This window comes from Talpa occidentalis, unplaced genomic scaffold, assembly GCF_014898055.3.
Source record: "Talpa occidentalis isolate TD23 unplaced genomic scaffold, MPIMG_talOcc4v2.1 talOcc4.13, whole genome shotgun sequence".
Classification (NCBI taxonomy): domain Eukaryota; kingdom Metazoa; phylum Chordata; class Mammalia; order Eulipotyphla; family Talpidae; genus Talpa; species Talpa occidentalis.
The window spans coordinates 5,668,819-5,740,907 of NW_023601322.1; the positions used below are offsets into that span (position 1 = coordinate 5,668,819).

Below are 72,089 nucleotides of genomic sequence, written 5' to 3' on the forward strand. Positions count from 1 at the left end.
GTAAAAAATGTCAGTGATAAATATTAGTTATAAATATACATATAAAAGCAGGATTCAGAAATCAAATCATAGCATTCCATAATTGCATTGTTTTTACCACATATGAGTAATACTATGCTTTGCAAAGACATCATTTTCCTATAGATGCATTGAGGTTCACTTGTTAAACTCCAGGAAGCATAAAGAATAATAATTCCATAGAGGTTACGTCCAGAAATGACATTAGTTTAATTATTTGTAAATTTGGTTTCTAAAATTCCCTATATATATATGTGTGTGTGTGTGTGTGTGTGCGCATTTGTATGAGATGTGAACATGTGTGCATTTGCACAAAACCAAGTATATGCTCACAAATCACATTTTAAAAGATATTTTAAGTATCCTAATACAAATTATTAAAAAATATGTTTTTCTCTAACATCAAGGAACTTAACTAGGTATTTGAACACCTAAGTAACATATAAACTAGAAAAAAGATGAAAGACAGTAGGCAAACTGTTCCCCAAAGATCAAGATTCTAGAATAATTAAACCCAGAGACAAGTAAGAAAGAGCTTAAAAGCAAGTGACACAAACACCAGCTGTACTGTGCGTGTTAAAGTTTCTCCTATAATGGGAGAACCTTTATAGGTTCTCCCATTGTTAAATGGATTCCTTGAAAAGAACATGGACATCTTTGAATAGTAAATGGAAAGGTACAGGGTTTCACTGACTCTGGAAATGTGTTGACTCAGTTGGGAATGGGATTAATGACTTTGGGAAATCAAAGTATGCAAGAGAATCCAGCTGGGTACTGACTCAGCTGATGAACCAGCTTGGCCTAAGAAACTGAATTATGATTGCTTGCCTACACAACCATAAACAACAACAAGAATGATTGTTAAAACCCATATCCTCACAAAGGGATTAGAGGGGATAAATGGATATCATGTCTAAATCAAACTTAGAAAATATTAAGCATTCACTTGGAAGACTGGGGGGTGGTGTGTGTGTGTGTGTGTGTGTGTGTGTGTGTGTGTGTGTGTGTGTGTGAAAGAGATAGGTACATATTTTACAACAACCAAGAACTGAATGTTTAAACACACCCAGAAAAAAAATCAGAAACTCTATCACCCAGGGAATATTCATTGGTTGGGTGTTACAGTCCTTGAAAATCATATCCCTTCTAGTAGAACCAAAGTGGAATTTCAGAAAAATAGAAAGATTCAGGGATGTCTTCATTCAATAACTAGACTCCTTTTTATTTGACATGCTGTAAGCTCTTCAGTAGCAATTTCTCCATCTTTCTGCAAAAACAGCATTTTGCAGCACGGTAATCTATTCATTCTGTCGCTGGGACATTTGGTAAAGAAGGGATGACCCAGTCAAACTCTTATTTACATTCTTATAACCAGACCTTTTGTAAACACACACATGCTGTTTCCTGTCAGAATGGGGATGGAGAAGCTTTATCAGTGGAATGTTTTGGGCAGTATAGATGGGTTTTGCAGGCATAACTAGTTGTAATTAATGACATACAAAATGAAGACATGGTATAAAATTACTGCCTCGGGGTCCTATATCTGCATGCCTTGCTGACGAATAAACCCACATGCTCATTAATCCTAATGCAAGAGAAGAAAGTGTCAAGTACATGCCATGGTCTCGGATGTTCTACGCTAAGAGACACAGCAAAGTATGTTCCAATTTCCAATTTGTATGAGTCTAGTTTAATCATGGAAGCTTTATTGTTACCACAAATGATTATCTTTTCAACTGATGGATCTCAATTATTAAGGCAACTTTTTTTTTTTAAAGATTTATTTATTTATGCATACAAGAACTGGGGTGCAGGCCAGAAGTGTGGGGAGTGAGAGGTGAGACAGAGTGGGGAGCAGAACAGGCAGTCTGACTGAAATATGCTGCTGAGGGGAGCCATGGGCGAATCAGGAGAGGTCTGCTGCTCCATGTGAATCAGCTTCCTGGTGGGGGATTGAACTCATATTGCAGTGCCTGTGGATAGCTTCATAGTGCTGAGACTAACCCCTTGTGCCACCAGGGAGGCCCTAAGGCAATTTTTGACAAGGAAATAAAGAAGATGGAAAAATGTCAGCATGGTCCCTACCTAGCCTCCCTGTGAAGTAGTGGAAGGAAGCAAATCTTAAAGGAATTTGGAGAAAATTGAGTTCGACCTAAGAATTGACTCTATGGATTGACACAGGGGTAAAGCTTAAGGAAATGAACAGCCAATTTCTCCCCTGCCTGTTGCCGGCAGCCCAGGTGAAAGCATGAAGCTTGGTCTCCAAAGATGAAGCTGGGTAATGAGAGGTACAGGAAGCAAGACGTTTTTGTCCAGTTAGTGGAAAGAATACTCAGGCTTCTTTAGCTACCTGGAAAGACAAAATATTAAATCACAAAATAGGCCAATTAAGATCATTGATTACCTGAAAGATTATGCACCCGGGGGCACTGGCTAGGTAATTAAAACAAAATAACCCACAAAGTGTTCTCTTAAATAGCTAGAACACTTTCCAGAGAAATGCCAATAAAGTGTGATGGTGATTTGCCACTCAGCATTGGTTACCATGCCCTTCTCACATCTTCAAGTAGAGTGCAAAATCAATTTTGCTTTCCTCTGCATCATTCTCTTCTCCCTTTCTACTTGATTATTTCCATCAGATTATACATTTGCTATTATTTCTGCTAGGTTAAAGCAAAGGTTAAAATCCACGGCCTGACTTCCGCTGCCTACAATTTAACCATTGTGTTTTTCTTCATAGCAGAAACATCTTTCAAAGAGAAATCTATGTTTGTTGCCCGTAATTTTCTTTTCCCATTCTCTCTAAAATATCCTCCCATGAGGATTTTGACCTCATTACTCCACTGAAGCCATACTTGTCAAGGTAATCGATAATATCTCGATTGCTAATACAACTGTTCTTGCGCAGTCCTATTTACACTAACTTACCAGCAGCATTTTAAGCACTTAATCACTCATCCTCCCTGATAACTGTATTTTATTTTTTGGTTATTCCAATACTACATTCTCCTGTTTGTCTTCCTATCTTTCTATTCACTTCCGGTTACCTGGTGGCTCCAGTTTTCCACATCTGTAAATATTGAAATAGCACAATTTCCTTGGTTGTACTCATGTCTCCATCAGCCAACTCTACCCAGATTATCTCACCCAGTACAATGGTACTAAATAGTGATGACTCCCCAAAACCCTGATATGAATGTCAGGGCATTAGGAAACAATGATCTTTCTGGTATCATTTTAATGTAAAACATTTAAAATCAAAATTTTGCTCTACCTCCCCAAATCTGTTCCAGGTGGAGCAGGCACCATTCCAGTTCATGGAAACTTCATTTTCCCAACATCACTTGACCACACACCAATTTTTAATATGTCATTGACGCCTCTCTTTCTTTTAAAATATACATCCTCTAAATCAAGACATCATGTTGGTATTTCTACCTTTGAAATATATCCAATAGCTGAACACTGATCACCCTGTCCTTTGTCAACATTCTAATCTGAGCCTCCTCTCAATTCGTCACTAGGATGCAGCCAGCCACGCTAATCTTACCTGTGTTTCTCATTGATTTTTTTTTTTTTTGAGAAATTACCCTACCATTTTCTATTTTTTTAAAATTTATTTATTTATTTATACAAGCACTAGGTACAGTCAGAAGTGCAGGAGGGTGAGAGAATTCACCAGAGCCAGAGCAGAAAACTTTCTCATTGATTCTTAACACAGAGGAAGAGAATCAAGCTGAAACATAACTTCTCAAAACTCTTTAGTGAATTCCTGTTTACCATCTTGCAACACAGTCTATACCTGATTACTTTGATTTTAATATCTGACTCCTCCTTGCTGCAGTATAAACTTCAACTGAGCAATTTGAGCTTCTTTAGTTTGCTAATGTGTTTCAAGTGTCTCACGCTGTACTTGGAACAGCATTACCTGTAAATTTCTCATCAGTGAATAGTGGCTGTATTTCAGGTGGTTCAAAAGAATTAGGTTAGTAAGTGTCTAACCAATACTAAGGAGATTATTGTACCTTCATGTAATACAAGTGCTTACTAATGCTTTGCTCAGTCTTACAAAAAACAATTATTAAATATTTGACAAGGTTTTGCAAAAATATTCTATTATCTTGATACATGCTTAATCTTACTTTTACATTTTAAAACATTATTGATTGCATCAAGTGAAATTAAAATAAGTGTAGTTTGCATATTTAATCATACTCAATTATTAATTAAATGTTCACATTTAGTAACTTTTAAATAAGAAAAATATATTTTATGCACTTTAAATCTTATCAATTGACTGACATATGATGCAAATATGGCTTGTAAATTATTTTTTAGAATTGTAATTGCGACCCGCTGGGAATGCTTTTGAAACAGGTTCAATACCAGAGGGTTATTTGTTTTCTCAGCAGCCTATATTAAATTTGAAGTTTAATCATGGTGTGTTATACTGACTAATTTATTTTAAGATAGAGATTCAGAGACACTAATCGTCTTGAAATTTAATTTATTTATCACAGATTGAATATCTTTAGTAGATTGTCTTTAACTGAAATTCTTATATGGTCTCCAGGGACATATCAGTAGAAATGGAAGGTTAGGGCTTCAGCATACGGACTTGGAGGTGGTGACACATTTCAGTCTAAAACACATCTGGGCACCTGAGCTCACTTTCGTGTGCACATTTCCCTTTAATTGTGCCTTTATTTTCCTTTTGCAGTTTGGAAAACAACGACATCATGTTGCTCTTTCACAGATTGTCCTCTGTGTGTGTGTGTGTGAGTGTGTGTGTGTGTCTGTTTCCTTTTTTGTTATTTTCTATTGATGTTTTATAATGAGTCAGGGATTGTTTAGTGCAGAACTCACTTTTCATATTACTATCCCTCTTTTCCAACTTGTGGTTTGAAGCGCAGCCTTCCTACACAGAGTGAATAGCTATTAGCATCAGCAGACATGCTTTATTTTCCAGCGTCTTTCCCCATCCTCGCTATTCTTGACAATCGTCTGGTGCTGAGATTGTCAGAGCGTGGCCACAAAGTACTGCTGTTTCCTTAAAAACCATCATTCTCTGGATAGCTTTATCTAATCTCCACAGTCTACCCTGATGTTCCTATTTTTCTAGTCATCTCTGCAGCTTTCTCAGGAAAAGATCATACAAACAAAATTTGAGTTTTTGCGTCCTGAAATTGTGGCCTTTATGCATGAAAATAATTTGGGCAGCATTCTAATATGTTTGGAGCATATTTTTTCTCTGGAGTCTTTAAAAAATATTTGATATTTCTTGCCAAAATTCCTTCGTTACTTTCTCTCCTGACAACGTTATTTACAAAAGTCTGATGACATACTGATATTCAATTTTTTTGAGGTGAATTAATAATTCTTTCTGAATGCCTCAAGTATTTGTGATTTTTCCTTAAAATTCATAAAATTTACAAAAGCTGTGGATTTTGTTTTTTCCCCGATTCTTCAGTTTTTAAGTCAACATATGTGTTTAATTCATGTTTTCTTCCACATACTTTACTCTTTATTTCTGACACCAATTTTTTTTTTTGATTGAATTGATCTTTGAGCCCTATCCTGTTGGCTAGTCATTTTTCGAATTCTAATTTATGTTACTGTAGTTTAATTAGCTTTTCCTTTTTATGAGAAACACATTTTCTTGAATTTCTTTTTTTTTTTTTAAAGATTTATTTATTTATGCATACAAGAGCTGGGATACAGGCCAGAGATGCAGGGGGTGAGAGGATTCACCAGAGACAGAGTGGGGAACAGGACAGGCAGACAGACTGAAACACACTGCTGAGGGGAGCCATGGACGAGACAGGAGAGGTCTGCTGCGGCATGTGGGTTGCTCCCTGGCCGACCTGAGATTGAACTCGTGCTGCAGAGGCTGCGGTTGCTTCATAGTGTGGTGCTTAACTTGTGTGGTGCTCCCTTGTGCCACCAGGGAGGCCCATTTTCTTGAATTTATTAATGGGCGCTCACAGGAGCTTTTCTAATATTATGGCTCTAGAACAAACTTTCTCGTCTTTGATAATTGCAATGTGATTGAAAAAACTGTGCATGAGATTCACCTGATCTGCTGGTCCTCGGCCCTTGCTGCTACAGAGTGAACTCTGTGCCCTCAGGGTTCCTGGGTCAAAATCCTAAGTCCAATGTGGTGGTATTTCGAGATGGGATAATGGGAGGTAATTAGCTTTGGATGAAGCCTTAAGGAGGGGACTCTCTTCTCTTCCTCCCTCCACCTGCCCCTCCCTCCTTCCTTCTCATGGCAGGATTGGCTCAATTATAAGAATAAGAAAATAGAGAGATTTCACCAAGGAAAGACATCTCAAGAGGACATTGCAAGATGGTGGCCATCTGCAAGCTGGAAGAAGGGTCTCTTGGGAACCTGACAGTGCTTGCACACTGCTTTCGGCCTTCTGGAGTTCAGAACTGTGAGGAAATAAATTAATGTTGTTTAGGTCACCTGGTCTGTAGTATTCTGTCATGGCCACCTAATCAGGCTGAGATACCGACTTTCATCCAGACCTTCTTTCCCAATGAATTCTCTTTTCTTCGTCCTGCTAAACTCAGAATTCAGTCCTTAGACATTTTCTCCTTAAAAGAAACTTTTGTTTGTTACTTAACAGAGTTCATCAGGATTAAGCAGAGCTGGTACTTAGTTTTGATTTATGAATTGGGATGTGTACAGCAATTTAAAAAAGTTAAAATTAAGAAAACGATCCCTGTTTCAGCTGTTGTTCTCAGCTTGATGCACCACATTTGACAGAGTGGGTCAGTGGACTGGAGAGCTCCTCTTCTTAGAGCCATTTTTTTCCATTATGCTTTGATCTTGCACTAACAAATCTCCTCACAGACTTACAATATCTGGGAAAGTCATTTTACATATGTAGGGGTCATCACTGCAAATGTCATATTTCAGGTTGTTTTTCCCCTGGGGAATCTTTGACTTACACAATGTAGTCAAGGATTTCTGAGTTTACAGCAAAGGTTCTAAGCATAATTATAATATATACCCAGTAGTAATATCTGAAAGACTTGATGAAAATAAATGTCCTCCCAATAATAATAAGCTACTGTAAACTGTATAGACCACAGAGCTTATCAAATTCATTCTACTGTCTGTCACCCCTGAGTTCCTTATTTTGCATGAATTCTCACGTGAGAGAGGGAGCTTCAGTGCAATCCAATGATCCAGGAAATACCAAAGATAGTGTCGATTAAAGAGCATTTTGAATGATGTATTTTTTCTGAAATAGATTCTATTTCAGAGACTTTGAACATTGATAAAAGAATTTTAAGTAAGAGTGTAGACTTTGAAAAATATGAATTTACAATAGCCCTAACTTTATTATTAACCAAAATGAAAATACCTTATAATAATTTCAATAGAAGACTTACTAATTAATGTTAGAAAACTTAACTTATTCTTAAATAAGGGCACTCTTATTTTTCTGATTTTCTTTTCCCTTTTTAATGATAACAGTGTCAGAAAAAAGCACAAGGTGTTAATGGTCTTTCTTGGGAAGGAACTTATAATATATGGGTAGAATAAACTGGATACATATTTTATTCTTTCCTATTAAGAGCAGGCTGTGTCATCTTAGAATAGATTTTTGCCAAGGTATTAATTTTTTCCTCTTTGCTATTTCTATGGTTCTTAGGTTTAATAACTTCAGTCTGCCCTTATATATGCTTAAAAACATTTGTGGGAAAGCTGACAAATTTATGGGAAGCTGACCCTATCATAGAAAGTTTTTAAACATATAGCATTAAAACATAATCTTATTAGCATATTACAAGCACTTCATATAGCACGCTGAATCTGCCATGTCAATGTTGCTTACTAAATGTCAGTCTATAAGAAAAGAATGCAGAAATAAAAGAAAAAAACAGTATTTCAGTGTTTTTAAATATTTTGTCTTTATTAAGTATCAATAACTTAGAAATCTCGTAGGCAACCCAAATTCACCAATATTAAATTAGTAATGACAGATAAGAAATTAAGAAAATCAAGTGGCAAGGTCGATGTCCTTTATTGAAGGGGAACCACCCATGGATTGGGATTCAGGAAGCACTGTGTCCCCCACACAGTGGAACATTCTAGAAGACCAGATGCTAGATTGTGAGGTGCAGGGGATATCCTAACAAGGCTAGGAGGTCCTATTTTGTAGAATCAGGAAAGCAGTTTAAGGCGGGTTGGAGGGCTGTGATTGACAGGAAGCATTTCCTGGAAGGGAGGCTGAATTGAGATATGTGACATGTGAGGAGCCTCCATTTGTGGGTCCTCATCTGAATTAATTTTATCAGTCAGTGAAACGGCTTAGAAACCCTGTTCAGTTGACATGACTGAGCATCACATGTCTTGTTGATACTAGAATTGCATCATAGAAATGGCATTCAAACATTTACTTAGAAAGTTCAGTTCTAAGTCAAAATCATCTGCACTTTTACCATCATGGGAAAAGACCGATCCTTTCCTCTTTTATTCCATCTTCAGTAGCGACACTTATTAGGCACGTACTATGCACCAGTTGTTTACATATATAGTTCAACCAAGTACTCATGTATTTATTTATTTATTTTTTATATGCATTTGCTTTATTTTCTTTGTAAAAACTTTTGTACAAACTGTCCTTTTTTTTCCTTTTTTCACAGGTTTTCACCAGCCATATTTTTATATCTGATTAGCATTGTTCCATCACTATGGCTTCTTGAAATGCACCATGAGACCCAGGTACTTCCTTTCAGAAAGTATGAATGTGGAATATTCAGTAATAAACAGCTTCCATAGTATAATATGATTTTTATCAGAGATGCACATACTCATGTATTTACTAGGTAGCTAGTATATGTTGAACAACTACTAGGTTATATTCACAAAAACAAATATATATTTTCTTAGGGGAAATATCTCAAATATATGTCTTTTCATGGAGTTAGTTATTTGGGAAATCAGGAATTCAAATCCTGCCCAAACTGTGAGCTCCCTCTCTCATTGCTGCACTAGAAGTTTTAGCTGTTCATATAACTGGATTCACAGCTTTTTTTTTTTCTTTTTATGGTGATGTGGCTTCTGTGAAACTGACCACCCACAGGCTGTGCACTCTGAAATCCACAGAACTGCACCCAAAGTAGACTTGAACAATTTCAGTCCACTGTGCTTATTTCAAAATGGAAGCTAAATGGATTTGTTTTTTACATTGACTGGCTAGCTGGGAGTTCTCCAGTTTAGTTTCTGTGTGTAACACAAAACTTTTTTTTTTTTAGTCATAAGAACTTGAACTGAACTCTAATCACAGCAACTGTTCGCAGCAAACATTTTCTGATGAGGAGATTGTAATCAATGGCATTGTTCACCATTTCCAGCGCAGGTTGACAATTAAACTTTGCTTCAATTTTAGTCAGTGTTATCATTGTTTTTAAATTTCAACAAAAAAATGTATTCTGTTATTGCTTGTACCTTGATGGACAGATTCTACCACCATAGATATGTTGCTAGGGGAGCAGAGTAAGTGAGAAAAATAAGGACTTTCTTTGTTCATCTTCTCTCTGGAGTCACTTCTACATCTTTCAGACTCCAAGTTACTTGTGGCATTGTTTTCAGATTTGAGAGAGCCTTGCTGACTTGAATCACAGAAACCAAAGTCAACTAGGAATTGTCTTTTGTTTATGAATTATTAACATGGTATACGTCTTGGCAGCTTAAAAAAAAAAAATGGCCAAGTTCTTGGTTGATCTGCAATGGAGAAATTCTGTCTTCTGTAGAATGGAGGAGTTTGACCAACCATCAGTGAAAAAGATAATACAAATACAAGACACAGAAATGATAGAAAGAAGTTAGCTTTGACGTCTACCTTTTCCTTAAGGTGTATGTTGACTTTGTTTTCTCATAGACTCCTCCCTGCTCTGTTTCACAAAAAGAACAATAAAGAGCCTACACAGTTCTAAGAAACGGAGAGGTATAAAAGTACTAAAGGTTGAAGCTGGTGTGCTTTCGGAATTTTCTGGAGCAGAGGAAAGAGTTAAGAAAGAAAATCACAAGAATTTCAATGTTGATAATTGTTTTATATAAGGAAATTAAGAACTTAAACATAGAGGTTTATGCGGGTATAATAAAAAGTGATGATAATTACAGGTGACAAAACTGACCATGTCCTGAGTAAAGCATACTCATAGACATGAAAGCTAACTCTGATTCTACAAAGTGGAGATGATGCCAGAAGTACTGGCACAGCCAAAGATGCTGGGGAAATCAACCTAATTCCATAAAGGGAAAAGATAATGATTCCAAAATCAGACTTCTGTGTTTTCTCTTAGATTCCTGCTAGAGAAATTCTAATGAAACTTATAAGGGGCCTCCCTGGTGGCACGGGGGTTAAGTCACAGGGCTATGAAGCTATCACCAGCAACTGCAGCAGGAGTTCGATCCCCAGCCCTCTAACTGACCCACAGGGTGCGGCCAACCTCTCCTGAGTTGCCCTCTGCTCCCCTTAGCAGTGTGTTTCAGTAGATCTGCCTGTTCTGCTCCCCACTCTGTCTCTGGTGAATCCTCTCACCCCCTGCATTTCTGGCCTACACCTCAGTTCTTGCATGCATAAATAAATAAATCTTTAAAAAAGAAACTGGGGGCCTCCCTGGTGGCTCAAGGGGTTAAGAACCACACTATGAAGCTATCCACAGCCTCTGCAGCATGAGTTCGGTCCCCAGCCGGCCAGGGAGCAACCCACATGGCGATGCAGACCTCTCCTGTCTTGCCTGCTGCTCCCCTCAGCAGTGTATTTCAGTCAGTCTGCCTGTTCTGTTCCCTGCTCTGTCTCTGGTGAGTCCTCTCACCGCCCCGACATCTCTGGCCTGTACTCCAGCTCTTGTATGCATAAATAAATAAATCTTTAAAAAAAAAAAACAACTTATAAGCACATATCTAGAGCAGAGAGGTGTCAGGGCAGAAGGCAAAAGACAATTCCAAAGACTCATATTACACCCAGAGCCAAATCTACCCCATGCCCCAAGTGTTTATTTTTTGTTCCTGATGGTTGCATGGAGCAAAATTAACATGCACACTTTTAAGCACAGATTTATCAAATTAGAGATTTGTTTATCTGTTCAATTATGCATTTACATTTCCTATCATTTCCCAGATCTTTAATAATACTTAAACTAAGTATTTTTTAAATGCCTGGAATTAAAGTACATTTTGGAAGAGGATGCTATTTAATAAGATCTTCTAGAAACAAACATCTGGCCATAGCTTTCCTTCTCTTAGTTGTTTACATAACATTATAGCAGATCTGCACATTGGGTGATTGGGTTTATCTAATGTTTTTATATAGAACTATTTTGATCTAGACATTTTCTATAAATTATCTTTGTTATTTGATATTTGCAAAGAAAATACATAAATACAAATTAGAATGTGGAAAATATTTCTTTCTTTGCGGGTAAATTAATTAAAAGTTAATGCATGCAAATGCTTGGCATTGATAATAAAAAAAATATGGTCACCATTCATAGCATTGAGTGTTGCTTTGCACATTATTCAATCTCTTCTTCCGATTGTATAGTTGCATCTTTTATATCTATTTCATGGCCAGTATGAAGAAAACGTGGGTTGTTATCTAAATGAGCACAATTTTATTTTGGTGTTCATAAGTAGAACTATTTTAATCACAAAATAAATAATATGGCTTATCAATTCTATTTTGCATTTAGTTTCTGAAACCAAAGTAGAGGAAGAAATAAATAAGCCTTGAGTATTAGGAATTTTTATTAACCAGTTATATATAATGACTAAGAGGTACTTGTAGCATTTCAAAGCTATTTGTCAACCACTAAAATGTCCCTGAGCTGTTAATTATTGAAGATGGTTATTTCACTAGCAAAAAAAATGCCTCATTAGAATGACAAGAGATGGATGTCCTCATTAGATGCTTGCTTGTTTTCAGCACTACCTGCCAACACTGTCTCCTTTGTCACAAATGTTTATGGCAACTAGACATTTTGCTCAAAGGGTATCATATTTAGGATCTGAGAAACCACAGTTTAAAATTTAAAACTTCATATCGATTTTGGAAAGAATATGTCTTTAAAAATTCCCTTTGATTAGAGAAGAAACGGTAAAGTTATATTATTTCAGACTTTCAAATTGTATTGCCTGCAGAGGAAGGCTAAAAGGAGGGAAAATATTTAAACAAGAAATACCACAAGAATTCTTGGAAAATTTTACTCTTTTGCACAGTGCTGAAGAAATTCCTATGACAATACCTTGGCCCTGGATGGCGTCCTGCCTTAAGACAGGATCCTCTAGGGGTCTCCCTGGTGGTGCAAGTGGTTAAGACCCAACCTATGAAGCTGTCCACAGACTTTGCAGCACGAGTTCAATCCCTGGCCAGAAAGATACCCACATGGTGCAGCAGACCTCTCCTGACTCACCCGCTGCTCCTCTCCCTCAGCAGTGTACTTCTGTCAATCCACCTGTTCTGTTCCCCACTCTGCCTCTGAGTGAATCCTCTCACCCCCCACACCTCTGGCCTGTACCCCAGTTCTTGTATGCATAAATAAATAAATATTTTTTTAAAAAAGAAGGCTTCTCTGATAAAACTCATTTCTGGAGAATACCCCTAACTCTAGGTATCTTCATTTGGTTAAGTAATGGTAGCGGTTTGCCCCAAGGTTCACAGAGCCTCAATTGATCTTATTTCCACATACCCAGTAGGTGGCACTTAAGATATGACCCACTCAGGACATTGCGGGAAAGATTATTTGATCCTTGGGAGAATCACTCTGACCCTTTAGTGGAGACCAATGCCAAAAATTGAAATCATCAATTCTTGTGCCCTAACTAGGTTGGCCATGATATATGAAGATTATAGGTCCTTTTCATGGTACATTTAAAATGCAGTTATAAGTGGCATGGAAAGCTTTCCATGAGTTGACCATTTGATTCTTTCCTATTTACCTTCTCACTCTTCACTCTGTATCATTCTCATTTTACTTAAGTGTAAGACCCGTTCATTTCGTGTGTGTATTATTCTATCTCGACTCTTGAAACTTTCTCCTGCTATTCCCTATTCCTTGAATATCTCTTCCACCTCCCTTTACATAAATAGCTCAAGCTTTCATATTCACATCCAACTCTGTCTTGTCCAGGAGCCTTTTATGTCCTTCCTCTTTGAACTAATGTGCTTTTGCAATTCACCTCATGTTCCCTGTGGATAGCTTTAGGATTCTTATATATCCAAATGTCCTGATCACTTTGAAAAACAGTCCACGATCCCATTCACTTTAGCCCTACCTTTCATCATGGCACTTGTGTGCCTGCCAATTTGTCTTAGAAATATCTTTTTTAACCACAAATATACATACTATAATGAAAAAGAAATCCAAGGACTTAGAGACTACAGTGAATCTTTTTTTCATTGGGTAGTCTTAGGTGAATGTAGCTTTTTGGTAAATTTAAAAATTATTTTACTTGTTCTAAGAAAGAATAAGTAAAATAATTTAAATAAGTAAAATATATTTGAAATTGGAAAAGCAATCACTATAGTTTCAAAGGTAGTCAACTTTCATCATTTAACCGTGTGCATGTGATTATTTTGTCATATAAATGATTTTAAAATGGTATCCCCTTTGAAATGGGCTACAATTTGTATAAACCTTATTTTGCTAGGAAATCAGACACTGTAGTCCTTATCCCCTTATTAATTTACATCACTTTGTTTTCTATTACTTGATAGACAATCAGAATGTATTCTTACGTTGGAAAAAAAGCATTACATAGTGCCTCTCCTTATGAAACAACTCTGAAAATGCTTCTCACTTCTATTTTTGTAAAGGATTGTGAGACTCAATTAACGCTGGTGTGAAGACTTGAAGGAGGCTGAGGACTGACACTGACAGTTTTGAACACACACGGGAGTTTATGTTTCACGGAGATCGAGGCTGCAGGGCTGTAGTAGGTCTGGTGGGACGTAATTGTTACAATCCTAGGAAGACACAATTTAAATGAAAGAAATTTTTAATGGGCATAAAACTATAAGGATTTTCAATTTTTAAGAATAACAAACTTTGGGGCCTCCCTCGTGGCGCAAGGGGTTAAGAGGCAAACTATGAAGCTATTCGCAGCCACTGCAGCAATAGTTCGATTCCAGGCCAGGGAGAAACCCACATGGCACAGCAGACCTCTCCTGTCTCACCCGCTGCTACCTTCAGCAGTATATTTCAGTCAGTCTGCCTGTTCTGTTCCCCACTCTGTCTCTGGTGAATCCTCTCACCCCCACCCCCAGCCTGCACCCCAGTTCTTGTGTGCATAAATAAATAAATCTTAAAAAAAAAGAATAATGGACATTATCAGAGTTAGGTCTGTGTACACTTTGCAATCTGTTTGGTTTAAGATATTGATGGTGATTTCGGTTTATGAACTAGAAGGACAATTTTGTGATTGCAAAGAGCACCGTACATACAGCCTGGGTTATTTTATTTATTTTCTGTTTTACTTTATAAATTAAAGAAAAATTCTATTGATAAATGTTAGCTTGGAATTACCCAGCAATCAAAACACAGCAGTCTTTGTCTGGCAGCCATTACCCAGCAGTTTTTGCCCAGCACCCAATACCCAGCAACCATTATCTGTCTCGTGAAAGTTTTGTATAATAAACTCTCTTAAAAGTACACTCAAATTTTCTGAGCATCCTATTATGAATCTACATGGGTTTGAACTAAAGTAACTCTGAAGTTTGCACCAGTCTCTTTAAGCATGTTGTGTTTTTACATTGTCTTATGTTTAAGCTAATCATTTCAAAGGTATTGATTTATGATTTGAGTCTCATGAAATGACACAACAGTGGGTTCTAATGCTTATTCAGAACTTCAAGCAATAACATTTAATGAATATTATCCACATGAAAATAATTTTACTAGAACCTCCCTGGTGCTGCCGGGATTCAGTCTCAGCGCTATCAAGCTATCTCTAGTCACTGCAATGTGTGAGTTTGATCCAGGCCTGGGAGCTGACCCACATGGTACAGCAGACCTCTGCTGTCTCCCCAGCTGCTCCCCTCAGCAGTGTATTTCAGTAGATCTGCCTGTTCTGCCCGCCACTCTTGTCTCTGGTGAATCCTCTCACCCCCCATTTCTCTGCCCTATACCCCAGTTTTTCTATGCATAAATAAATTTTAAAAATCTTTAAAAAAAAAAGAAAATAATTTTACTAGAAGATAATGTTTGGTCATAGGTCATGCAAATTTGGGGAAATAATTTTTATTCACTGACTCTCACAGATAAATTTATGAACTGAGTACACTACATATTCTGTCTTCAGGATGGCATAATAAAATGTGGGTGCAATGTGGCATGCTTGGTAGATAAGGGAAATTAGAGTTAATGACTTGGTTTTACCAAACTGTGAGTATGTTTTTAATGGAAATTAAATCTAGAGTTTTGAATCTAAAACGAACATAGATATAATAAACACTTTTCTCAGAGTCAAGGAAAAAAGCTCATCTTAATAGAAATGTCTATTTCCTTTGAAAGTATACATTATTTTAAAAATAAACTGAATCCATTATTTTAAAAATAATTGTGCACATGGTTATGTTTCAGAGGGACAGGAAACAGGATCAGAAATAATGCCAAGCTAGTTGCAGAGTGACATTGCGGGTGGTAAATTTGGAGTTAACTGGCCCAGTTGAATTTCTGATAACCTCAGTTTGAAAAATATATGGGGCCTATTGTACACTTGTCAGAGAGGCCATATTTTGTTTTTATAACAGACAGTGTTCAGTAATCTAAACACAGCTAATCAAAACTAAGCAAAATTAAATAAAACCAAGCTAATATTTTTTTTCTTTTTCAGAACTAACAACAAACACATTTACTCAAAAAACATTTCTTGGGTATTTGTTGTTCACAAACAGCAAGAAAAACATATGTTCCAAACTCTCTGCTGGTGTCACATTTCCTACTTTCCTATTGATGATTCACTGTGCTGGGTAGAAGCTGCCACCCACCTCACCCACGTGGGCAGTGCCTCCCCAAGGTTATAGTCAGAAAGAGGAAACTTTGGCAAACAATATGCCAAGGAGCTTCCACAGTTGTCTACAAAACCTCAATCAGGTTACATGAATGTGTTTTTCTTTAAATTGTGGAAGGTGTTCATGTGTGGTCTTTAAGAAACATCACCGAGGTTACAGGCTTAGGAATCTTCAGGAGTTAAAATACTCGTATTCATGCAATTTACTGGGTCACCATTTTCTGCTCACTGGGTCAGATTAGCATATTATCAAAAGGATGGGTCAGGATGATGTTTTGGGAAATGGAAATACATGGAGAGTAGAGGAGGCCACTTTGCCTTGAGGCAAGATAGTGAAGCTACTGGCATCCTGACCATGGAATGCAAAATTTTCTTGCTCTTCCTGACTGATGAACGAGAACATTCACCAAATCATTGCCATTTACCAAGGCTGCATTTCTGCTCCAATAGAGACATCAAAATCCTGTCCTGCATGTACCATGACCTAGATCCATTTGTTTTCTACAGAAGTAGGTGGGTGGACTAGTTCTTCCGGTACATTTGGCATTTACATGCCATTCCCCTACTTAGATTAAAAGAAAAAGTCAGAAAAGTTAGACAACACAACTTGAAGTGCAAGAGAATTCTTCATGGAGTGACCTTGATCAATGAGAAATGAAGGGTGGTGGGGAGCAGTCCAGGTGGCTTCTGCATCTTTTTTTCCCTTCTATAGTATCATTCGAGATGTGGCATATGTAGAATAAGTATGAAGACATCCTTTGAGGCCACAAGACACATCTGCAATATTTGTTCACATCTGGTAACTCTGTGGCCATCACGGTAACAAATCATCTTGCTTTTCCTCCATCATTCTCTGTTTCATTTTTCTTTGTCCTTGCTCTCATTGACCTGAATTTTCATCTCCCAAACAAAGCATCAGCAATTTCGCTTTGCCTTGGGCTGTGTTTTCTAAGATCCTTGGGATATTGTCAATTTTAAAAATGTGAAAGCTGAGAAGAGACCAAAGGTTGCCCAATAATTATAACTATATGTCACAGACTTGGCATGTTTTGGTAACAATGGATTTCCTTTTTGTCTTTCACAGAGTTTGTTAAGAATTGGCCATCTGTTTTGTACTATACATTTTCCTTTATATTGCAAACAGATTATTGATACTCAACTCCTTAAACCTTTTTCTCCTACACCTGCTCTTTATCTATGTCAATTATATCCATTAACTATCTCTGACAGTAAAACCTGGCAGACTTGTCAAAAAGAGGAATGAGACAAGAAAGAAAAAGAAATTATGTCACACCCAATTATTTCCAGTTCAACTAAAGTCTGTCAATTACATCCATATCACCTCCTCCCATGCTCTCACCAACTTTCATTAAATGCTCTGTTTTGCTCAATCAACTTACTCAATTTCTTTCTAACCATATTTTCTCAACTTTATCCAATGTAATCTGATCACATCATCATTTCCCACTTTCTTTCACTTAATCCAGAGAATTCTTACATGATTTAAAACATTTTTCTGTGTTAGCGGCAGCAATGATTAATGTGATAGTTAAATAACAATGATTAAAAAATGTGTTTAGAGATCCAGTAGGCAATTGGAGGCCAACTGCATACAACAATTTATTAATCAACAATTGGTTGATGAATTAATATTCTTTTTATTTATTAGTGGTTCAAGATAAATGTTTTAATTTCTGGCTTAGAGTGCGTTCAGTAGGAACGTGAACCTCTGTCATTAACTAAATGATGGCAGAAGGCAGGAAAAAAATGTTACTCGACATGTAACATTTGATTGAATCTGATTTTGACCAAAGTCAACTAGCAGAAAAGTAGCTGTATGTATTACAGCCTTCTCTTAGCCCTGAATTATCAAGTTACCTTCTTGGTATACTTTTTAAAAGGCTTCATTGTGATAATCTCAATATTTATAGTGTGATTGTCACTCAAGATGGACCAAATGTAACTTTGACTCACAGTACTATTTAGTTTCATTGCATGAGACTCTCTAAATGTAATATAACTTTATGGCTATGCATCTCTTTGCCAGTATAACCAATGACTGTGTTCTAGGATTGAGGAAGAGCAAGTGTAAAGAGATTAGTGTAGGGACAGATTGAGCTAAATTTATGAAGATAAAATCTTAAGCACAACAGGTAGTGCAATGAGAAGATCATTAGAAGAAAGGCCACATCAGGGAAAATTTTTTGGTAAGGGATTTTGATTTATTCTAAGTGTTATGGGGCAGGGGGACTATCTCATGGCTTGAATTTTTAATGTTTGCCTTTAAAAGAGTGTAGAGGACAGTAGTTCATTGAAGTTGCCAGGGACTCTCTGAGACTGTCATGCTGATTCAACAAATAGCAGTTAAGTTCCCATAAAATGTAAGAAATAATCTGTTTATGTGTAAACACTTATATGATAAACATAAGAAAAAGAAAACATAAGAAAATCAACTAATTGTTGAAGCTCTATTTCATGTCCTTGTCATCCATCATGAACCTGTAAGAGTTTGGTACATAGAAAATAAAAGAATGGTTAAAAGTCAAATTAGAACATTCTTATTATAAGATATTTTATGTGGAAATCTTCTATTTAGGCCTTGTCTTATCTCTGTTTTATAGATAGCAAGGTGCTCATATAATATCCATCTGATTTTTTTAAAAAAGATTTATTTCTTTATGCATACAAGAACTGGGGTATAAGCCAGAGGTGCGGGTGGGGTAAGGGGTGAGAGGATTCACCAGAGACAGAGTGGGGAGAAGAGCAGGCAAATATACTGAAATACACTGCTGAGGGGAGCAGCTGGCAAGGCAGGAGAGGTCTGCCGTGCCATGTGTGTTGCTCCCTGGCAGCCAGGGATCGAACCAGTGCTGCAGCGGCTGGTGGTAGCTTGAGAGTGCTGTCTTTAACCTCTGCAACAACAGGGAGGCCACTTCATCCCTGAGTTTTAAATTTTATATCTGTTTACAGTTTTACTCATGCTTGTTGATATTAAGGGAAATCTGATCAACAGAAACTCTTGTGCAGATAAAAAATGATAAGCATATTATTAAACTGTTGATATAGTTTTACAACATTGAGATCTGAAAGACATGATGGACTACCGGTCTACCATTCTGGACATCACCGTACCCATTAGAATACTCAAGTCATACCTCTATCAGGCTGGTGGGGTTCTTTGGTGTCCTCTCCTGGTTCTTGCTGTCGGAGGTGGTGATTCTGGAGGGAACATCTAGCTCCAGGGAGGCTGGCTCTCTTTGGGCATTCGCCACAGAAAATCTTGATAAAGGGGAAAAAAAAAAAAAAGAATGATTAAATACAAATAAGAATAAAGTATGGGAGACAGTTATAAAGATTATGAGGAAAATATTTACACATCTTTTATCTTCCCAATAGAAACACAGGAAAGGACAAATTCTGTTAAATGGTTCAGAAATCTCATGAATTTTCCCCAATGCACCAAAGTTTAAAATTATTCTTATCTCGAAATAAATTCTATTGATCCCATTTTTTTTTCATTCTGGGTCAAAAATAATAACTTGAGTGACAGACCTTTTTCAAATTACGAATTTTATTGTGGTTAAAAACCCCACATACCAGGAGTACCCTCTGAGCAAATGAACCAGTCAACTCTGAAGTAGAAACACTGCAGTTTTGTTAACAGTGCAGAGAGTGCTACAGATCTCAAGAACTATTCCATATTGCATCATTGAAATGTGCTTGTCCTTTGAATTGCCTTCTCTTTAAACAACAGGGTAGATCTGAATAATTTCAAGATTCCCTTTGTTTTAGAACAGGAATGAGGTAAAGTTATAAGTCGTGGTGTTCAGAGGAACTTTCTTTCAGCCGCTTGCCCTGTCAGTGAAATAAATACAACTTCACCTCCGGACACAAAGTCTCTGAATCACAAAAGTTATAAAACAAGGGTGATGATGCAGATCAGCTCTTTAGCAAATGACTATTTCCCTCCGTGAGCCTGTTATAGAAACACCACTTATTAAAAAGACAAAGCCCAACTAGAATGCCCTCTAATTTATCCATGTTTTCCTCATAATTTGGCTTAAATGTTCCCACCCTCCTCTCAATTTCCATCAAGTATTACCTGCAGGTTCTGACAGACACCCTGAAGTGATGTCACCACTCGATCTGGAAAGCATAACCCCCACCTTCTAACTTTTGATGCATTTTGTACATTAGAGATGCCTCTTTCATGATTGAATGTCACTGGAGCAGTTATTGATAATTGATTACTCTGATTCTTGTCCACAATAGCCAGAGCTGTGCTTTCCTCCCTGTGGGGACTTAAATTGCTTCTTTACAAGTGAATGATTGAATAGATAAATGGCTTAGACAAGTAATTAATGAAAGCAAAGAAAGGTTAAGTGGAATAAACAGAATAAATAGTTTAAAAAATTGAATTAACCAGGGTGTAGGGAAGATGAAATCACTTTCTCTAAGGAAAAGTCTAAAAAATCAATAATCTTCCTTTTTTCAGTATTGAAAAGAGTGAGAAATCTAATTTGCTAAAGTCAAATTTGTTGAAATATGATGCAAAATAACTAATTCTATATTTAATATGATTTTTAATCAAATCATTACTGTCTTCTACATTAAAAATCTATAAGTGCAATCTAGAAAATTGCTCCAACCTGGTTTGGAAAATATACTGTCTTTAGTTGGATATAAATTTTAACAGACAGCTGTTTTCATCAAACATATAGGAAGTTTAAATTACCTAAATCATTTTAGATAATAAAGACTGATATGTCTATAGGAAAATCATTTGCTTGAACAGAAAGCATAGTGAGATTCCATATTTTATGGAAAACAAGTGCTTTGATCACAACAGGAAATTTTTATATTTTCTATTATTTTTATGTAGTAAATGTCTTGCACAGTGGTGATTATTTAGAATATATAAAATTAAAGAAAACATTTATTTAGAAAATATTATTTTAATAATAGAATAGTTAATACCCAACTGCATATGAACTATATCTTTCTTATTCTGTTCTCTGTAGTTTCTCATGAACAAAAAATAACTAACCTTTCTGTAGGCTAAATATTTCCCTGTGGTCACATTAGAGTATTTGGCAAATTTAATGAAGTCCCTAAAGTAAATGAGTATCATGTTGAAAGCACATCTCCTTCCTCTGAACTTATATACTTTTCTTTATTCAAGAAATAATTATCTACAAAAAAGATTAAATTATTAAATTGTAGATACTTATTTGGATTCATTGTGTAGTTCTTAAATATGTTTCCAGATTAGGTGAGCGCAGTAATTTAAGTTTGAAAGAAACCTATTGTAATGTTAATGCATCTATTTTTCAAATGAACAATTCCTCTTTTGTTGAATATATTGAAATTAGCAAAGTTGACATTGTCAATGATATACAAGTAAGAATTAATTATATTCATATAAATTAGATAAATTGTAAAAACTCCTATTGAATTCTAATACTATTCAAAAAAAAGATGCAAATAAATCCCTCTACTATATTTTGGAGGAATAGTGCATTAGCTGCTTTTATGGACCCAATGCAGTCTGAATGTGCTGTCTTCCTCTATACTTTCCTTCTCTGTATTATACGATAGATGCTCTCCAATATTTCCCAAAAGAGAACTTCTGCCCAAATTGTAAATTTAACAAGACTTCCGATTCCTAGATGTTCATGGACATCTATGCTTATTTCACTCCGTAGGTTTGGGAAATTCTCAGCTATTATATCTTTGAATATAGTCCTTGCTTCCCCCCGCTTCATCTTCTGAAATACCCATTATCATCATGTTTCCCCTTCTAGCTGACTCTGATCATTCTTGTAGAGTTTCCTCATTTCTTTTTTTAAATATATTTTATTTTATATAATTCTTACATCATTTTTCATTTTTGCACAATGTATGCATTTACATTTTGGTTGTATTCTCCATGCAATTCCCACCCCCCTTATTTTGACCCTAATCCCTCCTCCCCCGCTATAGTGTATCTCTGGTTTATAGTTGCTTGTTGATTTTGATTTTTACTTTATTATAATTAGTCTTTTTCCTGGTCCCTTATTTAGGTTTTCTAAATTCCTGCTATGAGTGAGACCATCCGGTATTTTTCTTTTTCTTTCTGTCTTATTTCGCTGAGCATGATCCCTTCCAGTTCCATCCATGTTGCTGCAAATGGCATGAGTTTATCTTTTTTGATTGCTGACTTTCCTCATTTCTTGCATGGGCCTTTTGATTATAAGCTGTGCCGTGTTGAAGTCAACACATTTTAGGTATTTTATTTCTTAGCTAGAGCTGAAGGTGAGTGGAGGAGAGCAGGGAAAAACAGTAGGGGACCAGGACAGCAGCAGTCAGGAGAGAAAGAAAATAATTTGTGAAATCAATGGCATTTATTGAGTAACTTTTAAGTAATTTAAGCAGTTTATCTCCCGTGCACACTTCCTTTCATCCACATAGTCACTCTGGAGACAAGCTTTATTTCTGACACCAAATCTTAGCAAGAAGAAAAGCAAATCTCAGTTAAGTCAGGTAACTGGCACTGAGTCGCACAACCTATCAGTAGCAGAACGGAGATCTGCACATGGTTCTATTTGTCCAAACATTCCACTAGCTGCACTCCATAAAGTGTCATGACACTTCTCTAAGACCTACATTCATGACCTTCTGTTATTAAAATTTAATTGGCAGCAAACTTCCTACCTCTAAGACTGAGGAAACAGCTGAGTATCAAATACTTAATGTGCTCCACTCCAAGTACTGATTTCTTAATTTTGTTCTTGATCCACACAATTAAGAGGAATTGCTTTTAAGAGAGTAATCCTTGTGTTCATCCAACATACAGGTATGACGTGATATGCAGCAATAGAAGATCAGGAGAGTTTTAATCAGTTTAAGAAAACAAAAATGGACTTGATCATCTCAGAGACTAGTGATAGGACTTGTAATAAGTTGCTGACAATGGACAAGTATTTACAGATAAAATAACCTAAAATAGTCTGAAGACCTGAGAAGAATGCCTCATTAAATCTTTGGCCAATGATTGAAATTATTGTATAGAATAATTATATCATTATGTAGAATTATTGTATCATTATGTCCAGAAAGTTTCATGATTTACTAGTAAGCATGGTATTGTTTAGTGTAGTACAGCATAGCACAGCATAACATGGTGGTGCAGTACTGTTAGTATGATTAGTGTGATATTGTTTGCATGGTGCTGTTTATAGCAGAGCATGAAATAGAGAGCACACAGCAGAACACAGCATCAACTGGTGGAGGTTTGTGCGAAGACAGGAGTTTAGGTAAAGACTCAGATGCCTAGAAGTCTCTGAAATATGAAAGCCATGTTGTGGAAAAACCAGAATTTAAGCAAAGATCTATCCTCATACTGCAACTTGTCATGAATTTCTGTAATACTCTTGTTTGGTCCAGTAAACAGTCTAGTTTCTGGATGAAACTTCCGGAACAGTATTTACCTGATAACAAAATTACTTCTCTGTGCAGTAAAGATTCTGGATGAGGGTTTTCTAAGTTTCCCACTAACTGGGAAAATTTGGGTCCAAAGTCCCTATGTTCTGCCTACTCCAGAAATACAAGCAGAAACCTTGTCTGAACCTCTCGCTCCTACGGTCCTTGGAGAATTATGCCCAAGACATAAGGTACTCGCTTTCCACCCTTAAGGAATTCATAGTGATTTATTTCAAGTTAAATGGTGTAACTTAAAAACTAACTCTGATCTCAGGTGCATTTCTAATTTTTGATGGTAAAGTGACTAGAACATTAAACTAGACCAAAGACTTAGCTTCCCATCTCATGCTCCTTCCCATGAAAATTCACTCACCACAGAACGTGTCAACGGTGTCTCAGGGATACGATCGGGTACTCTCGCCCATCAGCAGGGAATGAGAAACAGAGTACCACTTTTATGAAGTGCGTGGTATCTTTGCATGACACTAAAGGAGAATTATAAATATCATTAACACTATTAAATTAGATGCTTCAATTTACAGTTGTAGTTAATTGCTTTACATTTTGATAAAATTATCACAGCTGGATATTTTAAACATCACCCTCGATGTACAATACATATAATTTTATATAGTCTATTAGCCTTTCAAAATAGTTTTTCTCCCTCATTAACATTAGTAATATTAGTCCCAAATACTTGAAGCATTTTTTTTTTCTATTTTTATAGCGTTAAGCTATTAAAGAAAAACCATCACACTCTCTGAGGAGGGCACAAGGAACTGGTTTATGCTGTTTTTGTTGCTCCAGTACATATAGACAAAAGTTTCTGTGACTTTCTGAGGCTAAAAGTGACAATTCTACAAATATTTTGTCTTGAAAAGTCTTCTAATATATTAAATATTAATCAAAACGCCTGTGTGTACTCTACGTCTGGATGTGGCACATAGATCTCAGTTATTTGTTATAGTTATGATTATGATGGATGCATAAGAATCTCTGAAGCTGAGAGTTCTACAATATTTATAAAGGAAGAATCTCTGTAAGTTATGGAATATTTTGCTATACTTGCTAAATTTAATTTTTATGATGGCTGCCATCAACGTAGTACAGAAACTGGAAAAATTCTTGCTTTATACGGTCGATTTAAAAGCTGGCCAACAAAGTAGTTAATATATAGGTTCCTTTGAAACATGAAGGACTGGCTTACAATAACCATTACTGACTGTGTGTTCTGGATTTCTCCCTGGAAAGTTCCCTATTTCATGCCAATTTATTTGTTTGTTAACTAAAAGTCCTTAGCAAAAGAAATGCATATTACCTAGGAGAATTAACACATTAATTTTGTATAAATTGAAAGCAAATTCAATAACCATTCATTTATGAAATCTATTGTTCTAGCTGGGTGCTGAGAAGCCAATGAAGAACCCAACAGTTTCTTTCTGAATTAACAACAAATCATAGAGCTTGTGAGGAAATAGACAATTATAGAAAACATCTGATTTAAACTTGCCCCTTGCAACTCTGACATATGCCTCTGTTCTATGCTTTCAAGATTAGCCATTTCTCACATTTTTATAACATCGGAAAGATGAAAGTGATAATGCCTTTGACTAGTCAGTAAGATAACCAGATTTTTAAAATTGCAATGATTCCAAAAGTGTTCAGGCAGGGCATACCATTTGCTGCCTAACTTCTTGGACCAAATGTCCATCCATGAATCCATCATGGTGGCTGAGGGACAGAGCACATTGGCCTGGCATGGGCTCTTCTCTCCCTGAGGGCAGAACTCAGAATTGGCCTTCTCTCCACACCCCGTAAGCTGGGTATAGACAGGGGGTGGGAGTGGAGTCTTTCTTCACAGGAGAACTAGATTTTGTTACACCATAAGCAATATTTCACAGCTAAATCACAGATGACCACTGTAATCTCCATAAGTTCAGATATGAAGGATTAACTTGGTTGTTGCAAATGATAACAAAGTTGGGAAAATATAACTCTGTATAGAACAACTTAGACACTGCAACATCGAAGGTATTTTATTTGTCTCCCTATTTTATGATGTGTCCTTATACTCTGGTACTTGATAGACTTAATTGCCTTCCACAATATCTTAGTTAAAAATCATATATCTATGTGTTGAAATATTTTTCTCATTAATTGTACTTTAAAGAATGAACTATTAAGTCCAGTGAAATCAACAAAAGACCATGTGACCTCCTAGGCTTCACTCATACTTTACATGTTACTTAGAAACACCTAGAGGTCTGTCATCTCAATCAATCAATAAATCAGTCAATCAGATCACACCAATTTAATGAGAATGTCACCCATAGTTCACACATTTAGTGAAACTCTTTTGGGAACATGTTCTTGACTCTATTCCTTGTCTAACACTTGTGTTATTGTAAATAATATGACAGTCAGAAGTCACTAAGACTTTACTCAACTTTTCAGTAGCAATATTCAGTTCTTTGGATGTTAGTTGCTTGGATTTTAGTTGCTTAGAGGGTGGCCCAATGGCTGTTTAAAAGCCTGAGGATGGTGGTGGCAGCAATGAAGACGGTCTCTAAAATCCTCACTCCCTGGTGTAGACATCCCATGTAATCCCTTCCCCTCGATGTGGGGGACGGGGTAAGCTGTTTCTCCTGTAATTAGGTTGCTTCAAGCGACAAATTAGCAGGTTTGAGTCAATCCAAGGATTTTCCTGGATGTTCCTGATGTAATCAGGTAAAAAAAACTATGGAAGATGGACCCTTCTCTTCCAGAAGCCAGCGGGCCCGCAGCAGCAGGCTGGCTGTGGCTGCTCCGGGAGGCACAGGCTGCCATGTACTCTACAGCCATATGGCAGTGATTCCCGCCAACAATATACAGAGACTTGGAAGCAGATTGTTCCCGAGTCAAGCTTCCGTGTGTCTGTAAGTGTCCAGAGGATTGAATTGATTTCTTCAGTTGAGAGCCTCGTCTGATACGGAGTGGAGGACCCAGCTGAACTCTACTTACACTGGCGCCATGTAGGAGCTGTGAAATAATAAATGTGTTGCCATCAGCCACTACCTTTGTGGTTATTTGTTAGGCAGAGATAGAAAAGTAATTCAAAGATAAAATAGTAGAAACTATAAATAACAGTTGTTTGAGTTGCCTTTCCTAGATGTGCTGTATCCAGAGGACATTTATTTTGGCATTAAATATCAGAGGACTTTGTTTTGATAGAACCAGACAGAGGAGAATGTTGAGATAAAATGGAGCATTCCGATATACTGGATGGCATTTTCACAGGCGGGGAAGATTAGAGCAGCCTCAGCTGCTCTGATGAAGAAAAATGGCGCTGGAGAAGTTGGCATATGCTGTAAACGGTCTGCATGTGAGAACCAGAGGCCGCAATCTCGTAAAATTGAGTAGGAGTCCTGTCTTAAAACTCAAACAAGAACACAGTTCTTGCCTGGATTTTATATCATTTTGGAACGAGGCAGAGGCTGTTGATAAAAATTATGGGGGAAGAAGTTAATGCATCCCTGTCACATACACCTGAAGCACTGTAATTACCTGGCTTGGACTGTGAATGAAATTCTCTCACGGGATGACTAACTGTTTTGCTGTTGATAAAGAAAAGTTCAATCTTACAGGAATATTGATGTATTCAGAAGGCCATGCCTGTTAGCTCAACAGATCCGTAGGTGACAGCAAAATCTCGAGGAACAAGAATAACTTGGCAGGTGGATAGAGAATAAAAATAAAAGGAAATCAGGGACAGATACTATTAGCAGAGCCATAGGAAATATTTGTAACTGGATTATGATTGAGCATCAGAATTCTGATTTCTTTTTTAGGGGAAAACAGGGTAAAATACAAGCTATTGGGATCGTTCAGGTAGTGAAGGAACTGGAAATATGTTAGGTGGGTCATCAAATCTGGAACTCAAGTACTTTTGAAAAAAATAGACTATAAAAGAAAAACAGGCATGGTTATGTATACAGATGGGGAAACAGAGGTACAAGTTATTCTCTGCATCACTTAACCTGTTCTCATTTAGTGAAATTATGATTTTATGATTTGATAATTTTATAATATACCAAATTGAAATATTGATGGCAGAGTAAAAATATTGACTATAAGCACATGTAGTAAAGCTGAAGCATATATTCAGTTATGTTTTAGTTGCTCTCATAGTCATTCCTCAAACACAAACCCAAGAAAATGGAAGCTGCCTCCTGTAGCTTCAAAGAACAGCCCTCCCCAAGAGGGAGAGAGGAGAGGACAGAAGGTCCCCCTAAATTCCAGCTAATAACACACGTCTGCTTCCACTTTGCTTCTAGCTGTGTGAGAGCAGTGCCTCTCTCAGGCCTAACACTAACTCCCCACCTGCATTCTGAGTGCCCTTCTCCTTGTTTGTTTGTTTTTTTTTTTTTTTAGTTTCCAAGGGACCCCTTTTATTATAGCCGTTCTTTCTGGGATTTGGGACTTTTCTTTTGGACCTTCTCACCAGCAATTCATCATGTTTTTATTTTGTTTATTCAGCGAAGATCCTCGCCTGCACCTGTGCTACCTCAGTTACTACCTTCTTTACCCTCCTCCTTCCACACAGGAACGTTCCTGAGGTGACTATCCTGATGGTGTCCAGCCTCCGCATACCCTGTACCATCCTCAAGCTTGATCTCTCTCCACTCCAGAGACTCCTCCCCAAGGTAACCACTCATGTGGTCGCTCTTTCCTTCCTTAATTCTGTGGCATCAGGTGTCCCCCTAATCATTACCTCTACTGACTCTTCCTCCTCTTTTCATTTACAGAATATCAACAGATGACTCTGGCTTCTTTGAGGGTCAATGTCATCATTTGTCCGGTCTTAGCCATGAAGAAAGGCAGGCAAGCATCGAGGGGGTCTGACCCCCTTCCACGCCACTCCCACCGGAAGGCATCTTTCCCTTGAGTGATCTCTGGCTAACAGCAGCATAAATAATTCTGACGAGGAATATTTAGTCCACAGCGATGTCATCCTCGGGAGACTTTCTCCACTACTGCTTGTTTGCTTCGTGAGGGAACAAAGGAACCAATTTTCAAATTTATATTCATTTTAAAAAATTATGTGTTTTTGAAAGGAGTAGTTTTCATCCTAAATTAAGCAACCACAATTTTGATAATTTTGAGTATTCAGCTAATATTTTATTCTTATTTCAAACAAACTGTCTTAGCAAGGGTTAGATTTAAAGAGAGTTTTGCATTTCTATCCTAGTGAAAAAATGAATTTAGGAACTTCCTATTTTCTTCTCTTAGGATCATTATCTTTCCAGTTCTGATCCATGTCCTCCTTGTTTCAGAATAATAACTCCAAACACTCTCTTCTACTCAAACACAACTTAGCTTTTCAGGGACTATTTCCCTCATGGCCCAGAAAGTAATTGCTTTCCTAATCTCTGTCAATCTCATGAAGATAAAATGCTACTACTTGAATAATTCATTTTCTTAAGATTGTTTACAATTTAAAAAAGCATTGCAGAAAATGTCTCTTTACCCAAAGGAAAGGCTCTTTAACAATGGATATCTTCACACTGACAGACTGAGTTTTAGAACCGGCACTTCAAACCACAGCTCTCAGGCTGAAACCAGCCCGGTGCTGGCTCATGGAAGACCACTTCACGAGGGTTCTCCTCATTCACCCCAATTTGCTCTTTTAAAATTTCTAACTGCCCCTCCTTGTACTTTACATTAATAAATGCCATTCTATTTCCTTGGAATTATTTTATTACATTTGTAGTCACGTCAAACTGCACATACTCATTCATTTTCTAGGCCAAAACAAAACAAAACAAGCCAACATTCTATGGCTTAGTGAGGTTCATTTCCAGTTCTGGACTCCATCCAAGCACTTTTTATGCTTTCCTGAGATTGTCTCCAAATCACATGTGACCATGCAGTCATGAATGAGATACTATTGCATGTAAGGACTTTTGCTTATTAAATTATACTTTATATGTTGAGTCCAAGCAAACCCCTGTCTCCTGTGAGCACCTCGAGCCTGAACTCAATCCAGTCACATCCACTGCACTGCGACATCTGATTAGCTGTTTCACCAGGTGTCACAAATTTAGGAGACCCAAACCCGAATCCCCCTGCTGTGCCCCTTCCGGCTTCTCCCAGGCAGCAAACCCTCTTCACTCAGACTCCGCCATCCGTCCCATCACTCAGGGACAAACCTGTCACTGCTGTTTCCCAGACATCTCACAGTGACTCAGACAATCTGTCACTTTTACCTCCCAAATAGACCCACATCCTGCCAGGTTCCTCCTATATCTTGTATCACCCCAGACTGAATCAACATCTTCTCTGGCTCAGGTTACTGACATGACTTGTTAATTGCCCCCTAATGGCAGCCAGGCTCAGGCAAGTCATCTTTTGTGGTGGAGCCACTAGGCTGATTCTTTACAATACCCTCCTGCTCACGCCCTTGGGTTTTTTCTCTAACAGAGCTGATCTAGCGGCCCTGTCTAGTCATTCTGTGATGTGTATCACTGTGGGGTCCTTAGTGATTTTTCCCCTCTTGATGAGTGGCATTTTCCTGGTTTTGTGGTATGGTTTTTGGCATAGCTGCTCATTTTCTATTGGATTCCAGCTGTTGTTACTTTGACTTTCTCTATTACTAGATTTTTCACTTTCTAATTTCTCTAACTAGATGGGGCGTTGCTTTGGGGGGTGATTACATTTTTTAGAAACAGTTTGAGATTTGCTTTTAGGCTTTGTTAAGTGGATGCTCAACAGTCCTTTACCCTTTTATCTGGGGCTAATTTTCCCCTGTAGCCCCAAGACTTCCCTTTTTGTTTCCCCTGAGAAATATACTTATCCCGTCCCCTGAGAAATATACTCTCGGTGCAGGAGATCTCTTTACCCAGGTTGGGGTACGGGAACCATTCTTAGCACTGCGTGAATTTCCAAAACCAGTCCTCCTGCCTCATTCTGGTGGGTCCTTCCTGGCTGTGGTGATTTCCTCTAAGCACTAAGTTGCCTGAGAACTCTGCAGGTCTCCTGAGACTGTGAAGTGCCCTTCTCTGCAGTGATCAAGTTAATTCCTATATCAGGGCCCACAAAATAGAGCCTCCCCACCCCAGTGGCCCAGTCCACACCACAAATCTCAACTTCAGTCAGCCTGCCCTTCCAGGAAACGCCTCACTGCCAAGGAAACCTAGCCCCACCACAGTCTTCCAGGTGGCTTACGCTGCTGTCTGGATTCTAGAAAACGACCTGCTAGCCTTGTAAGGAAGTCCCCACTTGTAGCCTTCCTTGCTGTCTGCTTTACGTTTTCTTTCTATAATACCTGCTCTCGCCCAATATCCCTAGGGAAGAGTGCTCTCCTGCTTATGGGGCGCTCTAGCCTCAAATCGTGAATAATTTTCCTTTGAATAAAAGACACAAAACTGATCTCTGGATTGTATTATTATTGTTATTTGACTCCAGTTTCCAAACTGGAAACGGCTTGGGCTGTCTGAACTCTCACCCCCCAGCTTAGGAATGCTCTGGGCTGTGTGAGTGACGTCTCTTAGCAGCATCCTGAACACTCTCAAGAAGCCAATTGTGAGACTCACCTCCTTTGTTCCTATCTTTCAGAAATCACCGTCCCAGCTGAAAATGGCCCAGTTTGAAAACTGTTCTTACCATATAGTCTGTCCATTGTTTAAAGATTATTTCAGGAAGAGAGAAAATCTGTCCCTTATTGCTCCATTTTAGTTGAAAGTGGAAGTCCAGAGATGGCTCTTATGGAATCAATGCTTTTCTATTTTTTTATTTTTTTCCCTAGATAGACTTGTTTCTATAAATTCAGTGTATCAACAAGATTTTCTGCAATTAATCTTGCTGTCTCAGCTCAATATATTACCTGACTTTACAAAGCTTTAGTAGAGCAACAAATAGAAAATTTTGCCTTTGTTTTGCTTATGTTCACAAGATGAGTGTGTGCTCATGTGCATGATTTTTGTCTTTCTCCAGTGGTCACTTTTAGGAGAATTATGGGACCTGAATAGTATTATAACACAGACCACGGTTTGTGGCTCTTTGATTAGGTAGTGTATCCTCTACTACTGACACGGTGATAAACTGCTGTCTGTGTTACTTATCTGCATGTGTTTTCAGCTCCTCGGTTCAATTTTTATTTCATTGGTCCATCTCAGCTACTGTGTATTAAATCCCTGGCAACCCCCCAGAGGTGCCATGTCGTTGCGAAGTAATTTTCCACACCTCTCCTGGCATGAATCCATAGAAATTACAGTTATGTGCATATTAGCCCGTGTACATCGAAGGTAGGACAAATAACAAACCAAAGTCAAGAAAGTAAAATTTGAAAGGAATAATGAAGCAAAGATAATGCAAATTGTCTTTGAAATTGCAATTGTTTCATTTTTTCTCTTTAATTATTTTCTAGGGGGTTGTGGAAAACTGAAAGTAGATAAAACAGTGGAAAACCATTAGTCTTTAAAATATGCATAGAAAGTACTTTTTAGTCAAGTAGCTTTTTCATAACAAAATACATTATTAAAAAGAAATGCAATAGTAATTGTTAATGTGGAAATGCTTAATCTGTAAGGAAGTCAATAACAAATAAATGTTTTCTATAGTATTTTGGGAACAACCAACCAATTAGTTTGAATGGTCTTGATTATATACCAAAGAGATTTTAAAATGACTCTTAGAAATAAAAGTATAAAATTATTATGCTTAAAAAATCAATATTTTTCATATATTAACTGTTTTTTCTAAATATGAACTTCTCATGACCCACTTTTTCTTTTTTCTGTTCAGTTGATGTTCATAATAGTCTCCACAAAGCTACTTCTGTTATCTAATTGGATTCTTCAGCACTGCATAGAAGGTATTTTTTTCTATTTTCTTAATAAATGTTCAACTTTTATATTTTTTAGCATTTCACAAAGAGACCCACATTTTAACTCTCTGTTCTATTTAAAGTAGTAGCAAAGAGGCAGGAACAGTAAGTTTTTCAATATCTGTTCTTTACTGATTTCAAAGAATGTGTTTTATTGCCTAATTACAGTGGAATATAACAGCAAAGCTCATGACACACACATACACCCTCCAAAATCTGTAAAAGCACTCAAATCACCTGTGGTCCTGAAATGTTCCTGTCATTAGACTTATTTTCTAAGTAATGTGGAGTTTCAGCAATTCTTGAATACCTAGTTCTTGAGTTGAATTATTGACTTGAGTTCTTGAGTTGAATAGTAGAAGGCAAATATAAGAAAATTCACATACTTTTCACTATTTCCATCTCCACTGAATGTGTTTGAGTTTTTGATGTCAGTCTAGGGGAAGTAAGAATGGAAAAGAAAATCACTTGCAAATGAGTATGAAGGGCAAGTGTTATAGAGCAGCCCCGATATTGAACGGGTTCCTGGCTGTGGGTCCTCACACGCGCACTTATAAGGGACTTATTAATACTCCACTACAGACACACACAAAAGGTTCATAAAAGGTTTATTTACAAGGGAAAAGGAAAGAAGGAAAATGGACAACTCAGGGAGAAAATAGGGAAATAAAGTCTTTCATGTGTCCTACCCGATCCGACGACCTGGAAACCCAAAGTCACTCTCAGAGCTGGCCGGACGCTGCGAGCTAGCAGGGAGCCAACATGGGGGACCCCTCCAAAGCCCACGTGTCTGGCTTTATACCAACCTGGCTGCTGAACCCCACCCTCAGTTCCCAGCCACCTTCCCTTGGGTGGTGATGGGATTTGGAGTTCCCAGTGTCTTTGGCTTTGGCCTGGGGTGGGGGTGGAGCCCACAAAGCCTGTAAGGAATTAGCTTTAGGACAGCCTTTTCCCCCTAACACAAGGAGGACACACTTCTCTCTTTTTCTGCCTTGAGAGAACCTTATTTATTTGTTTGTTTAACTGGAGACCAAGTACATTTCTTAGATTTTGAGACAGAGCCCAAGTCATCTCTCTTTATTTTGGGTCATGTCCTCTACATATTGTTGGTAAATCTTTAATATCTGTTCTTGTTTTATAGAGACAGTTTCACGGTATTGACATTATTATTTACTCTAAGTGAAAGACATAAAATAGGTTCCAAACCTTGTGTTACTACACCCAACATAAATTTTCTGCTGGAGATTCTTCATCGACTTCTCATTTTCCCTACACGTTGTTTCTTGGTGCATATTCTTTATTGTTCCTTGTGGTTTTCAGTAATGACTCATACTGGAATAAAATGACTGATTCCTGGACTAGCTATTTGCAAATGATTCATCTGGGAAAACCCTGGTGCGGGCAGGAGGATGTCTTCCTCTAGCACAGGCTGTGTTCTGAGTTTCTTTGGCTCAAGCTCACAGAGGTCAGCCAGCTGAGTGCAGCCCGCTCAGGCTGTGCTCGAGGTGGGGGCAATTCTTTCAGGTTTAAGTACAGAATTCGTGAATTGTCATCAACCCCAAATCTTTGACTTCTCCTTGAAGCCAAAGAGGGCGCAGTTTGCTCCAGCTAGATGCCTCCACTCCATCTTACCACTGCGGAAAACAAATGACTCACAGTCTTGACTTTAAAATATTCCACTTCCTGGGAATGAAGAGTTGAGGCTTTGGCTGAGATGTGTGTCCTGGGGCGCTTTCTTTACTTTTCCCTGCTATTACTTTAACTGAGTTGTTGCTGCTGGCCTGCAATTTTTGATTCAAGGTTTTTAATGTCCGCTTTTTCCATTTTAGTTATTTTGAAAATTGCATGTTTTATTTCTAATAATTTTATTGAGGTAATATTACTTTACGATGTTGTCGCTTTCAGTTTGTTTGTCCTATGTAGTTTGTTTGGAGTTTACCATTGAGGTTTTACATCTAAAGCTCTACTTTTATAATCTATTTAAAGTTAAAAACAACTTAATCTCAAGCTCATTCTAACAGTCCCCATTTTTAAATAATTTTCTCCCTGCCTCCATATTTAATTTTTGTCTTACTGCTTTGAAAGGCGGTTTTCTCTCTGCTTTATAGATGTCCGTCTAGTATTTCTGGCAAGGCTGGTTTATTGAAAGAAATTGCAATTAATACTATTAAATACTGTAAAGTTATTTATCACTCTTTGAATTCTGAGTGATAGAAGAGTACACTATTCTTGATCGGAAGTCTAATATCATGCCATTTCCTTTGGACTTGTGAGGTTTTTGCTGAGAAATCTGTGAATAGTCTTATGGGGGCCTTCCCTTGTATGGGATCCTTTGCTTTTTTTCCAATGGCTTTTAGGTTTTTCTCTTTATCTTTAACTTCTGCACCTTTAATAATGCTTTTCAGTATTTATCTGCTTGTGCTTATTTTGTTTGGTCATCTATGAACTTCCTGCATCTGCACGTTACTTTTTTGGTCTCCCAAGGGAACTTTTTGGCTACTATTTCTTCTAGTGAGATTTCTGCACCTTTCTCTCTCACTTCTTCAAGAATAGTTATCATGCAGTGTTGTTCCTTTTGCTATTGTCTTGCCAGTCTCCTTTTGTCAAGTTAACATGTCATGTTAACATTTTTTTAAATTATTTTCTTTTTGCTGCTCTTTTTGAATGGTTTCTACTACCCTGTCTTACAGATCTCTGATTCAGTCCTCTACTGTATTTTTTTTAGTTAAAATATTATATTTCTTAATCTCTAATCTCCCTTTGGAACTTATCCTTATCTTCTTCATCCTTGTAGTACTCATTTGTTCCTCCATTATTCTCTTAATTTCTTGGAGTTTCATTAAAACTGCTATTTGAAGTTCACTTCTGGAAGTTTACTTATTTTTGTTGCATTAGGATTATTTCCCAGGGTTTTATGTTGATCCATTGATTGGGGGGAATTTCTCTGTCTCACTATTTTTGTGCTCTGTTTATTTCTACAGATTAGGCTACACAGTTTTCCTTCCCAGTTTGACGTAACAGTCCTGGGCTAGCATTGACGATTGCAGGGTCAATTGTTGGGCAAGAATGTTGACCTTGAATTCTGTGCTTTCTCCTCTTGTACAGGCTCAAGTCTGATCAGGAGGACAGAATCTCAGGAGCCAACACAGATGGTAGGTCAAGAATCCCATCTACAGGGTAGGGGCCAGGAATGTATAAACAAGAAGCTTGCAGATGCGGGAGCCAAGCACCCGGGCACCCCCCACATGCTGCGGCTGCTTAAACTGGAGGAGGGGTCCCTGACCTTGTGAGGTTTGGCAGTTTCTCTTGGAGGTTTAGGCAACAGAAGAGCAACAATTTCTCCTGGAGGTTTAGGTTACAGGCTGAGGCCACAGACAGGTGTAGGGGGTGTTTGCTGTGTCATAAGCAGGCTGCCCAGAAATCTACCAGGACCAGGCAGGTTTTGTGGGACCAGGGAACATGGCTGAAAGCAAACTTGGTGGTGTCTATGACTGTGCCTACTCCTAGCAAATGTCACAGAATTTTCTCTGGAAACACACGCCTCTCTGGTTACTGTGGGCGGGTGAGTTCAGGAAGCCCGTGGAGCCCAGGATGGGATGGGCAGGTGTTTCCGAGGGGCCAAAAACACTGACAGAAAACCCTGGAAGGGAGCTGTGAATGCTGATTCTCCCGGCAAGTTGCACACCATTTCCCCTGGGGGCCCACACACCAGCATTCACTGCAGACCAGTGTGACCCAGTAGATGCAAGGACTGCCTTGAACCCTCAAGCCCCTGATGTCAAAAGGGTAGGGATAATTCCCCAGGTCTTGACATGGTTTCAATCAGTAGAGAGTCTGTGTGGTGCTGCACTAAGAAAAGAGAGCCTAGAGAAGGCTTCTAGCAGTCTCCACTTGAGTGGACACTGTAGCTCCTTGCTCCCCATGCTGAGATTTTCATTTCCACAAATCTGTGCTTCAGTTAGGGCTGCCCCTTTCCTCACCTCTGCTCCCCAGAGTCTTACTGTTTCCTAGAGGAAAGTCCCTCCATTTTCCCCACCTGGAGAAGTGCTGGCCTCCCTCCAGTGCCATTTCCAGGTGCTAGAACTCTCCATGCAGGAGTGACCCCATCAGTCCCCAGGCAGAGGCTCTGTCCGCTGATGCACCCCCAAACTTGCAGCCCAATACCCCAGACTATTCCTGGTTGAACTGTCTCAGACATTCCTGCTTTTTTCGATGGTTTCTGTTTCTTTCCCTTGTGGAGACGCTGATCCTCAAATCCTCAGTATTTTCCAAAGCCAGTTGCTCCAATATAATTGCAGGTTTTTGTGCCTATGGAAGAAGAGGAGATGGTTGCAGGATCTGCTCCCCACCCTCTCGCTCCTCCAAGATCCAGAGGCATTTCTTCCATTTTAACTGTGGCTAAGAGTCTGTACATATCATTTGTAGTTCTGCTTCAGGTGATTTAACAGAAAAAAAGAAAAAATAATCAATTTATTCTTCCTCACTTCTTCATGAGTGCTTTTCAAGAAAATCGAACAAGTTTTTATCTTTTGTTTCAGAGCCTGCTAACATGAAACTCCTCTCATTGCCCTTTCGTGGTAGAGAATTGGCCCCTCCCCTCCAGAAGCAGGCAGAAAAGAGAGATGTTGACTCTCCATCAACTCTCTCAGGGAGAAATTAAGTCACAAGAACCATATTCTTAGTCCCTGATTTATTTTCAATCTATGGTGTGTCTTTACTTCTTATCATTCCATAATTGCTTTGTACTTTTCATGAATTTACAGACCGGTTAAAAGATGAACTCTGTATAATTCTTTTGGTAGCATTTAAAACGGAGAGAAATGTGATGTAGGCTATTTCACTAATTCTTGATTACACGGATTTATTTAAGTTTACCCTAGTAGCTATTTCTCTAATAAACTCAGACATTTTCACAGATCATTTAAAAAAAGGTAACATCACTATGATGGTTGATTTTATGTGTCAGTTGGCTAGACCATGGTGCCCAGTTGTTGGCCAGATGCCAGACTAGATGTCGCAGAGAAGGTAACGTTTAGGTGTAATTAGCATATATAGTAGCAGCCTTTGATGAGACAGAATAGTTTCTATAATTTGCATGGTCCTCACCCAATCAGTTAAAGGGTCTAAGAGCTAAGTTGGAGATTTCTGGAAGAAGGAGAACCTTAGAACTGCAATCCTGGAGGAAACCCTGCCTGAATCAGGAGCCAGCTTGCAACTCAAGACTGCAACGTCAGTCCTTTCTACATAATTGTTCGAAGCACCACAACATTTTAACATTATATACACTTCAGATGCGCGTCATTATCAATCAACACTATATACACACAGTAGGTTCACCACTGAGTCCCATTCTATCCTTTGTTATAAAATGAATCCTTTTAATCAATTTATTTACCCTTCCTCCCCTCCTTTCTGATAACTACTGATTTGGTCTTCTCATCCAAAAGATTATTTTTGTTTTATTTAGTTCATTCATGTGTTCGCTTTCTCTGTATGCAACTTGTAATTGAAATCTTATGGTGTTTGCCTTTCTCCATCTGATTTATTTCACTAAGCATAGATAGACAGACAGACAGACACACATTCTGTGTGCTTGTGTCTCTAGAGAACCCAATGAAAACTTTTAAAGACATTTCAATATTCAAGTTATCAAACAGCAATATATTAAAATATTTTCACAATTAATGTCATACATATTAGATTGATGAGTAAAACTAGCTCTTTGGAAATTTTTTGTTTTTGTTCAAGCAGAATATAAAACTGGTCAACCAAAGATACCCTGATCATCTTCTGGAATGCATTTCTTTGGCCCGAGGCATGCATATATCACTATTCAGAATGCTCAGAAGAATAATATTCTTGTGAAATGAATCACTAATTTAAAGACCAAGAAGTAAAATGGCATTTCAGTAGGGTTTTGTCATGTCCGTCCCTAACACATTACTTTTTCTTTCTACCTTGCCTTTGAATATCGCTAGTAAAATTGAAACCTTTTTAAGGTTCAGCCCATTTTGCCATGTCTCTGATATTTCTTTTTTATATTGAACAGGAAAGAAATGAATACAAAATACCCTGTCCTTGAGGTTATTTAGAGCTGAACTCTTGACTTTTTCCCAGCATGAATCTGTGAGTCTTGTTAGATGAAAAGGGTCAACCCTTGAAGTGATGAAACCTCAGAAGTGAACCCCACACAAACACCGAGGCCCTGCAGCCCCTTGCAGCTGACAGCTTTTCCAAGATCCTGCATAATTATTCAGGGCCACTGACTCATCCTCTTCCAGCTGCTGATGCTGCCTCTTCTCTCATTTCCCTGATATGCTATTTCTGATGAAGCCACAAAGGTGAGTAAAAGTTCACAGGATGTGGACACCTATCAGAGCTGCTTAGGAATTCAGAGTCTTTAATTATGTCAGAACACAGTGACTTGCTGAGAGCACATCATGATAGAGGAGTAGATAATACATTTGCATATTCTATTTCTTCATATTGTCAGCTGAGAGCTACCATAAATGTCATATATTGCTTTAGATCCCACTTCACTGAAATAAAAATTACCTTCACACATACTGTTATAATAAATTTATTTAGTTATGATTGTTAACCATTGATAGACAATTGTGGTTCAACTGATTCAAGAAAGTTCGCACCAGAATATAAGCACTGAGCAACCCAGTGGGTCAGAACCAGTTGTTCATAGGGGCATGAAATAAAATACTACATTTGCCATTGGTGGCTGGTTAGTAGAGGAATAAGATTTTTCTAACATAAAATGAAAACCTTAGAGAGTATATAGAAGGGGGATATTTTCTCATGTGTCTTGAGGAGTTTTGATGGATCCATAGTTGGAGGATAAACCAGATGGTTCTTAAATACTCCACTGAGCCTCATGATTTCATACACTTTCTGCTGGTTGGTGCACGGGAAATAATGATATGGAACAATTAGCTGGCGATCTTGACATTTCCAAATCTTTAATTACTCTTATAAGGAAAATACTTTTTTTTTAGTTTCAGATTGAAGTTTATTTTATAACTGTTATGTGCTTTATCTTAATTTCTACATTATTTCTTTTCTATACTAAATAATGAATTTTCCGGAGAAATTAGGAGACTCATCTATAAATAGATGACCACAAACATGAAACTTGCAGCCTCATTAGATTCCTGAGGAGAATATTAATACCTATATAATTATTAGAAAATAACCTAACCCTTTTCAAGAGCTGACTATATATATAAAAGTTCAAAAACTACTGATTAGGTCAATTGTTAATTTTTAAATATAAAGTCTATAGAGTTTTAAATCCCTATGAAATAAAAACACACAAAACTTGTGTTTTCCTTAGAATTTGAATATATAAAATAGTGTGATTATTATTATGTGACAATCCCAATGGTGAAATGTCTTCCAAAGTGGCATGTCCTAATTCTTTCAAGTATTTTAGAGAGGGAATTTATTTTAAAATTTCTTACTAATAAAATCAAATATATGATTGTTATAAATAAGATCAAGACAAGTTGAAAATTTAAACAAATACATTTTGGCAGATTATGGCTCTTTGTATTAAAGATTTCCATTAAAGTGGCCATTCCCTCATTGGGTTTAATTGAGAAATATGGAATTCATTTTATTTTCTTTATGTTCAGAATTTATGTGCATATTTTTCTTTCATAAAAGATGAGGAATTTACCTAGTAGCACTGATTCAATTATACATAAGAGGGCTAGTGCTTATTGTATTACAGCCAGTCTAAGATGTAGGGCAGTTGTAGCTAAACATGAGAGTTCCAGTTAATTTACTACTATGGTATTCACTAAACTTAATGATTTCCCATTCTGTACAGGCTCTTCTATTGACAACAAACACCCACATGTCTCAGATAATTGCTTTACCTCCTCTCCGATACTGGTGCTTTCTTTTCATGAATCATTGCTTGTTACTTCAACACTAAACTCAGTTACTCTCATTCCCTCCCCTAAAAATCCCATGATGGTTTATCTATGGCAGGGAGTGCTTCATCACCCAGACACTCTAAGGAAGTTGACTCACAATGGTCAGCTCTGCAAACATTGGGACATGGATAAACTTGCATATTGTAACAAAGGTGAGAACAAACAGTGATGGGCATTTTACAGTGATGAATTTCTTGATATAGCACGAAGCCTAGATTGGGTAATAAAGGAGATGAAAACCCAAAGGGAGCAATGGGTAGAGAAGTCAAGTTTGTATCAGTGAATTAGGAGCCTTGAAGATGAACAATTGCTGCAAGCTGGAAGGAGAGAAGGTAGAGTTTGGAGGAAGACATATTTAAAATTGACATTTTAGAAATTCTAGCAATTAGAGATGGCAAGCTCAAGTGTAAACTACTGGGGAAATGTGGGTAAAGTGTGGTCGTGAATGAAATAAATGGTGGTGAGGAAGTCAGCGACCAAGAGGGCAAGATCCATCTTCCTGGTGATGTTGGAATTGAGGTTCCATGAGAAATAGCATCCTCATGGGCCCAACTTGCTTTCCATTGAACAAAATGGTAAATTCATGAGATTGTTGAGAATATCGAGCAGTTTCTTGATGATTTGAAGAAACACAGGGAATGAACTTGGGAGAGAAGGGAACAGTCAGAGGGTATGGGGATTGTGGTTCTGATGACAGTGACAGGTGTTAATCAGTTATCTAAGAAAATGATCTGGCGACATTGGCAGTACTGTGGGATATTGGAATTAGTCACAAATTTCCAATGTTAAATTAGAATTATGTGTCTGCCTGGTGCCGTGTTTCCTTGGAGAAGGTCAGAGTCATGGGAACTTGTTGCTCCCTGAAGGCTGACAGGACTCACTGGCCTTCTCCAGCACCATGGAAAGCTGGAGATGGGGCATCAGTATCCTGACCTCTAGGCAGAACAATGGCTTCTTAGTGCTCCTGGTGTCTGAAGAAACTACACAGACTCACGTAATGTATTCAGCTTCTCTCTAGGCCACTAATATTATGTACCCTTGGGTTCATGACTGAATTTCCTGGACCTTGGCTGCTTATCCATATAATGATACCAGGATATACAAGGGATTCCTGATATGGTTTCAACTCTTCAGAATACAGTCGAGAGACAAAATTTAAAAAATAATTATATGAGGAGACAAAGTCGCTTAAATGATGGCATTTATCATTTAATGATGGGAGAATTTTCTGTATATTCAGATATGGATTAAAATTCCACGTAATATAGAATGGTGGTTGTGGGGTCTGCAAGGTAGGGAATGAAAAGATGTCATTAACAGGACAAAAAGTTTCAGTGACATGGATGAGTAACATCTGGAGTTTTAAGGTACCACATGACAACTACAGTTAATGATACTTTCTGTAATAAATAATAAGTAACGTACTTACCCTTGACGTGAACTGAGGATTGTTCTCAGCAGTCACATACAAAGTTAGAAGTATGTGAAGTGATGGTATGTGTGGTAATATTTTCCCAGCACACAGGTTTAGCAAAACACCACATTGTACATCTTAAATATATATGATTTTTGTTTTTCAAGTAACCTCAATAAAGCTGGAGGAAATAAAAAATTTAAAAATAAGTCCTATTTTATTTACTTTCCCTGCAGGTCTCAGAAGTCTCACACAAAGCTGCCCACACAATGATATCAAAAAAGCAGCACATTTAAAAAGAGGGCACCCACGGTTATAAATGCTACGGCCCAGAAGCTGAAGCTTCCCTACCTGAAAGTGAGGGGAAGCTCTGGTGTTAGCTGATACTAAATTGGATGAAAAAGAGAATTGGAACTATTGTTTCCTGGGTACCTTTAAGGCAAGATGAAATTTTCTGACATAAAAATACAATTCTCTTTGCCCAAACAAAGAGATCAAATGTTGACTTATATTGATTTTAAAAAGTTTTTATTAAAATAACATACTTCTATAGATTAAAAAAAAATGAGATACTCATTCTAAGCTATGTTTTTAAGAATATAAAAGTTGGTATTGAGAAAACAGTTTGCATGAAACAATTCCTTATGTGAAGCTACCAATGAAATTAGTTTTTGTGATGCCTTGAAAGTTAAATATAAATGTTGTTTCCATAGTCTGTTAAAATATGTCATAGATAAATATGAAACAAGTTGAGGAAATGCACATGAAGCTAAGTTTTCCAAAATCACTGAGCGCATTACTCACTGTATATAGATTTTTTGTATCATTTGCTCACCCTTCGAACAATGTAGAGAGCTTTTATAATTTCTGGAATGACTCTATATATTACCACTTATTAATGCCCTAAACTTTTATTTTGTGATTCATGAAATGGGAAATACACTATAATGTGATTAATGTGAAGGGTAAATAAGATAATGCAAAGCTCTTACTATATACACAATACATGCTAAACACTGTAATTGTGTACATGTGGGTTTGTATAAACTTACTGCATGGCACCTAAAAAAAACAGTTTCATTTACTACTCAAGAGTTGAAGTTTCATGAGATGGGCACAGTTAAGCTCTGTGGTAGCTGGCCGACCATGTAGAATCTCTTTTTTACTTGAAATTTCAATGTTGATATAGGTAAACTTTGTAATAGTCACTTTGCAAACTTTTCCTAAAATTCTTATGATTCCTGGGAAGAGAAAAACACAAAGATTGCCTTCAAACACATTGAAACACATACTTAAAGGTCTTGGGGAGGGGAGAATAATAAATATTAATACACATATGCAGAGATGAGGGTAACTGTGATGGTGACAGCAGTGACTTGAGACCTTGATTCATTGTTCCTACTTCGAATTTTACTCAGGGGCAAAATTGAACAAATCTTCCAACATTCAGTCTTAATGACAATTAAGACAATTTAAGATTACCTCACCAAGATACTGCACAGTGTAAATAGTTATGCAGGAAAATGCCTGGAGTGCTGTGGGTATTCCAAACACACATCCTTCCTGTAGTAAAACCTAAAAGCAAGTTTGACATAATAAATTATACTGTAGACTCTCTAAAATTTAGACATGAACTTGTTTATCGTTAAATCACGTTTACCATTTTTAACAGTTCTTTTAAAAGATGTCCATATCACCTTAAGTGCAGATTTTATAGAAGTGTAATTCAATCACTGTATATCATTTGCACAAATTATTCATTGTTTTGATATACAGGTCTGCATTGATTTTAAGTTCTTCAACATTGTGTCTCAGTGTAATGAAATTCAGATGTTTTTAATAATGGTGTATGATAATAGTCTCGCTTTTTAAAATAATTTCTGGTTACTTCATTACTAAGAATATATAATCTTATCTATTTCATTTCCAATTTAAATAATTCAATATTTTTTAAATACAACACCTTTTCTTCATTTATCTATGTCTTTAATTTTAAATTGATCTTACTTTGAATTTCACTCAGGGTGATGAAATTGAACAAATCTTTCTGACATAGTAAAACTATGTTGAATCAAGCCAGAACACAAAACTTTTAACTTGAACTATGAAACAGAAATGTAGAAGAAAATGTTTTTCTAAACTTGCACATTTTCTAAAATATTTTAAGAATTCTCTAAGTTTATAATAGAGAAAATGCCCATAGCAAATTCAAACTTGGCCCTTTTATAAACTGGGCATTACATATTCATTCTTTCCATTACAGAGAAATGTATTTTGTTTCAATATGTGTAGTTATTTGCCATTTTTTTTATTATTTCAAATGTTTGCCAAAAACTTTACATCCTTTTAAGTTACTAAAATTATTAAAGTTGCTGGACTGCATGTGGAATGACTTGCTCTTTTGAATTATGTGCCCTTCACTGGATGTCTAAGCAGTCAATGCAGAGAGAATGATTGAATGCATTTCCACTATTAGAATTAAATACAGGAATCACTTCATCAACATTCCAATTTGATTTACTATGGATGATACAAATCAATCAGTACCTCTTGACACAGGCCATAAATATTTTATGCTAATGGTCATATTCTAGGTTATTTCCATTGGTTTGGAGACAGGCAGGTTGACTGAAAGTCACAAACTTTCACCAAATAAGGTCATAAATTAATAACTTACAAAATGTTATAAAACAATGTGCCTTAATCCATTTTTCTCTGCCTTCTACTTTTATGGGAAGCTTCATGTGAATGGCAAGAACTTATATAAATATCTGATAAAAATTACAAATAAATCAGTGATTGTGGAAGCCAGTGTATAGCCACGCTAGTTCAGTCAACTTTGAACTTGATCCACTTAAAATGTGAACTCTATTCCAATATGTATCCCTTGAACCAAATCTTCCCTAGATTTATAGGTGGTATGCGATTTAGAGTCAGTATTCTGCTTATTCTTCAGCGCTGAGTTTTATCTCCATCTTTATACAGAAGCAATTTTTGCTACAGACCCTAAACCCCAGCATGGCAAACCTATTGGACAATCTCAGCTCTGGAAACAGACCCATTCTCGGAAGGGGCCCTGGGTTACAGGGTGACACAAACACAAACCAAGTGTTTTAAAGAACACGAAAATGTCTATCTCATTCGAAAAACAACACCTGGGCACAGGGAAAGGTGTAACCCTAAATCTCCCCTCATTTTCACATATGTCACCTCCATCTTTTCTAAACAAAAGGCAGCTCTGTCAAAATGCAGCAGATTTGTTTTGCATTGTTGCCAAAATCATAAACATTTTTTGCTGTGTTGTGCAGAGTACTTGAGAAGTAGAAACATTAGGAAAGAAAAATGTCAAATTACTTGATGTGCCAGATCTTCCTTCTCAGGGGAAGATATACAAATAAAATGTAAATCTTACATTTTATTCCATAAAAAAATAGTGTTTCTTGTGTTGCAGAGCAATTTATGCTTTTTTTCATTTTCTAATTTCTGGTCCTAGCGGTCCCCTCAAATTAATGTAAAAACATTGCAATATTTGCAAGTGGTAACTGAACAACCTTTTGTCATATTGAATAATCCATTTTTGCTTTGACATATATACATTTGAGTGCATTTCAACCGGTACATGTATTTAGATATTACTATAACAGAGTGAAAAGCAAAGTAGCTTTTGTATGATCACAAAATTACTTGATAATATTTTCTTAATATTGTGTTTCATATGAAAACCTGATTGTAATATTTAAATATAATATATAAATTGTCAGTTCGCATCTACATCAAATTATTCTAATTTCATAGAAACTTAACAGTGACTAAAGAAAAGCTCCTCTGAATTAATAGCCATCCCAAACCAGGCTGACAATGATTTAAGAAGCATTGTCTAATACGGCATTGCACTCAAAGGAATAATTATGTGAAAACCTTTATCACAACTATCAATTTTGCGAAAATGAAAGCAATAAAATACTTTGTCATTAAATGTGGCAGTGACATGCATCCATCACACAGAGTATTTTCAATGCCGTGAAAATCCTCCGTGTTGAACTTCTTCGAGCCACACCCCCAACACCTACACTCTGGCGACCACTCTGATCTTTTCTAATGCCTCTAAGTTTTGCTTCTCCAGTATATCAGATAGTTGGAATCATACGGTATTTAAACTTTTCAGTTTGACTTCTTCACTCAGTAATACGCATTTAAGATTCTTCCATATTATTTCATGGCTAGAAAGCTTATTTATTTTTAGGGCTGCATAATATTCCATTTCATGGATCTACAACAGTTTGTTTCTCCATTCAATTACTGAAGGACCAGTTGCTACAAGTCATGACCTTTACAAATACAGCTGCTATAAACCTTCTGTGAAGATTTTTGTGGGGATACAAGTTTTCAACTCATTTAGGTAAATACCAGGGAGTACAAGCACTGGATCAGACGTTCAGAGCCTTCTTCTAAAGTGTCAGAACCATTTTGCATTTCCAAGTGGAAATGCTTTGCCATCATGTCCTGTTATCAGTGTTCTAGCTGATGGCCATTCTAGTCAGTGCATAGACTTATCTCGTTTTAATTTGCATTTCCCTGATAACATGATAGGGGACATCTTTTCATATGCTTATTTGTCATTGAACATCATTTGTGCTATTTGTTAAGGACTTTGGCTGGTTTTTTAATCAAGTTATTTGTTTGCTCATTGTTCAGATTTAAGAAATCATTTTGTATTCTCCCTAACATTCTGTATTCTCCCTTTATCAAATGTGTCTTTTATGGATATTTTCTCCTAGTCTGGCCTCTTCTTATTCTTTTGATATTGTCTTTCACAAGAGTTTTAAATTTTAATCATGGAGTATGCCTTTCGTGTTGTATCTAAAAAGTTATTGCCGAAACTAAAGTCATCCAGGTTTTCCCTTTAGCAAGCTTCTAGGAGTTTTATAGTTTTGCTTTTAATATTTAGGACTATGATCACTTTGAATTTAATTTTGTAAAAACTGCCTATTTTTGAAACAATCTTCTCTTGCCCTTGTTGAAATCACTCTCTCCTGATTTCTCTTCACTACTACTCTGCCTACCACATAACAATATGTATGACAATGATAGCAGTAGAAATAACAATAATTACTATGATTATTTTAACTAAATAAAGCTTGCTCTTATGCTCTTAGGCTTATTCAACTTGACCCCTGCCCCCCACCACCCCGATTCAGTTTCACCTCTTCCATGTAGTTATATATGTTAGAATTTTTTTTTACTTTGTCCAGGATATATTTTTCTTCTCATCTTCCCTAAACAATCTCATTTATTTCCACAACCTCATTTACAATATATACGATCATGAATTCCAGTTCTACCCTTTTTTACTAAGACTAGACCTTATACATGAAACTGTCTAAATAACATTTTATATGTAACATATCCAGGTTACATACATGAACACGTCACCAGTTACACACATGTATCAAATACAAAACTCAGGATCTCTTGCCACAATTCTTCTTTTCCTTTCTCTGAATGAGGCTGGTATCTGTCAAGGCCACAACTCTGGCACGCCCCTACACCTTCATTCCTCCCAGTAATAAAAACATTATCAACAGCCGTTTTCATCTCATATCTCTGGGGTATTTCATCTTTTCTCCACTTCAGCCATCCCAAGATCAAGCTTCCAGTCTCTTAGGTGATTTTCTATACATCTTTTTTCTGCTAATCGTTCTCCTTGGGCTAGCCAGGAAGGGGGCCTTCTAAATACACATATGTAATGGCACTCTCTTTTTTCAAACACTCAGTGGCTTTCTACCACTCTTTAAAGAGTGAAACTCAACTCTTCAACACAGTCTCCTTGGCTGGGACATTTGGTCACTGCCTTTCTCTGCAGCTTCATTTTGTACCAAGCACACTGGATTCTCTACCAACAGTCACATTTGGTCACTGCCTTTCTCTGCAGCTTCATCTTGTACCAAGCACACTGGATTCTCTACCAACAGTCACATTTGCCTTCTTTCAGTTCTTTGAAACAGGAAGCTGCCACCTCACACTGCTCACTGTCTTGAATGTCTTTTCTCCCTCCGTGCACAGGAAACATCCATTCCTCTTTAGATCCCAAATATGACTTCCCCAGGACTGTCTCCTTTGAACTCATGAACTAGACATATTCTTTCATTGTATTTCTGCCTTGTGCAGCTTTTCTTTGTAGCAACTGCTTTATGTACATACGCATTTAAACATTAACATTAGGTAAGTACATGTATAGCATATGTGTTTGCACTTACTCCGATATGTAAGAAACTGAATTAATAACTGCCTTGTCCAGTAACCCTTTTCTTCTATTAGCTCCCAATTATGAGATAAATACTTCAAAAATATTTCCACCTAGCTCCATTAATTTTAATAAGCACAGAACTCCAAGATTAAAATAATCAGGCAATGTATACTTTTTCTTGAAAAGTCAATTTCACGAGTGCTGCTATTTTCTGTGATCTTATAGTAGATATTGCAGGTAAGCATTATGCTGATATTCTTGACTACATGGTGAGGCTTTGATTTAAGGGCTTGCTTAAGTGAGGACTGAGTCAGGAAATTAAAGGTTTCTTAGAGCGTGTTCTAAGAGCACACAGTTAGTTCAGTACCGTCCAGATTGATACACTTATCTACATACTCAATCTTTATCTTTTAGCTCATCTCTTAGTAAGTACAACTGAAGATGCATAAAATATGAGCAAATACATTCTTAGTGAAGTCAATGTTTACTAGTTTCTCATTATTTATTTCTGTCCTCCAGGCTGTAAGCTCTATTGATTCTTACTCTTAGCCAGCATCTAATCTCATAACCTTTAAGACACCAAAAGTGGAGACACTCAAAATCTATATTGAATTTCAATTCCTCCCAAAAGCTTTTCTAGGGAGAACAGCATGAAGCAGTGCTGCTGTCTCCAGGACCGACAATTGGTTTTTAGCCCCAGTTCTTAGCAACTCATGTCCCTAACTCATTCAACAGCTCTATTCTTTAATTTCCCCATGCACAAGATATGAAACTTAATTCCGTGGATATCTTCCATCTTGAAAATTCTTAACCAGAATCAGAGTGAAAGTCATTGTGTTGATATTGTATTGTATACTTAATACTATATAGAATCTTAAGATATATCTAAAATTATGAAAACATTTAATAGCTATTCATACATCTTTCATATATGTATAGTCAGTGATACATGTAATATTAATTATTCCCATGCTCAAGTTTGAAATAATTAGATAACTCATTTCATCTGTGAATAATAGAAAAATATATTTGATTTAAGTCATTTTATTTCAATGATTTATTTCAAATCATAATATATGCACATTATATGGATATCGTCTATGTAGCTGACTGATGCAGAAGGCAGGACTTACTATGAATTGTTCTTTACTCCATTTTGTAATCTTTATAAGTGGTTAGCAACTATGGGAAGGTAGCAGAAGAAGGAGTAACATAGGGTTTTTGGAGTATTTTTGTTTCTTGAACATCAGTGACTTTTTCCCACATCTATATAAGTTTCAGTTAAGAAGTGTGACCTCCTGAGACTGCCACTCTCGCCAAGCGTGCGTGCACACCCAGATGTGCAAACTCAGTCATAGAGAACGAGGCAGCAAGGAATGGAGGACACCGATCATCTGTATATCCTGCTAGAGCATAGGCTCCATAATCTAATCAGACTTCATATATATGAGTTCAAAGATAAAATTATTAAAATTTTAAGTCTTCATCACAAGAAAAAAATTTATAACTAAGGAGACACATATTAACTGGACTGATCACTTTACAGTGTGTAGATATCAAAGCATTACATAGTATACATTGTATACATGAATCTAATATGTATTATTTATTTGTTATGCCCCAACAAATTTCTTTAAAATTGAAAAACAAATTGAAGATTGAAACAAGATTCATCCTAGCACTGACTGCTTCTGAGAGACTATGCCTTTCAATTAAACTGAAGCGTAGCATTGGAGTTAGTCCTGACAAAGTGGTTTTTTTTTTTTTTTTTTTAAGATTTTATTTATTTATTTATACAAGCACTGGGTACAGTCAGAAGCGCGGGAGGGTGAGAGGATTCACCAGAACCAGAGCGGGGAGCAGAACAGGCAGACTGACGAAACACACTGCTGAGAGGAGCAGCGGGTGCAGTAGGAGAGGTATGTGTGATATGCGGGACCCTCTCTGGCAGCCCGGGATCTAACCGGGGCTGCAGAGGCTGAGGGCAGCTTGGCAATCCAGCCCTCAACCGCTGAGACACCAGGGAGGCCCAGACCTGACAAAGTTTTTGATAATTACAATTATGCCTTCAGGGTCCAAGCAAAATAAAGTTTTGCACCCAGGTTCCTAACATGAACAAGGAGCTATTTACATGCAATTTGTACATGTAAATAAGTAGCCTTAATTTTTTTACTTCATTTTGTCTTTTACGCTTTCTCTCATCTCTTCTAAGGATTTTATATTCTGTAGCTAGTATTTCTCAGTGTTAGCATTCGAGCTAGACTTAATATAAACCACGATGTAACTGTTTACTAACAGAATATCACTTTTTTTTTTTTTGTTTTCACAATGAAAATTTTTGATGTCAGCTTTTAATGATTTCGAGGGCTAAGTTCAGAGTACGTGTTCCAACTATATTTCTATTTTGAATTCATTCAGAGGGGACATCAAAATCAGAGCCTATGTCTTTATTTCTAATTTAACGTTTTTAGGTGAAGATCTACAAAAACTAAGTTATATATGTTCTGGTTCACATAAACGTTGAAAATTATTAGAAAAGAATAAGCCTAGGGAAACACCATTTCAGTTCCGTGTTTTTCTTCTTGATGAGACTGGCATATTTTAAAATAACTGGCAAATGATACAAAATCCAAACGTGAAGTTGCGCATTTAACATGCTCCAAAGTGTCTCCTGCGGCGCATCAGGTGCTGCTCCACTAACCTCCGGCCGGACTGGAGTCTCCCAAACTTCCTATGTTGAAATCCTAACCCCCAATGTTGCGGGGTGGGAGCAAAGTACAAAACTGAAGACATGCTTTCCAATTTCAAAACAAAATTGTGCAATCAAAACACAGACTGTTAGGGGAAAAAGGCTGTCCTAAAGCTAATTCCATACAGGCTTTGTGGACTCCACCCCCACCCCAGGCCAAAGCCAAAGACACTGGGAACTCCACATCCCATCCCCACCCAAGGGAAGGTGGCTGGGACCTGAGGGTGGGGTTCAGCAGCCAGGTTGGTATTAAGCCAGACACGTGGGCTTTGGGGGGGGGGTCCCCCATTTTGGCTCTCCGCCAGCTCGCAGGGTCGGGCCAGCTCGGAGAGTGCCTTTGGGTTTCCAGGTCAGCTGATCGGGTAGGACGCATTAAAGACTTTATTTCCCTATTTTCTCCCTGAGTTGTCCATTTTCCTTATTTCCTTTTCCCTTGTAAATAAACCTTTTATGAACCTTTTGTGTGTGTCTGTAGTGGAGTATTCATAAGGCCCTTGTAAGCGCGCGGGTGAGGACCCACAGCCAGGAACCCGCTCAATATCGGGGCTGCCCTATAACAATCCTAACCCCCAATGTTGGGGGGTGGGAGCAAAGTTCAAAATTGAAGACATGCTTTCCAGTTTCAAAACAAAACTACAATCAAAACTCAGACCAACGGAACAAAAGAGGAGAAAGGAAGAAACCCTCGCACACGCGGGACATGCTCTCGGACGAGGCTGCAGCCCACATGCGCAGAGAGGACGTTCTCTTCGAAAAAGGGGGGAAACGGATTTCCACGTGGACGAGGATGAACCTGGATTCCCGCCCGACTCCAGATAAAAAAATTAACGCCAAATGGGTCAAAACCGCAAACACAAGACCCCGGCGCTGCTATGGGAGGCGCGGCCTCCGGGAGCTCCTAAGGGCGGGGAGCCGGCGCGGAGTCTCCCCGCCTTCGCGCCGCCCCGCGGGGCACCCCCAGAAGAGCGCTCGCTGCCCTCGACCACGCGGCCCCCGACCTCGCGACCGCCGCCCCCGGGCCCGACCCCGGCGACCCGCCGGCTCCGGGCGCGCGCTCCGGCAGCGGGGCCCCGGCAGCGCGGCCAGGCCAGCCCCTGGGCGCCCGCCCGTCCCGGCCCGGAGGCCGCCGCGTGGCCGCGAGCGAGGCGGGGGCCGGAGAGCCCCGACACCCAGCGGCGGAGCCGGCCACGGGTTCCCGCCACGGACCCGGCGCCCTGGGCGCGGCGCGCAGCAGTGACGCGCCCTCGTCGCGGCGCCCGCGCGGGGCGGTGACTTCATCTGGCGGGGCGGGTCCCCCCGCGACCGGGCGCGGGGCTGGGGGGCCGCGGAGCCCCTCCCCGTGGGGCGCGGGGGCCGGTGGGGGCGCGGCGGAGGCTCCCGGCAGCCACGAGGCCGCCCGCGGGCGGGGAGAGGGGCCGGGCGAGGCCGGGGGGCGCCCGCGCCGCCTGTTGCCGGAAGGCCCCGCGGGGCGTAAAACCCGAGTGTCCCCCCTTTGGGGTCGCCCCCCCTCTTGCGCCTCCTCTTTTCTGCCGGTTGATCCCGGGGAAGACCAGCCCCGGGATCCGGGGCCCCGGCCCGCGCGCGGGAGACCCTGGACTCCCGCCGGGGTGAAGCCTGAGGGGGACCCGCGCCCCGGCGCCCCGAGTGGAGAGAAGCGCCCGGAAAGCAGCCGCCGGGGGCGACACGACCGCGCCCGAGCCACGGAGGCCGCGCCCGGAGGGGCTCCCGACGCTCAGCTGCGGCGGTGCAGACGTGGCCGGGGCCGGCCCTGGAAGCTTTCCTGGCCCCATCCCGAGCCCGCGACCTGCGCCTCGCCCCGAGGCTGGCGACGCCCCGATCCCCCGCCCTTGGGGAGCGGGTCCTCGCGTGCCTCGTGTCCAGAGGCCCGTCTAGGCCGCCTGCCAAAGACGTGCCCAACAAGGGGCCCAGGCGCCAGCCGAGTTCACGGCGCCCCAGCCCGCAGACCCGCCGGTCTGGAGGGGAGAGACCTGGGGAGGGGCCTGCCTTCCCGCGCGCTGTGCTGCCCACCCGGGCTCGAAGATGGTACCCAGACGCCATTAACCGTGTGCCAAGGGCTACCGAAGCTCTTCAGCAGGCTGCGCTCTTGAGAATGAGGATGTCTTCCCCTGGCAGCCCCCGCCCAGGGTCACTGCAGGGGACACCGTCCGCCTCCGAGCAGCTCCGTGCAGAGGGCGCGCCTGGAAGGGGGTCCAGGAGGACAAGGCCCGCCTGGCCTCAGGGCCCCTGGGCACAGGTCTGCATGGGTGGAGCTCACCTGTGGCTGCTGTCCAAGGGGAGTCCTGTCAGCCTTCAGGCCTAAAGTGAAGGCAAGAGCTTTGTCCTGCTATGCAAGCCAAAGGGCAGTCACCTTTTGTCGTTCCTGCACCAAGGACTTCAGTGGCACGTCACCCTTCATTCACCCCACCCCCATCTGGGTTCAGCTGGGGTTGATAGTCAAGGGCCTTCAAGCCAAACAAAAAGAAAGAAATGTCCTTCGGGCAGGAGGAGAGATTGGAGGGAGGAGCTGAGGCCGACCTCTCTGCGCCCGCCCTCCTCAGAGTCCTTTCAACCGGTCTAGTCCAGACACGGACCTGGCATGAGCTCAGGATCCGGCTGCAGCTGCAGAGTCGTTTCAGGGTCTTCCTACCTTTACCCCCTCCCCCGCTGCAGCTGCCCAGGGAGGAGCATCTGAGGCTGCACCAAGCCGTCTGGTCACTCAGCGTCTTCTGAAGTCTGCCCTGCCCAGCCTCCCTCCCTCTCAGGCCCTGATTCCCTTGCCCAGAACCTGGCCCCTGGCCCTCCCGTTGGAGCCGCACTGAATTAGGCAGCGCCCTTCGGCAGCCTTCCCGCCATTACCGGATACACCGCAAATGTCAGACAAGCTTGGTCCCAGAAATCCGCACAGTTGAGGCGGCCGGAGGGGAAGAAGGTGGAGTGGGGAGCGGAGTGGCGAGGCACCGACCGACCTTGGGCGATGGACGGTGGGAGCTTCGGCCGAGGGGGTGCTGGGGTGACATCTATCAAAGGAGGTGCGATCCTCTACCTCGAAGTCATAACCGGTGTTGGAAACTATGTTACCCTCAAAAAAAAAAAAAAATAAATACCGTGTGCTAAATATCTGAAACTAATATATTATTCTATATCAATCACATCTCAATAATTTTTTTTTTCTCAATTCTTTCAGGCTCCTTTGCAGTCAGTGCCTCCCCTGAGTCTCAGCCCAGCCCCTGGCAACTGCTCATCAGTTTTCCATCCAGCCCCGCCCTCTGGGGTAACCGTCACTTGGAACTGATGTGGTCTTTGTATGTGTCTCGATTGGATGTTTTGTTCACATTTTGTATATATGCCCTTGATGGCTACTACTTTGTCCTTTTCTTTTTGTGTAATTATTCTGCTTTTGCTGCCTGGGCACTACTGACTTCATGAATCAGGAGAAGAATGCTTTTCTTTAACTTCTAATTCCTTAAAATGTTTCTTTTTTAAATTTTCATACTTTCCTCCTTACACATATTACAGAATCTCAAAGTGAGGGCATGTAGGTTTGGAGTGTATTTTACTAGAAAGTTCTTAACTACAAATGTAAACTCTTCAATAAATGTACTATGCAGATGAGCTGTTTCATCCTCAGTGTGCCCAAGAATTTGTGTCTTTCAAGGAATCTGCTCATTTCTTGTAATTTGCCACATTTCAGGGCATCAAACAGTTGATCTGTTAATACCTGCTGGCTCTACACTGGTGTATCCGTTCTCAGTCTATTTGGCCATTTGTGTCTTCTGCCAGTTTGTCTCTATCAGCCCACTTAGCGTGTTATCATAAAGCATGTAATTTTTGTTGTGATTGTATCAACATAAAACTGAGAGTTGAATAAAAATAAAATACTTCTAAAAGTATAGAAAACTCCTTCCTGGCACCACAGGTTGCTCACATATTTGAAGAAAGACAAAAGAATTTAACCCTTCCACAGGGTTTCACAAAAGTGATCCAAGCTCAGACCTTTTCCCTGCTGTGACAGCCAGACTCTCCTGTGCTTTTTTCCAGGAAGAGTCAGTTGCCTTTGCTGATTTTCTGTATAACAGAGCATCCCTTTCTGCTGAGAACAAAGATTAGGACAAAGTTTCAAGATGATTTGTCAAACCTGAAACACAACTGCCTCAATTTGTGGAATTAAATCTGCTAGCAGAGAACCATAGAGGGAGTCAAGCAGGCCAGATTTAAGGAGTTGATGGAATTGCGGCATAGAGATTTACTCATTTCTGAATGTCACAAGGCACTTTAATACTTTGTGTTTCAGAAGGGAAACAGGATTAAGCAGTAGTTGTCCTGAAGGCTTCTGATCTGTTCCTCATAAGCTGTGGCCCTTGAGCTACTTTAATCAAACTCTGGAGAAGTATGAGATCAGGTTCAATGCCCCAAACCCTCAGAAGCCATTGGAAACTCAACTTCTGCGGTTTGGGAAGTGCCACACGCTCAATTAATTAAATTTTATTCTGAACTATATTTGCCAACAGTGACATGAGCTTCTCCCCTCCCCCCACCCCCGTTAGCTTCCATTTTTTAACTCTAATTCCTTTCTACTTAAAAAAAATAAATAAATTAATTAATAGAACTATAGAAACTTAGAGAATTGAACATCAGTTTGAAAAATAACTGTTAAACTTTGTGATTTTTAGTTCATTGTCAAAAGTATATTTTCCAAACCTTATTCAGTATTAAAATACCATCAACATCAGCATCACCATTGTCACTCCATATCAACAGTTGGGAGAATTTAAATAAATCAAGTATAATTAGTTTGGCACCAGGGTAGCTTTTAATTTTTAGCTTGTGTTCCGTCATCTGAGAAATGTTCTTGCTGCCTCATCTTCACTTTTCCCCCATTCTAAAAATTCCTGGCATTTTACAAAGCTCAGTCTAGCTGTTTTGCTAAATGTCTTTTGAAAAGGTGTTTTCACAGAGGAAAGAGAGCTTTAAAGTGCAGTGTAGACACACGGAAATAAGCTTGAATATTAAAAAATTCAGAAGATTAAAGGTGACCTTCATTCCTTGATGCACCAGTCACATTTCTTTCCAAGAATAATGGCTGCGTTGACACTGTTGCTTTCATTCATTTGTATACTTCATGCTCTCTCAGCCATCAACATATATGGAGAGCTAGAATGTTCCATGAGAGGGAGTTAGTGAGGGAGAGAAAGTGGAAAGAACATATTTTGCTTGGGCTATTACTTTTGGGGTGTTTTTTTACATTCATGTCGACCTTTATTCCAAGCAAAGAGACAAATGTTAGTACATGTTTATATAATTGCTTGTTGTCCATTTAATGACTCGAACAAAGGCTACAGGTCTACAATGCCACTTAAGTAGAAAGAGACTGATTATTAAAATAATTCTGCACATGGGGGCCTCCCTGGTGGAGTAAGGGGTTAAGAGGCAACCTATGAAGCTGTCCTCAGCCACTGCAGCACAAGTTCGATGCCTGGCCAGGGAGCAACCCACATGGCACAGCAGACCTCTCCTGTCTCGTCCGCTGCTCCCCTCGGCAGTGTATTTCAGTCAGTCTGCCTGTTCTGCTCCCCACTCTGTCTCTGGTGAATCCTCTCACCTGTACCCCACCTCTTGTATGCATACATAAAAATAAGTCTTAAAAAAAATAATTCGGCACCTACCTACCAAATACTTTTCTCCCCCCTGAGAAATTTGCCAGTGCCTTCTGCTAGGGCATCTTCAATTCACATAGATGGTCACCCGCAAAATATTTTGTGTCTACTCCCTAAACCTTTGTCACTTCCTCTCACCACTTCCCTTTGTAAAATCTACCCTTTCCATATCAGTTTTATTTTTATTTATTCTGACGGAATTCTCATATAACTAGAATACTGGTTTTTTAAAATTATGTTTTGTGAAGTAGTCGGTATTTCTCAATCAAATATTTATTTTGGTAAGGATTTAATGAGTTTATACACATGAAATATTTAGAATAATGCTCAGCACATAATACTCATTTAGTCAGTCAGATTTGTTCCAAATGCAATTAACTGTTTTTTTTTTTTCTACCTGCTCTAAAATCTCTTCATGTACAGTCTTCTGTCATTTCAGCTAAGTTCTGTGATTTCCACTTGGAAAATGGAAAACTCAACCAAGGCAAAGACCGGTTAGTGCCTTGTTCTCACCTGCTAAGGCACAGGACAGCATAGACAGAAGAGAAGCTGAGCAGCTCCCCCCCAACCCCCACTCCCCCCACCCCCCATATAGTTGTTCTGTGGTTATCACATGATGAGAATTCTTTCTTTCACCTGAGAATTCCAGTAAGATAGATAACATTTTTGGAAATAGACATATAAAGTGTCAGGCAGTTTAGGACAATTCTGAGCTCTGCCTCATAAAAAGAGGTCTCTCTTCCCACTCACTGGAATTGTAGATTTTACAAGACCCGGTAAAGTGAGGTTGAATTCACGAGAGCAAGAGCAAGAAAAGGGTGTTTGCATCCATTTTGTATCGTCATTTAGGAACGTGACGTGAAAGGTATCTGAATTAGTGATGTCTTCAAGCATGTGGAGGTGTGGACAATCTCTACGGTAAGCTTTGAGAATCGGTTATTAGATGGGATGATGTGTGCTTTTACATAGAGAATTTGAAATATGTATAAATACCAAGTAAATAACGAAAACCAGATGTTGTTCTTGATTTTTTTAAAGATTTATTTATTCATTTATTTATTTAATTTATTTATACAAGCACTGGGTAGAGTAAGTGCGCGGGAGGATGAGAGAACTCACTAGAGCCAGAGTGGGGAGCAGAGCAGGCAGAAGGACCGGGGAGCAGCGGGCGGCAGGAGAGGTCTGCGCGCCATGTGGGACCCTCACCCGAGGGCCGGGGATCGAACTGGTGCTGCAGAGGCTGCGGGCAGCTTCGCAACCCAGCGCTCAACCGCTGCGCCACTAGGGGAGGCCCTGTTGTTCTTGATTTTGGGAAGATGGGGACGAACACAATGAAGAAGTTCCATTAGTCAAAGGTTAAAATGAGCAGATAAATGCTTAAACAAATCAGGCAATTTCGTATACAAAGGTGAACCATGAATAAAAGAGGGTAAATGAGAGTTCATTGAGAAGAAATTATAATCCACTTGAAAATCTTGGGAAACATATGACAGGCAGAGAAAAGAGAAAAGGCAATGGTTGTTAAGAGGAAAATACAATAATAATAATAATGATGATGATAATAATAATACAGAGGGAATTAGTAAACCAAGAGGGAGAAGTACAAAATAAATCATCAGCAGTACAGTAACATGAAGTTGGGATTTCAGATACGAATCAACTCACTCGTGGTCTAATCAGTCAAATTAGGGTGCCATCATTTAACCCCCCAAAAATCCCTAACTCTATAAATACTGAGTGCAAGCCAAGTGCCTGGTACTTTGTGAACTTCTGGGGAGATATCAATGGACATATGCATTTGGCCCTTGTATTCCTGGAAGTTATCCTCCTGCATGGTCTCTGCACAGAATGGAAAAGTATTTGAAAAAGTTATAAAAAACAATGTTTAAAAACTATATAATCAGTAAGGAAGCAGATAATATAAGGTAGTTATTTTTATTTTCATGCATTCTTCTGTCAAACCAACAATTACTAAGCGATATTACGTCCAATATGTATGGGATTAAGTAATTTATAAAACTATGTGGATAAACTCATATAAAATCAATTATGAGTAATTTTAACAAAGAGTTCAATAATGTGGAAATTAAGAAAAATGACTCTCTGTATTAGAATTACTTAGAACCTAAACTAAGTTACAATAACAGGTCATCTTGCTATACACACACACACACATATATACATGTACACACATATATATACATATATACACATATATATGTTAAGGGAGAAAAGAGAACATTGAAATAATGTGTATAAAATATTATTATATTTTATTGCATGCCAAAAATAGAAAATGAAATTTACTGCAGTATAAATGACCCATAAATGTTCATGTCTGCATTTAGAAAATCCAGGTTATTTCAAAGTTTAAAATCCCTGTCAGCCAATTTAAACTGAATTGACTTGAGTTATTGCTACTAAGAGCACCTGGGGACATAAGGTCATAAAAAAAGAGATTACTCCTTCTTAAATTACAGAGCAATGTATGGTGCATCAAACCAAAACTTTTAAAGTTAATTTTTGCTTTATTTATATACTTATTTATATTTAGAATTTAGGAAAAATGGATCAGGCTAGTCTTTTTTTATTCATGAGGAATGCAGCCTATTATCTTTTCTTTTCTGTTTAAACAGCAGATTTATTGAACATAAAACTTATATGATGGCCTGGCGGAATTAAGTATTATATGAGGATTGTTCTGACATGCACATTAACTTGACTGAGTACACCCATCACATACACACACAAATCTCACAGCCATCACTGCCAATTCAACCGGGGGCTCTGAAACCCATCTGTGCTCTTTGAGATCTGTAATAAATATTCTGATCAATTAATTATAGGGGAAGTCCAGACTTATTTCAATGAGCTGTTTTAGTTGTACAAGCATGGATGAAAGAGGAAGTCTATGGTTTAGTAAAATACATAGGAGGATTCCACCCAGATTAATTGGCATTCATTAATTAATTTAAATCTAGTTATATGACGATGGAACCCTGTCAGACATACCTCATTTTGATGGATTCACAAATGTCATAAATCACATTATACTCTCTGAAACATAACCATACATGTTTTTAAAAATGATTATGATTGACCCCAGTTCTTGTATGCATAAATAAATAAATTTTTTAAATAAATAACTGAGTAAAAAAACATGATTAAATTGGTTGCTTGGTTTTGGATGCAACCTGATATAATCGGTGCTATGAAATCAGAAGAAAGTCTGTGAAAATGGAGCCAAGAGTTACAAGTGTCTGAAAATCTAAATTCTCAGCAATCAGCTTAACTTACAATTAGGGCTTTGACATGTACACCACACCGAATGAGAGTTCAAGCCAATGCACCTAAATTTCCAGCTATAATTTTACTGGCACTTGGGTTACATATATAAGGACTGCACACACATCCTCCTTCTTGAAATTCTGATTAAAATGAAAATTCCTCTGCCTTGTTTTCTTTTGTCCCTGGATGCAATATCTTCCTTCCCACATCTCTTCTGTACAGCACTGTATATTACTGCTATAGTAACGCTATGTATTATACCACCTCATAATCATGAACGCATATTCTCCTGTCTGTCTTCTGAACTCTGAAAAACCTATCTAAACAAACATGCACACATTCTCCCCCCGGATATGGACTGAATATATTCACATCTCTATTCCCAGATGCCGATAGGACATAAAGTATGATACAGTGCATTATGCTAGATCGTATTGTACCAATGATATCTATCTGCTAAGCCACCGGTAATCAGTAAATGGTGAATTGAATGGCTAAAAGGATGAATGAGTGGACATTGAATTTTAACTATTGCAACTTCAATGAGTAAATTCTTATCATTTGAAGTGCAATGCTCACGTTTGCTGAAAATATGGAGAGTATCTTAAAAGCTAGAACATAAATATGCACAAATATAACAGTAAAACATCATTGCACATGTATGTCTTATTGCTTTGGCACAAAGACTTTTGCAAAAAACACCATGAAAAATCAGATATGACTTAATTTCCAAAGGTAAAATGAATTTCTGCTCCTAACTTCTATAGTTCTTCTGTGGTGAATTAAAAAGAACTATTATCTGAGTCATGTGAGAACATTTGGTCAACTCTTACATTAAACAACATTGACATTTTGGGGAATGCAACTGAAAAAAATGGTAAATTTTAAATGAAATTTGGGTATATAGGTTACCATTGTCTAATCTATGTGAAAAATATGTTATGTTTCTTTTTTCCCCACTATCAGCCCTAGTACCTCCTTGATCCTCCCTCACTCCCGCCCTTAACTTCAGAAATCTCACTTCAATCATTCGTGTCCAGTAGTTTTTGTAAGAATATGTTTTTTTGAATCACCCACTATGTAAATGTTCAGTATTTGTCATTGTCATTCTGGATTTTTTTTTCCACACACAATTCCCTGGAACTCCCTCCATTTTGCTGTACAAGGCAACATTTCATGTTTCCTTATGGTTGAATAATGTCCCATTGCATCAATATTGACTTTTAAATATCTACCGTGAAATGAAAATGATACAATTTGCATATATGTCAAAGTCTACCATAAGTAACTTGCATTTTTGGACTTTGATATTGAGGAAATAATTGCACTAACATTAGCATTTAATTATTGAGCGCCTACTATACTTGCACTGTCCCAGATGTTTTAAATATTTCATTTAAGTAAATATCGATTCTATGTGCTAAGTAGTGCTATTCACGCCAGAGTTAAATATTTTCAGGAAAAGTAATTCAGTCTTTCAAGGCCTCTAAGCTGGAAAGCTACACAGGGAACATCTGGTAACAGGTTTGTTGTCCACTCATCCAGGAAGCAGTTAAATTCACCTGCTCCTAGCAGCAAAACTCAGTGAGGCAAAGGCCAGAGCTTGTTTGTTCAAATTTGTTGGATTAAATAAAATGAAATCATCTGTTTCAGTCATTTCATTGGAGATGCTCTTGAAATTTATTGCCAATAAAATCTATCTCATACATCATTAGGAGAGGTGAATACATTATAATAAAAACATTATTCTTGTTAAACTAAGGTAGTACTGGCGGCACTACCTGGAATGCTGAGCGTGTCCAGAAGATACCTGGCAGCTCACCAACTCCACAGGGATCTCTCTGGAGCTATGTTTGAAAGCCCAGAGATAGGTATTAATTTTTGGAGGACTTGTGGTTAATTAATCATTGCTAGAAATGCGGGTTTATTTTGTGTGACAGAGGTAATGCTGATTTCTGCTTGGTAGCCAATATGATTGTAAACAGTTTGGTATATATTTATAATCATATTTATTTCAGGATTCTTGGTTGTCTATATCTGTGTGTTCTTTTGATTTGTTTTCTTTTTTAAATTTTTTTTTAGGATTTATTTTATGTAGAAGAACTGGGGTGCAGGCAAGAAGTGCAGGGGGGTGAGAGGATTCAACAGAGAACTAATGGGGAACAGAACAGGAGGATCTACTGAAATACACTGCTAAGGGGAGCAGCGGGGAAACAACAAAGTTCTGCTGTGCCATGTGGGTAGCTCTCTGGCTGGGGATTGAACCCATGCCCTTGCTGTGAGAGGGCTGAGACTTAACCCCTAGGCCACCAGGAAGGCCCTAGATTCTTCTTAAAACCCTGCTTAATTAATGAATTAGATAAAAACTCTGATGTGATATGTTCTCATTTTAATTTGTTTTAAAGTCATGACTCTCCTCAAATTCAACTGGTGGCATCTTCAACATTTCTCCTTCACTATCTAGAAAGTGTGAGGAAGGTAGTCTCTTCTCCGGACACACGGTCCACACCCTTCTCCCATCCCTGCGTGACCAGACCAGCAGATAGTCCTTGCAGAAAATACTCCATAGTTCTCTCTCACCTCATGTTTGCTAATCTATTCTCACAGAGATCAATTTGTTATATTTTTCCAGTAGATTGTGGGTTTACAGAGATAATGCATCATTATCATCTATTATTTAGTGTCTATTCTGGCATCCATCATGCGATTATTAAATGACTGCTAAACAGAAAAGGAAGGATAACTGGTTTTTATATACATTCAAATGGGAATCAACTGCTGATATTCATAAATGGAAGAGTTGAGGTAGTCTCAATTATTATAAAGCCAACCCTTAACATTTTGTAGCAGAAATGTAGCAATGTAATTTGATTATCCATAGGGGATATTTTATTAAATAAATCTTGACCTAGGTAACCATATAGATTTAACCTAAGAAGTCAAAAATGTGTCTTTACTAAAATACCTTAAAGGTCCCATACATGTGGTTTTTGGACTTGTAGTGTGACTGCCACCTCTCCCAACACAGCTGATATGTTGAAAAGTAGTGACACTTTAATTTGGAGGCAAGTATCACACAGAAGTTTTTACCATATGATTCTATCCTGTAAAATATTATATTCCTGCATGTATAAATGCATTGTCTATCTATATGGCTTTGTGCAAAATTTTTGAATATGCAAGATATAGTGACTTTTTTGAAATATATTTGAAGATTAAATCAGTTAAACTAAAAGTAATTGGAATGTGATCGAAATCTGGTAGAACTTCAATTATGGTTATATATTGTGATTGCTATTTGTATAAAGGAAATCTATATTGGAGACTATCAAAGAAAACGTAGTCATCAAACTATGTTGCAATATAAAAAATTGTGGAAGTGGAATGCCTAACTTTTAATTGCAGAGTTTACTTAAAAAATACAAAAAATACAAAATACAAAAAATACTTAAAAAATACAAAACTATTGTGTGGTTGATCAGCTCATGGTTTGAAGTTAGTTAAGTAATAATAAGTATCGAAAGCTGTAATATAACGGTTCCCTAAGGCTGATTTCTCAGGTTCTGTTTGGCATGTTTTGAATACTAACTTAATATATTAAAAATAAATATAAATTTACAACTCCGGTTTAAGAATCCCTTAGGAGTACTTTAATTTATTTATTTTACTTATCTGATTAAATAACTTAAAAATAATACCTAGTGTTAGATTTCTGTGTATTTTTTTTTTTTTATTGTTATATTCCCCATACAATTGCAGCCCCCCATTCTGACCCCAATCCCTCCCCTCCCACCCCGCCCCCCTAAAAGTGTCTCTGGTTCGTAATTTTGATTTTCACTTTCTTATAGTTATTCATTTTCCTGGTCCCTTATTTAAGTTTTCTAGATTCCTGCTATGAGTGAGACCATCCGGTAGCTTATTTCGCTGAGCATGATCCCTTCCAGCGCCATCCATGTTGCTGCAAATTGCATGTGTTTATCTTTTTTGAATGCTGAGTAATAAGGAATCCAAATTTTTGTGTTGATGTTAAGGCATCCATTTGTGTAAATTCCAAATCTGAGAACTTTTGCCAACGGCCATGGACTTATTTTCAGTTTCTTAGTAAAACAAATTAACTCAGATCTGAAAGATAAATGTTAAATGGAGAATCAAGGAGTCTCTACTTTTTAACAAACCCAGTGACACTTTCAAGCATTGAATCTTTCTATGTGTCATTTCCACCCAAAGAATAATATATTCCTGGAATTCCTATAACTTACCACTCCAAGAATATGGCAATAAAAAAATCTGTTCCTATTTTTTATTCACAGATGACTGCTGGTGTAATACGTCTGTTTGAAATGTTGTTGAAGTAATGAAGGAATGGACTAAAGCACATTTTAAACGGTGCTCTTAAATGCTAACTTTGGAAAGGATTGCTCGTCCATGAGTGATTTATTCTATTAAAGTGGTTTACTCAAGATAAGATAGCAGTTATTAAAAAGTGTTAGACTAACTGAGGACACTTTCCTCACAGCCCCTACTTTCTCTTCTCAGATAATTAAACACTATCTTGCAAGCACTGCATTCTCCTTCGCCTTTAAGCATGTATGAGTAAATTGCATTTTCAAGAAATTCTTGCTCCATTCATCTTCTTTTCAAAGTGCGGTTTTGTCACTCTGATCTCTGTCATATTGAAAGTCTAGAAATACATCATTTTCTCAAATGAAATCACTTGTGTGTTTTTCTATACCTGTGCAATACCTGTTAACCAAAAACAAATAATGCTCCTGAGGGTTGAAATGCAGCGCCCTTATTTTTCTTGGTCATCTATTCACATGATTTCAAATACCAGTGGTACCAAGATGACTTTGATTTATATTTCTTGCCCTGACCCCTTGCTCTCTCTATTCCCGTAGGTTATACAGCTCACTGGATGGTTCTGGATCATAAACAGGAACACATTTTTGCGTTTTTTTCCCCATATTTCCCTTCTTCTCAACATTTTATAAAAGAACTCAGATAACCCCAAATCTCTATGGCTATGAAGCATATTTTATTCTTTTCAGTCCTATGTTCACTGTATGAAACCCTGTCTTGCCTCAGTACCCACCTTTTCTTCTTTCAATTTACCATCCAACTATTCACGTAGATGCAGAGGATTTCAAGTAAACTGAATTAAAATGCAGCAATGATGTTTTTGCCTTAAAATAATACTGCTGATAAGATATTAGTATCTAATTCAGGCCATATATCTCCTTTCCTCAAATTATTCACTACCTTAACTTAGCCTGCTTAAACAGTACTCAGAAGTTTTAAAGGCATCTGGGCAAAAAGCTTAGTAACTGTGGAGTCCTTTCATGCTATTCATATTTGAAAACCTGGGCCTCCCTGGTGGCACAAGGGGTTAAGCACTGCACTATGAAGCAATCCACTGCCTCTGCAGCATGAGTTCGATCCCTGGCCGGCCAGGGAGAAACTCACATGGCGAGGCAGACTTCTCCTGTCTCGCCCACTGCTCCCCTCAGCAGTGTATTTCAGACACTCTGCCTGTCCTGTTCCCCACTGTCTCTGGTGAATACTCTGACTGCCCCCACATCTCTGGCCTGTACCCCAGTTCTTGTATACATAAATAAATAAATCTTTAAAAAAAAAAGAAAGCCTTTTACATTTTCTTCTTTCATAGATTTCTGTTTCACTGTTGATGAGTTATTCATTCACCTGTATTTTTAGGGTCTCTTGCATTCCAGGTAATGATTTAAGCACTGGGAATTAGATAAACAAGCCATGGCTACTATTCTCTAGGAATTTTGTTTCCTTTTTTTTTTTTTTTTTTTTTGTGAGGGGTTAGAGATAAGTGAGCAATTAGGTTCTGTTCACTGTGATGAGGGCAGAAATAAAATATATATATATATATATATATCTACAAGGAGGTACAACAAAGACATGAGTAGGTAGGTTGCAATGAAATAATTCAAATAAGAATTCACTAAAGCAAATGTAGGGGAAGGTTATCCAGGTAGGAGAAAACCAATGCAAATGGAAAGGCAGAAAAGAGGAGAAGAAATTTTGAGAACAATGTTGATTTCAGTATACCAAAATCAAATGTCTAACAGGCAATTTCTATGAAATCAATCTTTAGAACAATGTTTCAAATTTTTGTTGTGATGAATCCTAATGTAATGAAAACATACTAATGATAATATTCTCCACTAGGTAATATTCTTCAATATGTATTTCATTGAGATTATTCAGTGCTGAGCAGACATTTACACAAGCCAGCGTTTACTTTTAGTATTGTTTTTCCTACATCCTTGCAATATTCAAGGGTCAGATTTTGTATTTGGATTAGGTAAGTGTTTCCTTAGTCCCTAAATTGGTTGTTTGGATTCCTATAGGCTGGTCACAAAAGTGAGGTTATCCATGACTAAGTAAGTGAATGGCAAGGCTAATTTTGTGCTCAAGCAATTCCCCATATGTGGCATGAACTTCCATCATCCTTTCTGTCCACTGCATTAACTGTTCCTTCCCTTAGGTCTCAAGGTAACTGTTCTCCTTGTGAATGTTCTTATGAAGTCGTCTGCTGTGCTAAGTTTTCCTTCTCTGTGACCTTGTATGATCTGTCCATAAATGGATCACAGTTGTCAGGGCACAGGAGAAAATTCCACCTCCCAATCCAGGTTCTTCTGAGGCAGGACGAACTAACAAATTAACATCAGACAGATCATTAAGAGCAAATACCAAAACTGAATAACATATGTATGGAGAATTTACTAGGCTGTAAATTCTAAAGTAAAATAGAGTAGACTAGTTACATGCATCCTGTGTTGAAGGAGGTGGGGTATCATGAAAGTGGGAAGCTTCACAAGACAAAGAGGGGGAGACATCATTCTTTTACTCTGAGGGTAAAAAGTGAGGTATTCAAGTAGGGAGGATGTGTTTACTGACAACCCTCTGCCTGGATGCTCTCTACATTGTTCTAATTCATACAAAGGGGAAGCAATGATCACTTCTTCTATTAAGAAAAAGGAAACTATTGAGACAAAGACAGCTGTTAGCCTCGAGGGCCTTACCCTCTTAACTTAAAACAAACTGCATCCACTAAGTAAAGGTAACAGACTCCCCTAGGCTTGCGGGACTTCTGTTGATCTTTAGCTCCAGTATCAAGGTGTCGGTTATTGGAAAAGACCTACTCTGGGAATACTGAGAAATCCTATTGGACCCTTTGGGGTCCAATCCTATTGGACCCTTTCTCCTTTGTAACTGTTAGTTAGATCAGGGAGTGACACCCAAGATAACTGACAGCCAACTTATCCGAAATACTAGCAAACACCTGTGGGGGGCTGATGAAACAGCGTTTGGGGTGTGCCTGTGTGTTAGAGGGGAGTTTGGTGGAATGGCTTTCAAATCACGCAGGCAGACAGGTCCCCCACTGCTCAGCAAGGAATAAAATCCCCTCTAAACTGTGGGGAATGGACCCAAATTAGATGACCCCAGAAGAGGATGGGATAGGCAGCACCTGCACCCCATATATCAGGCACAGTTGTTCTTCCCTGGACTACTAAATGGAGCCTGGAAAACATTCTCCCAAGAAGCACTCCCTCGTCTAAGTCAACTGACATTTTCTTTAACTGGAGGTGGCTTTGAATTCTTTCTGAAACATAGTCAAGAACCGAAGGCCTCTTAAACTGGTAACACAATAATCTTACAGTCTTTATTAATATTTGTCCTTCCTAGGATACTATGAGATTCTTCTGGTATTATAAACATTTTTATTTTCAAATCCAAGTACAGAGTCTGGTTTAATGCTGAGTCACTTCACCAATGAACTTGAACTTTCCCCAAATCCAGTGTTTTTATGGTCAAGAATTTCATGAATTGTGGCCAATGTTAGAGAATAGCTTCTTGGTATTGCAAAGAAAACATAATTAGAGCAAATATCTGTCAAAGACCAAAAATAACAAGTAAAGATATCATAGGGGAGGAAAATAGTTTTCCTGTACCCTTCTAGCTTCTTGATCAAGGTGCCTCTTGTCATAAAAGCCAGATTAATAAGAGAAAAACATACATACATTTAATCATCTATAATACTGCCTGCATCCAGGGAAGAGATCCAGAAAAACTAAGTAACTTTGTCAGATGGCCCTTGATGCCAACTTCATACCACCTTCAGACTGGCAGAACAAAGATATCGGGGGTGGCCGGGGAAGGGGATATGAATGAATATCTATTAATGGGAAGTTTCCAGGGAAAGCACAGGGTTAAGTCACAAGGGGAGGTTATTATGCAAATCAAAGTCCTGCCCTCTCCACTGATAAATTGATATGGAGATTTAGTCATCCTCCACCTTCTGGTAGAGAGAAAAGGATACCTCCACAAATGGAGACTTTCCTTACAGACATGACTGTCCCTTACAAAGTGGTAATTTCTTTTTGTTAAAAAAAGATTTATTTATTCATGCATACAAGAATGGGAGTACAGGTCAGAGGTTCAGGGAGGGGGATGAGAGGATTCACCAGAGACAGAGCAGGGAGCAGAACAGGCGGATTTACTGAAAGACACTGCTGAGGGGAGCTGAAGGGAGCAGTGGGGGGACAGGAGAGGTCTGCTGTGCCATGTGGGTCAGCTCCCTGGCCGGGGATCGAACTCATGCTGCAGTGACTGCTGATACCTTCATAGTGCTGCATCTTAACCCTTTGCACCACCAGGGAGGCTCCACAATTACACCAGGTAATTTCTACTCAGTTTTCAGAACTTCTCCTATGCCTGTCGTCTCTAAAAAATAATCATCGCTGAATAATTAAATAATCTATATACCAAAGAGGCATATTTTGGGGTATTACATTCTGTTCCCAAGTAGACTGAGTCTATTTAGTCAATTGAAATAGGTAGAGTAACTAAATCTAAAAATGAGAGTCTCACCAGATTGGAGGGTACCATTTTGCTATAATCCTTTTCCACAAGACAAAATGTTAGTGGACAAACCGAGGGGTACCCTGGGACCCTCAAACTTGCATGCTCTAAATGAGTTCTGCCATCTGCTACATAAAGACAAAGCATTCTCTTAGTGTGAAGGGATTTTAATAAGATTAGTGTGGACAGAAAGGAGAAAAGAGTTTCCTGATCAAACACCCGGTGTTTCTCATCCCCTCATGGGTAAAAGCCCATCTGAAGCAGGGCCACGGAGCCCCAAAATCTTGCCACAAGTTTCAGGCATCTTCTGGGAGGGAGTCATAGGAAAGGGACAAAATGGATCAAGCAAGTCTGGGATGAAATGGGCAAAATCAAAGCACAAATCACAGTCAGCCTCCCCATGCGGCTCTCCACCATAGATTTCTTCCATCTCCCTCAACTCCTTGGTGCAAACCCAAGGCTGAGAAGCAAGCGCTGCTTCTTTGTCTCTGCTTCATGTGTGTCCGCTAATGTCATGTGTGTCTTCTCCATGTCCTTCCATGTCTTTTTCAGCTTCTCCACATGCAGTTCCACTCTCCATGAGGTGAGGCAAGGGACATGGAGCCCTCCCTTTTAATTGGGATCACAGTCTAACAAAAAGGGAGGATTCTTTAGGATAAAATCGACTGAGGATTTTTTTTTCTTCTTTTTTGGTTATCACTGTTCAGCTATAGTTTAAGATGGTGTTAACTTAATTAACTAAAAAGTCCATTAGGCTGAGATGCTACAAATGTGATGGCCCCCAACTAAGCAAACCAAATCCCAAGACTGTAAAAGCCTCAAGATTATGAAATCAAAAGCCAATGAGCAAGCAATCACACTGTTGGTTTTACCAACACACATTGTTTATTTTTTAATTTTTTTATTTAAATATTTTATTTTATATAATTCTTACATCTTTTTTCATCTTTGCACAATGTATGCATTCTCATTTTGGTTATATTCCCCATACAATTGCACCCCCGCTTGTTTTGACTCCAGTCCTTCCTTTCCCCGCACCCCCCAGTAGTATGTCTCTGGTTCATAGTTGTTTGTTTATTTTGATATTTTCTTTCTTATAGTTATTCTTTTTTCTGGTCTTTTATTTAGGTTTTCTAAATTCCTGCTGAGACCATCCTGTATTTTTCTTTTTCTTTCTGACTTTTTTCGCTGAGCATGATCCCTTCCAGCTCCATCCATGTTGCTGCAAACTGCATGTGTTTATCTTTTTTGATTGCTGAGTAATATTCCATTGTGTATATGTACCACATCTTCTTGATCCAGTCATCTATTTTTGGGCATTTGGGTTGCTTCCAAAGCTTAGCTATTGTAAATAGTGCTGCCATAAACATAGGTGTGCAGGTGCCCTTTGGAATTACTGTTTCGGTGTCATTTAGGTAAATACGTAGGAGTGGAATTGCTGGATCATATGGAAGCTCTATGTTTAGTAGGTCAAGAAATCTCCACACAGCTCTCCGTAGTGGTTGGATCAGTTTGCACTCCCACCAACAGTGCAGAAGAGTTCCTTTTTCTCCACACCCTCGCCAACATTTGTTGTTGCTATTTTTTTTAATATGTGCCATTCTCACTGGTGTAAGATGGTATCTCATGGTAGTTTTGATTTGCATTTCCCTGATTACAAGTGATGTTGAACATTTTTTCATATGCCTGTTGGCCATTTGCATTTCCTCTTCAGAGAAGTTTCTTTTTAGCTCTTCTGCCCATTTTTTGACTGGACTATTTTCTTTGTTTTTGTTGAGTCTCATCAGCTCTTTTTGTGATCAGTAGATTTTTGTGATCAGTCCTTTATCGTTAGTGTTGTGTGCAAAAATTTTCTCCCAGTCAGTGGGGTTTCTCTTTTTTTTTGTTATTGTCTCTTTTGCTGTGCAGAAGCTCTTTAATTTGATGTAGTCCCAGCTGTTTATCTTTGTCTTCACTGTTACTGCTTTGGGTGATGTGTCTGTAAAGATGTCTTGAGGTACATGTCATGCAGTGTTTTGCCTATATTTTCTTCTATATATTTTATGGTTTCAGATCTTATGTCTAGTTCTTTAATCCATTTTGAGTTGTTTTTTTGTGCATGGTGTGAGGTAGTGGTCAAGCTTCATTCTTTAGCATGTAGCGACCCAGTTTTCCCAGCACCATTTATTGAACAAACTTTCTTTGCTCCAGTGAATATTCTTTGCTGCTTTGTCAAAGATTAGTTGACCATAAATCTGTGAGTTTATTTCAAGGTTTTCTATTTGATTCCATTGGTCTGTGTGTCTGTTCTTGTTCCAATACCATGCAGTTTTGATAATTATGGCTTTGTACTATAGTTTGAAGTCTGGGAGTGTGATGCCTCCATTCCCTTCTTTTTTTTTTCAGAAGAGCTTTGGCTATTTGGCATTTTTGGTGATTCCATATGAATTTCATCAATAATTGTTCTATTTCTTTGAAGAATGTCATTGAAATTTTTATTGGAATAGCATTGAATCTGTATATTGCTTTCGGTAGGATGGCCATTTTGATGATGTTAATTCTTCCAATCCATGAGCAGGGGATGTCTTTCCATTTCTTTGTTCTCTTCTTATTTTTTTTTAACAGCGACACACATTGTTTAAACCATTTTCAACCCACCCTTCCTATCTTTTTCACACTGTCTCTAAGTAAGTCTTTCCTCTGGATCCTGCCAGAGGAGGCTGCTAACCACATCCCATTTGGTGCTGCCAAATTAAATTGATTTTTAATTGATTTTTGCTTAAATAAAACTTGAAAATATTTAATATGTCTCAGTTTATCTTTTAACAATTGTCATAATTTATAGAATATTTGCAGCAAGACAGTTTCTGGTATGTGAACTTTAGTAATGTTTATTATTGGTTACTTCTTTTTTAAAAATTAATGATTTCTTTTAATTTATGGAATAGTTTTTTTTTTTTGGTATTTTTCACAGAAATTCCTTCAATGGTCCTATTTTCATTGATACCTTTGATTTTTGTTGTTGTTGCCTCAACATGGTTCCAAATTACAGTAATATATCATTACTTCCAACTGACATGAGCTCATTTTTGGGGGTCAGAATGTGTCTCCAAAAATTGCTAGCACAGGGGAGAAAAAGGGTGAGGTTTTTGTTAAATTTCATTAGTAGGCAAGATTTTTTCTTGTTCCTTCACAGATCATTTATGCTTCCAACAATTGGACCTCATTGATACCTCATTGATAATTTTTTTCTGTTGTGCTTTGCCTAATAGGATGGCCATTTTGATGATGTTAATTCTTCCAATCCATGAGCAGGGGATGTCTTTCCATTTCTTTGTTCCTTCTTCTATTTTTTTTAACAGCGACACACATTGTTTAAACCATTTTCAACCCACCCTTCCTATCTTTTTCACACTGTCTCTAAGTAAGTCTTTCCTCTGGATCCTGCCAGAGGAGGCTGCTAACCACATCCCATTTGGTGCTGCCAAATTAAATTGATTTTTAATTGATTTTTGCTTAAATAAAACTTGAAAATATTT

At 38.4% G+C, this 72,089-nt stretch overlaps 1 long non-coding RNA gene across 7 annotated transcripts; it reads right to left on the reverse strand.

Annotated features, from left to right (window-relative positions):
• Nucleotides 1-13,510: 13,510 nt before the first annotated feature.
• On the reverse strand, nt 13,511-53,859 carry LOC119242985 (uncharacterized). 7 transcript variants are annotated; one of them, XR_008551331.1, is made up of 7 exons: nt 53,704-53,859; nt 43,224-43,316; nt 42,794-42,982; nt 41,757-41,922; nt 23,886-23,997; nt 19,207-19,330; nt 17,047-18,550 (listed from the first exon to the last, which is right to left on the reverse strand). It is a non-coding gene; the product is annotated as an uncharacterized LOC119242985 (long non-coding RNA). The 7 variants fall into 7 exon arrangements; XR_008551334.1 differs by lacking the exons at nt 43,224-43,316; nt 53,704-53,859 and adding an exon at nt 53,013-53,340; XR_008551332.1 differs by lacking the exons at nt 17,047-18,550; nt 41,757-41,922; nt 42,794-42,982; nt 43,224-43,316; nt 53,704-53,859 and adding exons at nt 13,511-14,006; nt 32,613-32,811; nt 53,013-53,340.
• Between the last annotated feature and the right edge of the window lie 18,230 nt (nt 53,860-72,089).